Genomic DNA, 71,191 nt, shown 5'->3' with positions numbered 1-71,191 from the left:
ACATTTGGTATTGCAAATGTCTTCAGTGATTGATGAGACAGTGACCCATTAAGAGATGATTTTAGCTGATTAGGAATTACTTATTGCCACTGGTCTTTTCTATAATAAGGACTTGGTTACAGATATCTTTCGCTTATTGATTAGATACTAGTGCATGGGATGGTGCACCCATCCAGTTTCCTATATGCAAGTATTCTATTAATGAATCCTCTCCTTTAAATATTCACAGATTTAAGTTTTGGATACAGTTCCACTGAAAGAAATGTCTCACCTTGCTGCATGTTGACACCACATTGAAATGTAAGTGCAGTTCTTATGGGTGTCTGGAATTTTCAAGGGAGTCTAAAGGAGGAGGTATCCATTATCATGGCAATCGCCCTACCTAGCCAAATGACTCACATTGCTTGGGTGGGAGAGCAGACTCACTCCAGACAAAGAAGTCTGGCCCAGTGACTTGGCTGACCTGGAACCTAAAGAGCGGGTAACATATTGGAAATGAGGAACCTCAGCAAAAATTGAGAAAAACTGGCCCAACTTTCCAGAAACTTTTGTTTAATCTCTAGTGGATGGAAACTGGGATGTTCCTCTCCTGTCACACACACATACACACACACACACTGAACCCACCAGGTGACCAGGGGTGATGGCATGCTATCTGCAGTCATGTAGGGAAGTTTTCAGATGCTATGAATTTTTTAATCTCTAGGGCAGGACTGAGGGGGCACCAGGCAGGGTTAGAACATGCACTCCTTTGCATGTCGATGGAAAATTTGAGAGTTCTCCATGCGGAGATCTCTGTGCATCCTAGCAACATGGCCAGCATTTTCCTCTCTTTCCATTCCTTTCCATTTTAGTTCTTTTGTCTTTTTTTCACCCATTATTTCTGAAAGAAAAAAAATCAATTATATATAACTCCTTGAGAAGCCTTTCTAACTCCTTTAGGATCCTCTGAGATAGATAGATAATCAAAGGAGCCCAAAGGAGTAGTATAGACAAAGTTTATGTATATAAAGGGAGCCTTTAGGAGTTAGATGCCAATTCAATGGGAGTTGTGTGCCTAACTCCCTTAGGTTCCTATAACAATACCAGTCTTTTATTGCAACTCCACCACACACAATTGTATTTGCTTTGTCACTTTGTTTGATCTTCATCCTAAAAGGTAATTTTATTTCCAATTTGTGGTATACGCTGGGATTTTCAAAGTAGTCTTATGGACTTAGGTACTTAAATGTCTTAAAAACCACCTAGGTGATTTAGGAACCTCCATCCTATAGCAAAGGTCATTGAGGAGTATATTGACAAAGGTGCTTAGACATTGTGACAATGAACACCTAGTTGGTAAGTGTCTAGGAAATCACACACTGCAAGTTACAAAGCCTGCGGTTGGCACCCAGGCTCCCTATGCAACGAAAGGGGAGAATCAGATGTCTTAGGTTATGATTCCCAAAGCCACCGTACTAGCCAGAGAAGAGCCTAAGCTAGTCAATGGGAGATGCTAATGAGAGGGGTGTATGCTAGTCTCACCCCTCTCTCTGAGCTAGGTGACTAAATCTAGGCCACAGGGAAGCACCTGTTTCTGCTTAGCAATTCCCAGCTGTGATCCCTCTCTGGAGCTAGGTGCCTAAGGCATTTTTTGCAAGAAGCCAGAGGATGAGGGAAGAATCACCTTCTTCATAACTGTTAGCCCAGGGATTAGGCAAAGGGATTTGAAGGCAAGTTCCCTAATCTCCAGGCTTTGAATGTTCTGATATCGAGCTCCCTCAGTCTCTCCTGTTGATAGAGGCCTGTGCAGATACAAAATGTCTGTCCGTAGATGTGGATATCTGTGGCTATAAATTGGTATCTGCAGATCTGCAGGGGTCTACTGGGAACTGCAGCGATGAAAGCAGCAGCCTGGTGGGCCACCACTCCCAGGAGCCAGCACCCCATGCCAGCAGCTCCTCTGGTATGGCTGTGCTGCCCCTAGCGATGCCCAAGGGGTGGGCACCAGGCTCACCGGCAGCTGTCCCTGGTTGTGCTAGTGCAGTGGGCAGGGCTGGGGTCGGGCTGGCACTGGTACAGCCATACCAGAAGAGCTGCCGCCATTGGGCACTGGCTTCTGGGTGCGGTGGCCCACCAGGCTTCTGCTTTTGCTGCTGCGGTTCCTGATAGAGCCCTGCAGCACTGTGGATACCGGTTCATATCTGCAGATATCCGAATCCGTGGATAGACATTTTGTATCCACGCAGGAATCTACCTATTGAAGCGGTTCGACTCTGGATAACTAATTAATGAGTCATTGGAGTGGAAGGATTGAAGTCTGGGTCTCTCTCAGCCTGACGGGGGAGGAGCATACTCTAGGCATAGGCCCTATCTGGCCTAGTGACTCTTTAATTATTTATCCATGCTTCAGCAGGAGAAATTGAGGCAGTCACACAGAGGTTATCCCTTCATCCGGTGGTGAGAGCACTCACTATGAACTTGCAGATCCTTGTTCAAATCCCTTCCCTGCACCAGGTGGGAGGGGACATGAACGGGGGGGCTGTCCCAGGCGTGTACCCTAGTCACCAAACTGAAAGTCAGGCTTGATTTCTCTTCTTTGCACAGTATCATTTTGTGTGACTTTGCCTGAGCGGCCCAATTTGATAGGCAGCCTCTGAGCACATACCTACTGCTTAGGGCCCCACATGGGAGTTAGGCAGCTGAACACCTGTCTTCCCCAGGTTTGTGAATCGCGTTAGGGCTTTGATGGGAGATGGGTATCTGGACACCTAGGATGATGCAGCAGTGTGCATGGCCAAAGGTAGATACATAGACACCCAGGCAACTTGTACTGCAAAAACCCAGGTGCTGAGTGCATTTAGGCACCTGCGGAGTTCAGTGGGAGTTTTGTGAACTGAAGTGGAGCCTAAAACTGGGATTTAGGCACTCAAACCAAGATTTAGGCACCTAAATATGCACTTTAGGTGCTTAATTCATTTGTGACTCAAGGCCTTGAATGCTTGACTTTCAATGAAACTTTGGTCCTATAGGACAGTTTTTCAAAGACCTTCAAGTACCTAAAGAAGCAGATAGATGCTTAGTAGTGTTTTCAAAAGCACATTGGTGCCTAACTCCCATTGAAATCTCACTGTGTTAGGTGTTGTACAAACACAGAACAAAAAGATGGTCTCCGACATGAAGAATCTACAATATGAGTCCTTCTTGTCTATTCAGATTCTGAAGGTATTTGGTACAGGGACTGTTCTTGTACAATATATCTATACAGAGACACATACAAGGGGCCCTGCTCTTGGATTGGGCTGCTAGTTGATACTATCAAGCAAATAATGAACAGTCATGGATCTAGACTCATTGGAATCTGGCTAATCGTGATTAAATTCATCACAGGTGGAGGAGGAAAATACTGCATATAAGGAATGGACGAAGGAAACCAAACCAATGTCAGCCACTTCATCCTACTAGGATTCCCCACTTCTGATGAGCTGCAGCTGCTCCTCTTCTCTGTCTTCCTCCTGGCCTATTTGCTAACACTGATGGAAAATATCATCATCATCCTTGTCATCCAGGCCAACCACCAGCTGCACAAGCCCATGTATTTCTTCCTGGGCAACCTGTCATTCCTGGAGATCTGGTACATTACAGTCATTGTGCCCAAAATGCTGGCAGATTTTGTGACCCAGGATAAGCGCATTTCCTTCCAAGGATGCATGGCACAGCTGTATTTCTTCGTGACCTTTGTGTGCACTGAGTACATCCTTTTGGCTGCCATGGCCTATGACCGTTACTTAGCCATATGCAACCCTTTGCGATACCCATCCATCATGAGCAATAGGTTCTGCGCCCAGCTGGCTGCAAGCTGCTGGGTTTGTGGCTTGATCATCGCCGCAATCAAGCTGAGCTTCATCTCCCAGCTCAGGTTCTGCAGCATTGACGCCATCAACCACTACTTCTGCGACATCTCACCTCTATTGAATGTCTCCTGCACTGACTCCTCTCTGGCCGAGCTGGTGGACTTCATCCTGGCCCTGATGGTCATCATGGTTCCTCTGTGCATTGTGGTCTCCTCATACATCTGTATTCTGTTCACTGTGCTTAGGATCCCCTCGTCCCAGGGCAGGCAAAAGGCCTTCTCTACCTGCAGCTCCCACTTGGCCGTGGTAGTCTTGTTCTACTCCACCACACTCTTCACCTACGCCAGACCCAAGGCCATGTACGCTTACAACTCCAACAAGCTGGTGTCAGTGCTCTATACTGTGGTGGTGCCGCTCCTGAACCCCCTCATCTACTGCCTCAGGAACAAGGAGGTCAAGGTTGCCCTGAGGAAGGCAAAGCTTGGCACAAGGAGCACTGGGGAACGTAGTTAAAGACTGCTGGAGAAGGGGGTTACTGATGAGTATCGGATGGATGTCATACTACACTAGGAATAAGCAAACCTGTGTTATTTAATATCTAGGTGAAATTCGGCAAGCCACACTGCTGGGGAAGGATGGGCTTGTGGTTAAGACAGTGGGCTGTAGCCGAGAAAGTCTCTGTTCAGTTCTTCTCTTTGCCTCACACCTTGAATTTCAGTGACATTTGGGTCCTGAGCTCTGGCAGGCTCTTTCAAAAATCCCAACCTAGGTTCCAAGCTCCATCTGAATATCAATGGGTAGCTAGCTTCTTTGATCACCTTTGGAAATCTCAGCCCAAGTTTACTCAAAAGTTTACCAAAAGTTTTTGGCTGTGCTGGGGCGATGTTTGGGACCACAAGACCATCCCCCCTCCCTGATTTGTGTTGGAAGCATATTGATTCTGAAACTGCATGGAGAGAAAACCAATCATTAATACACTGCCATGTCTCTCTTGTCTACATATATACCAACCCATTGTCTCTACACACTTCACACCTGTTCTGTCTCTCTCTGCTCCTCCCTCTGCTTACTTTTCCACCATTCTATCCCTATTCTGGGTTCCCACGTTCAAAAAATGCCTATCCCATTAGAGTATACCTCAATTCTTGTACTCTTTCCAACCCCCTGTGCTGTTTCTGTTCACCAGTCCTTTGCTCCTCTCATTCTCACTTATCCCCCTCAATCATCTGAAATCAATGGGTGTTGTGGCTTCTCAGCACTCAGGATGGTCAGAGGTTTTCCATGAAAGTGTGTTCTGACAGAAAATTGGCATTTCGACTAAACATTTTTTTTTCACAAATGCTTACATTCTGTGGAAAATTTCAATTTTTCATTAAAAAACAACAACAATAACATATGCTTGAAAAAACAACTTCTTGGAAATATTTTGGCAGTGCCTCATAGGCGTTTGGTTCAGTTTCTTCACATCCTCATCGTCCTCTTTAGGTTGCTCCCACCAACCAAACTACATCTCCCATAATGCATCACAAGTGGGGACTCACATGATGCAACTGCCTCCCGTGTCCATGACAGGAAACCATGGTAGGTGTAGTCCAATCAGGGAGCTCAGGTTATACAAGTGTTGAATATATGAGGCAATTGAACTGGAATTGCAATGTGGCACTGTGGTTGCATTTCAAAACTGAAATTGATTTTCAATATTTGCCAAAAAGGCAAACTTTTCTGTGGAAAGCTTAGATGAAATAAATATCTGTCATTGAAAAATTCCCATTTTCTGATGAGTTCTAATCAATATCCAAAAACTTCTGAAAAATCAGGCCCAAGGTGTCTAAAGTCATCCTTTCACAACCTAAGGAACCAACAATTTATGAACATGTTGATCTAACCGCATCTGTTCTTCAAATTCACATCTGTAGAATGACAAAGATCCCACAGTTAGCTATGGCATCAAAGAAAGGACCAGCCATAAGATGCAGGATGGCTGAACACTGCTGTGACAGTGGGTTCTTCCATTGTTGAAATGGCCTTTGAAGCATGACTTAATTGTGCATTAATTATTGGAAAATAAATTAAATTACTTTCTTTTCAGTCCATGCTCAGAGGATGCTCAGCTAATGAGGGAAGTTGGTCTTAAGGGTGAGTAGAAATTTAATGAACAAGTGTAACACACCCAGTATATTGTTTTCTAGAAGAAGAAAGATGGTCTTGGTTTACTGGAACAGATCTCTGAATACTGGGGGTCAATTTTCAGCTCTGGGTGACCTTGGGCAATGCATTGGGACAGGGATTTTTCAAAATTGCCCACAGAAATTACAGATCCAGGGAGGGATTTTTCAAATGCCAATGGAACTTGTGCTCCTAAGTCACTTAGGCATATTAAAAAAAAGTCTCATCCCAATTTCCATTGGTTTTCAACAGTATTTGGGTACCTAATTCTTCCTTTTTCATTTAAAATCTCCATCCAAGTCCTTTGTAGAGCCCAATTAAAAGTCTCTATGGCCCAGTTCTCTATCTGTCAAACATGCATGATCACAATTCCTTCACCTACCTTGTTTATTATAAATGTAAACTATCTGAGGTACGGACACTATCCTTGTGGCTGTGCAGTGCGCAGTGCAAGGGGGATCTAATCTCACATTGGAGTTACGGTACTGTAATAATAAATAAATCTTTCTTTGTCAACTAAATAAAAATGCCTTTGTCATGAACTATAACAGCAATTACAGTTATCAATATGCAACAATAAATCAAAATCAGTTCTTAAACTCTTCCCATATAATACTTACAAAATGTTTGCTGGATCCCCCTGTGGGAACTGGCCCACAGAGAAGATAACAGCGCAATACTCTGCCACCAGATAGATTTCCTCCTCAAGTGTCAAATGGCTGTGATTTAGGTCTGATGATCCAAAGTTCCAACCTTACAGATGATGATGAAGGTGGGGGAGTTATTACATTGTATCTGAGCTCATGCACCAGACTTTGACTAGAGAAAAATATCTGGCCAAGAATTTTCCATTTAAATTGTTTGCAAATGGAAAATTGGGGTTTTAACCAAACAAAATTTTCTCAAACAATTCTGCTAGTTAATAAAGCTTAACCCCTGCCCCCTTCATGATGAGTTGTTTTTTTTCAGCCAAACCCCAAAATATTTCTATTCACAATGACACCATTGTGCCTCTTAGTAGTTGTAGTTTGGGTGGCCTATGTTGCCATTTTCCACTATGGGCTGGGGTCTATGGCCAGAATACACCTTCCATAGCACACACTCACTCCATATAACAAGGAGAAAAACTGGTGCATAATTGGATGTGTGGTCCAGCAGAAGATTGCGACCCCAAGAGAAGGAGGGGTGCATAAGGCATTGAACCTATCATGATGTTCATGATGCTCCACGGCGTCATTTTGAATATTTTGCATTTTTTAATTTTTCACCAAAAATCATTTTTGTAAAAATTTCCCAGGGCAGTGGGGACTACACCCAGCACAGTATTGCACAGTGGGACGTCTCCAGCCCCAGGCTCCATAGCAATAGGCCTTGTCCTATTCCTGTTGCAATCAATGGAAGCTTTAACAATGGGAGTGGGTTGTAGCCCTAGTCAATCAACAAAGTTATGGGACTTTTCATCCACCAAAACTATTCAAGCCAGCACCTCTCCTTCGGAGAATCCAAATGTTAGAGATAAGCCTGAGAGTGGTCAAGAAACCTGTTGGATCATGTGTGTGAGCTAGAGCTAAAGAAAAGAAGGATGATCCAGTGGTTAGTGTGTGTGCTGGGGCTGGTTCAAGGCCCTCTTCTGCTACAGGCTTCCTGTGTTACTTAGGGTCAGATTTGTAAAGGTATTTAGGTGCCTAAAGATGCTGACAAGAACCTACAGAGATTTTCAGAAGCACTTACATACCTAACTCCTGGTGACTTCAAACTGATTTTAATGTGCATTAGGCACCTCTCTGCATTGGTAGGCATCTTAATCCCTTTTAAAATCTGACCTAAGTGACACGGGAAGTCTATGACAAAGTAGGGACCCAAACCTAGGTGTCTAAAGTCCAAGTCAAGAGACCTAACCATGGACCCATCCTGCCACTCAAATGGTTGTTTACAAAACATTCTGAAATTTAGCAGTCAGTGAGCAAATTCTCCAGTGCGATCTACTCTTTCTACAGCACCAGAAATTCATAGTTTCTTAGTTCTTAAAAAGATCACATCCTTATACACAAGTGGAAAACAAAGTTAATTGACTGCTTAAAGAATGTGTCCTATGGGAAAAGGAAAGTCACTTTAAAAAGCAGATAAAGGGTGAGTTAACGAAACATTCAGAGTTACTCAGAGTCAGCTAAGAAAGGTGCTGCTGCTTCCTATGGTATCATAGAGCACAATATATAATGATGAGCTACATTCAGAAATATAATCACAAATGTATGCAGATGGAAAACTCATATTTTTTTTCTCTTGTGTAAGAAATCAGTGAAATCAAGGAAGCACTTTTATCATTGCTTCCCTGTCATATGATTTCTGAACATTTCAAATCTCAGGGTTTTCTTTTGTTTTTTTCTTATTTTTTTCTTTATCATATTTCTTAAGATCCACTTTTTAAAATGAAATAAACCCAATGGATTATCTGTGAATCACTGTGGTGGTGTATATACCTGAAAAGTAAGTAATTTTAGTATCATCTGACCATGTCATGTTTCCAGTAGCTACCCTGATTTGTTTTCGGTGATAAAATATTAGTCCTTCTTGAGTGGGAAGACACCTAAGTTAGAAAAGGCAGAAGAGTTAATTTAAAATAATTACTAGTTTATAGTGGGTGGGAGGTGGAGAGAGAGAAACTGGCTCTGTGGTGCAGTCAGACAATTAAACATAAGGACACATGATATCTGATTCTGTTGTCTCTTAAGCCAACTTTACAACAAAGTTCTACACTGGCCATTTTGGGGATACACTAGAATAACATTGGAGTGAGTGAGAGCAGAATCAGTCCTGCTGATGCCAATGGAGGTACTCCTGATTTACATCAGGGTGAGGGAGAGGAGAAAATGGTTGAGTTTAACACATATTTTCATATTCTATTTTGTTCTAAATAGGTTTTTAAACTGCACTCCTCATGCTAGTATCCAAGCACTTTCTAGTACAGCATCAAGCAACGTGGCTTCTCATCTGTTCCTGAATTACACCAGTCTCAGCAAAAGTAAAATTTGGACCCCTTTTCTCCTCTTTCAAATGAGGAGTAAAGAAGTGATCTTTGGACATGAATCAGGCAAACGGTTTTCTAGCTAGAAGACAAATTGGCTTGGATTGGATTGGGCTGAACTCTTGTGAGGTGAAAGCCTGAGTTTTCTGCCGTTATGAATGAAGAAACTGTCATGAGATTGGCTCTTGTAAAAATGTAAGGGTTGATTCTTATCTAACAGATTACCATCTAACTTCCCTCCAAAATTTCCATACTTAAGGTTTCACATCTATCTATCTATCTATTTCACACATTTTCCCTGTTTTCCCTTTCTAATCTCTTTCTCTACTTCCCCTCACTCCTTTTTTTTCTAGATTTTTTATGAAATATATGTATTTAGGTCTACATTTTTATTACAGTTTTTCTGGCTTGTAAAAGATCTCTCACTCATTTTCAACCTTTTTTCAACTTTTAGGACCAGTCTACTTCCAACATGATAAACTTCACATGTGGATGTTTGCTTATGATGAAGAAGCACAATACCTGTTACAAGAAAGAGTGATACTTATGTATTGTCTTCTCTGACCGATGCCGAGAGTTGCAATGGATTATTCCACTGCATGTATCTGCTGACAGCTAGTGTATACCAACATGGTGATTGGAGCTCATTGAGGAAACAACATTCTTCCCAAATTGTCTCTTCTTTCCTCCATATACAAAAAGAGCCATGGAAAACCACACAACGGTGGCTGAGTTCATCCTGGTGGGATTCGGAGGCCATCCCGAACTGCAAGTCTTCCTCTCTGTCTTCTTCTTGGTTCTGTACACTGTCACCCTGGTGGGGAATGTTGGCATGATCACCATCATCAGTGCTGACTCCAGGCTCCACACCCCCATGTACTTCTTCCTGAAGAACCTGTCCTTCCTGGACCTCTGCTACTCCTCCGTCACTGCCCCCAACGCCCTGCTATGCTTCTTAATGGGGCGCAGAGCCATCTCCTACAATGGCTGTGCTGCCCAAATGTTCTTCTTCTCTCTCTTTGGGACCACCGAGGCATTCTTCCTAGCCGTGATGGCTTACGACCGCTTCGTCGCCATTTGCAACCCACTGCGCTATCCAATCACAATGTCCAAGAGAACTTGTGCTTTCCTGGTGGCAGGCTCCTATCTCTCAGGCTGCCTCAACTGCAGCATCCAAACAGGCTTTACATTCACCTTGTCCTTCTGCAGGCCAGGGAAAATTGACCACTTCTTCTGTGATGTCCCTGCAGTGATGCAAGCCTCCTGCTCTGACACCTTTGCCAATGAAATGGTGATGCTGGCAGTGTGTGGGTTCATCATAGTGAGCACTGGCCTGGTCGTCCTTATCTCCTACGGTTACATTATCACCACTGTCACGCGGATACCCTCTGCTGAGGGAAGACGCAGAGCCTTCTCCACCTGCACTTCCCACCTGGTGGTTGTGAGCTTGTTCTTTGGGACAATCTTCTTTATGTATGCTCAACCTGGGGCCATAACCTCCCCAGGTCAAAGTAAAGTTGTCTCTGTGTTCTACACCATTGTCATCCCCATGCTGAACCCTTTGATCTACAGCCTGAGAAACAAGGAAGTGAACGTGGCCCTGAGAAGACAACTAAAAAAGAAAGGCTTTTTACACTGAGCTCCCTGAAGTAGCAAGGCAATTCAACAGTGGGCAGGTAACTGGGATGGACAACAATAGGTGCCAGAGACAGTGGAATTCCTACAAGGCACTTCCATAGAACAATGGTCTCAGCTGGTGAATATTATAGGGAAAGGTAGGGACTTTCAGCGGCCTACGTGAATTAGCATCTAACTCCCTCTGGCTCATTTTAAAATCTCAGACAAAATGTAAGGGTGATGAATCAGAGGCTAAGTCTAAGTGCCTTCGAAGAGGAAAAATGGGGGTAGATGGTTTTGTGATGAAGATGTTGGACTGTGACTTGGGAAATCTGGGATCTATTTCTAGCTCCCCATGTGAACTTGGGCAGGCTACTTACGCTGAGATGCTAAAAGATTTGAGTGCTCAATTCTCATTAACCTTAATAGGACTTTAGTGTCTAAATTCTTAGAGAGCTTTGAGAATCTCAGCCTTAATCCCACTGTTTCTCAGGTGCCCATCTGTATAATGTGAATTTTGATGCTTCCTTTCTCCAGCTCAATCAGTTTACATGGTGACTTTTGCAGGAGCACAGACTTTTTCTGACCATATGTAGTGCAGCATCTGGAAAAACGGGACGCTGAATGTAAGTGGAATCTGTACTTATTGCTAGTACAATAACTTTAAACTGGAGATGCATTGGCAGGGACAGCTGACAGCCACCTCTATGTGAAGAAAACCAGCCTCTTGATTCTACTTTGCATGGTTGCTTACCCTTTCCTCTGAACATTGTCAGACTGTACATATCCTTTCAATGGACGCTGATGTAAAAGTCTCACAGAAATAAACTATGGGACTTGGGCTTCTAAGTCACTTAGGGCCATATTTTCAAAGGCATTTAGACACCTAAAGAGGCAGATAGGCATCTGGGGTGATATTGGTAAGCACCTAAACAGAACCAAATCAAATCAAATGGGACAGAATAGATTATGTGGCTTAAGTGAAAAGATCCACAAAATGCCTCTCATTAAGAGGGTCAGTTCAACTCCATGCAAAGCTGATAGTCATTCCATTAACTTCAGTCTAAAGCCTAGATCCCCAGCTGGTGTCAATTGGCAAAGCTCAATTGAGCTCAACTCACTGAAACCCCAGTTGGTATGAAGCAGCCATAGTGCCACTGCAGTCAATGGGTCCAGATACCTAGCTGGTGTAAATCATTGCAGCCCTTTACCATCAGTGGGCCAGATATGAAGCTCGTGTAGATCATCATACCTCCATTGAGTCATTGACTTCAGTTGACCTCTGCTGGTTTCCACCAGCCGGGCCCTTTGTGTATTAATGAGGGCCTGATTCCATGTCCTTTGAGGTCAATGGAAGGACTCCCTTTATTTCAATTGCCTTTGGATCAGGCCATGAGATCAGAATCTGTCCCGCTATCTCTTGGCTCAGAGAGTAGGGTATGGAGTTGGCACATGTGAGGACAATAGCTAGTGTCAACATTTGTTTGGCAATAAGTTCTCGTCTTCTTCCCATTGGAATCAGCAGTAGGACTCCCGTTGACTTCAGTGGCACCACGATTGTGCCCAGTCAGCAAACTGATTAGAAAATGTAAAGTGATATGAATGTAATTCCCCTCCATAAATTAAGAGACCAATTGTTATCCCCTTAACATCATACCCTTGAACAATATCTCTGTGTCGTTGTTTAGCAGTTGCTGACTTTCACAATCCCGCTGAAGCAATAGGCCAGATATTTATAGGTGTACAGCATGTAGAGGGATTTTCAGTGGCACCATGGGCCTTATTCACAAAGGAATTTAGGCTTTGCACAGCTCAGTGTCATCGCAGCTCAGTTTTAGGTGCCTAGAAAACCATTGGGATTCACAAACCTGAGTTATGTGCCCAGACATCCTGTGCAATAAACAGGGAGAGCTAGGTGCCTCAGAATGGGACTGACAAAAGTCCGCATGCTAGGTGACTCCCTGCTAAACCAGCCAATAGGAGATGCTGAGGCTCAGGGAGTTTGCTGCCTAACTCCAGGACTGAGAGAGCCCCATATCTGAATATCCCATAACCCAAGGGCGAGGGCAATCACCTGAGAGGCGGCAGATCCCTGTTCAAATTACTTCTCCCCCACTGAGCACATTTACCATGTGGGGACCTTCAGGTGAGTTAGGTCTGTATTCCCTTGTTTCGTGCATCACTCTGGGCTTCAGTGTCCAGACATCTAGAGGGAAGGAATAGTGCACTTGCCACTTAGGTGCCAACTTCCTGGGTACTCTGGGGATCAAGCACCCACAGAAAAAAAGGGGGGTGCTCAGCACCCGCTGGCCACAATGCTTCTGGGCCCCGATCAGCTGTTCAGCAGGCCCTGGGATGGCCAGTGGAGCAGTGAGGGGCTGGTGGGATGTGCTTGGGGAAGGCAGAGAGTCATGAGCGGTGGGCTCACAGGGTGGGGGGAGGAAGTCTCGGGGGAGATGGAAGAGTAGGGGCCTTAAGAGGCACAGTGAAGGCAAGGTCTTTGGGGAAGAGTTGGAGCAGGGGCGAGGCCTTGGGCAAAGCATCAGTGGAGCTCCCACAGGGGAAAAAAAAGGCCAGTGGAGCTCCCACAGGGGAAAAAAAAGGCTAAAAGCGGAAATATAGATGCCCAAGGAGCTTTTTCTGCAAAAAACTTAGGTGCCAAGTTAATTTAGGCAGCCATGGAGTCTGGTAGCAGCTGAGCAGGGATTTTGTGAATCCCAGTGACTGGGATTAGGCCCCTAAATTGGCAATTGGATGTCAAAGTCCCTTTGTGCATCTATTCCATAGGCATCTAACAACCAATGGTAACAATGGGTGTTAGGTGCCGAGATGCTTTTGAGAATCTCACTAGGTGTCTGAATAAATCTGACTCAAGAAGACTACTCAAATGATGAGGGCTAGATTTTAAATATATTCAAGTGCCTAACTCTCAATGGAATTTAAAATCACTTTAAAATCTGTCCCTATGTGCTTCTGTATAAGAGTAGGAGTTCCACCTTAGGGCTTGACATATTTTGTGGAGGTGGTGAGAAAGAAAGAAAGAAAGAAAGAAAGAAAGAAAGAAAGAAAGAAAGAAAGTTTCAGCTTTTCCACACATCAGTGGAGAGAGGCTGTCATTCACACACTGAAAACAGACAGAATTTGTCTCTTTATAATTTGATTTTTATTTTTAAAAATTGGTACATTCTGAGACTCATTCACCATATTTACAGGAGACTGATATTCAGTGATTAACATCCTGGGATTTCCATGGTAAATGATCAGCGTGAGTCTGATACAACGACCTATAGTCCACCTAAATCTCATCTGAGATCAAGGAGATTTTATCCTATAAAAAGCCTGCAGAATTGGGCCAGTGTTGTGTCCATTTAACTTCCAGAAGAAACAGGAAAAGGGTTTTGATGTGATTCTTTTACTAAGTTAATAAAACTTTAAAAGTGGAGAAAATGGTCTTGACCTTTCCTTCATTTATGCAAGTTTTACAAATGTGCCACTACATTGATATCAGTGGAGTTACTATGGTTTTACAATGAGCAGATGAAAGGAAAATCCATCCCCTTTGTATCAGCAGATTTCCTCTAGACTTACACTTGAGTGAGTGAGAAGAGAATGAGCACCACTGACTGCAACGGAGTTACTAACAATTTACACCAGGGTATGTGATAGTGGAACCAAGCCACAGGTATAAATGCAGCTACTAGTGATTTACACCAGGATAAGTGGATATTTCTAATGTACATCAATAAGAATGACATTTAAATCAAAACCACTGACTTTACTGAGGTCTGTTGCAGACACAACACAGGAGTATTGCACATACACGAACCAGTCTAACATAGACTCTATCTGTTTCCATTACCTGATACAGATGTCATATTTTTCACCATTCTCCAATAGTTACCTCACCATTATATCAGAGATACTTCAAGGGCCAGAATCTGAGCAGGCTTAAATCCATGGAGCTCCACTGAAGTCAGATTGGCTAAACCAAATTTATATTACCTGATGATTTGGACTGAGGTAATTCCTATTATCAATATATGGAAATATACAAATAAATATGGAAATATTTTATTGTCACAAATATGTTGTATAGTCTATGCTCTGGAATGTTATAAGAGCAGAAGAATTGCCATGCATCATCATCCTATCTCCAGTACTGCCCAGAGTCAGCTGTTTCCAAGACAACTGTATTATAATCTGAATCATGGAGAAAAAAATCTTCCTAAACCAGCGAGTAACAGTTGGTTCATACCCCAAAGCAGGAGGTCCCTATAAAAAATGAAGCCATTTTAGAATTCTGTAAGTTTATTTGATTGCCACTGTATTATAGGTAATCAGTTCCACAGCTTAGTTGGCTAGATAGATATCTTGAGCTAGTCCCCTGCTCTCCTGTGTCATCCCCCCAACCATTCATACACTGGTCCCAAATATTCATTGGTTTATAGCTGGAGAAAAATGACAAAGAAAAACAATGACATATTTTTGTCAGAAATATGTATTTCTTTCTCCCTCCCCCACCCATTTCAGAAGTTCACAAAAGCCCTGCACAGGCAGATTTAGTCTCCATGTTCATAACCAAGGTTCATCTTTTCAAAGATTTCGTCGCCATAGTTCTGCCCCAAGCTTCTTTCACTTCTTTGTTCCTTACACTGTAGATGAGGGAATTCATCATGGGGATGACAAGGTGTAAAACACAGACACTGCTTTCCTTGGGTACAGAGAAGTTAACTAGGTAGGCTGTGCATACATGAAAGCTGTGGACCTATAAAATAGACTCACCACTATTATATGGGAGGTGCAAGTGGAGAAAGCTTTGTGTCTGCCCTCAACAGAGTGAATCCTGAGGATAGTGGAGATGATATAAGCATAGGAGATGTCATAGGTTTCACCCCCACTCTGAACTTTAGGGCACAGATGTGGGATCTGCATGAGAGCCCCTAAGCTTAATTACCAGTTTAGATCAGTATGCTGCCACCACCCAAATCATCTAAAACAACCATTTGTGAATCATTTGGGAACTCTGTCTTCCTCCAAAAAAATATCTTCCTCTCAAGTACTATAAGCCTTCCCTAGGTAGCCTTGAGAGACTTCTCCACCATTTTCCTGGTGAACACCGATCCAAACCCCTTGGATCTTAAAACAAGGAAAAAACAAACAGGTTCGTAAAAAAGAAGACTTTTAATTAAGGAAAAGGGGTAAAAGAAATACCTCTGAGAGATTAACATGCAAGCTACTCTTACAGAGAACAGATTCAAAACACAGAGGATGTTCCCCTGGGCAAAAACCTTAGTTACAAAAAAGAAAACTCAATTTGATTATCCTTCTAATGCAAAAAGACAAATCACAAAAGAAAATAAACATAAGCTAATTTATTCCTTCTCTAATACTCACTACCCTGATAGGAGGCTGATTCCTAGATCTTTTCTCTCCGGCACACAACTTAATGAACTGAACAAAGGACTCTTCCCTCCTTCCTGGGTGAAACATTTTGTCGCACATTGGTTCCTTTGGTCAGGTGTCAGCTAGGCTATGTGAACATCTTAACCCTTTACAGGCAAAAAGGCATTAACCCTTAACTGTCTGTTCATGACAGGAGATAAGCACGAACAGGGAGGTGCTCCCTATGATAAGGCCGCATAAGGTAAACATCCTCAGGTTATTGACGTATGTATCACTGGTGGTGACACTAACCAGGGGAGGGCCATCACAGAGGAAATGATCAATCTCATTTGACCCACAATAGTGCAGTGTAAAGATGAAAACAGTCTGCACCATGGAGTTCACACAGGCAACAAAATACGACCCCACCACCAGCTGACAACAAACCCACTTGGACATGGCGATGGAGTACAAGAGCGGGTTGCAGATGGTGATGTACCGATCGTACACCATGGCTGCCAGCTGGAACCCTTCAGCAGTGAGGAAGACAGAAAAGAAGAATTGAGTGGCACATCCATTGTAGGAAATGGCTTTGCTCCCTGCTAGGAAGCTCGCCATGGCTTTGGGGGCAATGATGGAGGTGAAGCAGAGGTCTAAGACTGACAGGTTAATTAGGAAGAAGTACATGGGGGTGTGCAGGTAAGAGTTAGCTCTAATGAGGAGGATCATGCTGGTGTTTCCAAGCATGCTGGTCATGTAAATCACCAGAAACATCAAAAAGGGAACTACGTGAGGTGCCAGGCCACTTCCAAACCCCAGCAGGATGCATTCTGCCAATGCTGTGCAGTTGTCCTCTCTTGTTGTCTACATCACTTGATGTTTCCTTTGGGAAAGGGAGCAAAATGAAGGTTAAAAAAGAACCAAATGGACAAGGTGAATTTCAGGTCTTACCAAAAACAAACAAACAAACAAACAACAACAACAACAACAAAAAGAGCTCTTGCGGAAAAGACACTGGCCTAAAAGTTGGCAAATCAGTGGTCATTTTAGTGCTTTTCTACATACTCCTGCTGTGATCTGCAGCAAATCTCTTGAGTGAGGATTTTCGAAGCAGTCAAAGGGGATCTCGTTGAATTTCGAAAGGTTTTGATCATTTAACCCTCATGCTCTTGGGAAAACTCCCAGCTATAATATTTCTGTCTCTCCTGCATGAAAATTAAGTTGTCATTGTTTCCTTATCCCAGAGGGAGTTGAGAAGATAAATCCATGAATGTTTTGGAAGTGTTCAAATCCCTTCGGGAGGGATAGAAAAGTACCTTTGGAGAGATTTTCAGAATTAGTCAGCTGACTCCTTAATTCACTGCAGTTCTGTGGAAATCCCAGCCTTGAGAGATGAACTTGATGGCAAAACAGCCTTTGGCTTCACTGTAAGCAAACTGATTTCTCGTAATTCATGTTCAACCTATTTATAATAAAATTGAAGCTGTTTTATGTATTTATTTTGGGAGGTGATTTTTTGAGATCCTAGTCAATTTTTGTATGGCTGTAATAAAAGGCAGGAGTGACAATCTCTCTTTCCATGAGTAATCCCACTGATTTATAAAAAGGGTGGAAGAATTAGTGCCTTAAATATAAATTATATCAGTCTATGGATGAATGTATATGAATTATTTCTTCATAATTTCTTTTCCTGGAAGATTGCAAGGGTTACATTTGAGAGCTTTCACCTTTATATAGAATATTATCTGTCGTAATGCAGCTCAAATTAAAGGGACTTTTGGCTGAATAAGAATGGAGTAAAGTCTTAATAAGAAATTTAGGATTAGCTATTTTCTTTGAGCTAAAAGCTGTTTTGACAGTAGCTAGATATACACATTTAGTAACAGATTCTGTCACCCTTACTCACATCATGAAGCATGTTATTCCCAGTCCCACTGATAACAGTAGATTTTTTTGTTTCTGTTGTATTATGCTTAAAATTGTAAGGGCATTTCCAGATTGTCATCACAGATGTGAATCTCTTCCATCATATGAAAGGTAGATGGGGTTTGGTCCCTGGAAGCCTGGATAATACCTAATGATATTCAGGTAATTCTGTGATGATGCAGAAATTTCTGCAGTTCTCTGGTTCTGTTTAAGAGTTAATTCTGCATTAGACTATATTATCAGAGTTGTGACTTCCACTGGTGCCCAAATCCCATTGAAGTGACTGAGCTAGCAATTCTCAGACTCTGCCGAGTCCTGGAAGTATTATGAGAGACAAAACCTTTCGATTTTCTCCCTGAATTCTATCTTTCCTCCATTTCAGCTCCAAGCTCCCCAGTCCAACCTCTCTCCTCAAAGACCTCAGAGCTATTAATGAATTTGCTGTTGTGAACACAGTAAATACGAGGTTGTATTAAATGGCTAGCTCTGAATAGGGAAGATAATTATCTCTGTATATGACACTGGAGAAAATGGTGCAGAGAAGAGATAAAAGATTGATTTCACGTTTCACTGTGAAGTAAGGGAGGTTTTGTTCATTTAGTGTACATTTATTTAGTTTTTTCGAGAGAGGGTTAAGAGACGGTTTAATCATGTCTGTAAAAGCCTAGTAGCAGAGGTCATTAGTCTTTTTGGTGACAACATCATATTGAAAGTTTGTGATCCCACAGTTACCCTCAACTCATGTCAAAAAGCTGGAGACATGGCAGAGCAGAGCCATAAAAATCATGTCAGAGCTGGAAAAAATGCCTGAGTGTGCCAGATGTAGAGAACAGAATCTGTTTTTTTTAATCAAAAAGAAGATCATGTTTTGTGGGGAGAAGGGAAGGTGAGTGACTTGATCACAGACTATAAACACAGAGAATATTCACCAGCTGGGGAGATACCTCAGTGGTTTGAGCACTGCCCTGCTAAACCCAGGCTTGTGAGTTCAATCTTTGAGGGGGGCATTTAGGAATCTGTGGCAAAGATCTGTTGGCAGATTGGCTCTGCTTTGAGCACAGGGTAGACTGGCTGACCTCATGAGGTCCCACCCAACCCTGACATGCTAACAAACTTATACAAAACATACCACCCTACTTGCAATCCTGGTCTGAGAATAGTAAACTGCCTTTCCCTAGCATGTTGCCTCATGGGAGGAGTTGTTCCTGTCTCCATCAGTAGAGGACTACATCTCCCACAATGCAATGTGGATTTAGTAGTGTGTTGGGAGGGCATCAGGGGAGTCATATGAATGTGGTTGCATCATGGGAACTGTAATCAGCCAGGGATCCTGGACCAGAAGGAAGAATGGGAGAATGACCCATCTCCTGTCCCTCTCAGTGTACCTGCTCAGGAAACAGGGCCCACACTAAGAGAAGTGCGATTCTGCTGCTGTCAGACTGTGGCCAGGGTTACAGCACCCTAGGTATCAAAGTGATTTATCAGTGGGTCCCATTGGTTTTCACATCATTGGTTCTTCCCTTGGGCAACCAGTGGTAAGGAGAGCTGGATAGGAAATGATCTTCCTGTGCGAAAAAACTTTTTTGAGATGTTAAAAGATTTTCAAATAGCACTTGCCACTGAGACCTTCCAAGGTTTCACTGAGGAAAAGTCAGAGACAGAAAGGAGATAGCTCAGTGGTTGGGACACTTAGATTCCAGAGAGCTGAGTTCAAATTCCTGTTAAGCCTGGTTTGGAGCAGAGAATTTACACTATCCTGGGTTTCAAATGCTTGAGCTGCAAGGCTGCTATCCATTGGCAAGGACTTACTATCCATTGACAGAGACCACAGGCAGTTCCCGCTTTCTTCCAGGACCCTAAATACGCGTGTCTATTTGTGAGACTCACTTATCATCATCGGCTCCCTAAAACAACTGCCACTTCCTTCAACAATAGCACTTGTATCCACCCTAGAAGCCCTTTGCCACAGGTTCCTGGGCTTTTGGGGTTCTCTTGTGTTTACACACTGGAATCCCTCCCTTGGCTGATGGTCAGAGATGGGGACATCAAAATGAATTATTCTAGTATTGTCCCTTAACAGTTGTTAGATGAGCAGTTATGTGAAGGCATTATTCTTTTTCCTCCTTCTGTTGGTTTAGTCCTACAAAAACTCATAAATATCCCAGCATTTAATCTCTTGTGTTCATATGACAAACCCCTTTACATCAATCAGACAAACACAGAGAGCAGATGATATTCCTGAATGATCACATATCAACACCTATCACAGGAACAAAAGGGGAGTATCATATGGGCAAGTATTATTTATTGGATATGGTGAAAGAGGAGGAGCAAATGGAGGTATCCTCGATTCATTTTAACATCAGTAGGGGAGATATTCTACCACCCATACCCACTCCATGTGTGATGACATTTTCTTTATCACCTTGAGGGTCAGGATAAGGTTCTACTCAGTCTAGAAGAGAGACCATAAAAATTTCATTCACCTCCTTATGAAAGCAGTCAGTTTGCCTCCAGCTTTCTTCAATGCCTCTTTGACCTCCTTGTTTCTCAGGCTGTAGATGAGAGGATTGACCAAGGGTGTCAGGACAGTATAGAAGACAGAGAACACTTTGTGCAGGTCTCCTGCAGTGCCAACAGTTGGTATCATGTAAATGATGATGAGTGATCCATAGAAAGTAGCAACTACGATGAGGTGGGAGGAGCAGGTAGAAAAGGCCTTTTGCCTCCCCATGGTGGAGGGGATTCTCAGGATGGTGGTGATGATACAAACATAGGATATCAGGGTTAACAGGAACGTAGGAACTATAATTGCAAAACACAGTAATAGATCTACCAGTTCAATCAGGCTGGTGTCGCTGCAGGAGAGTTTGAGCATCGGGGCAAAATCACAAAAGAAATGGTCAATATTATTAGGGCCACAGAATGTTAATCTGGCCATCAAAAGAGTTATCAAGGTACTTCTAAAGAAAGCCATTGTCCAAGAGCCAGACACTAGCTGTATGAGAACCCAGCTTCTCATAAGTGCTGCATAATGCAAGGGATTGCATATTGCTAAGCAGCGGTCATAAGACATGACTAATAGGAGGAAACATTCGGCAGTCACCATGAATACAAAGAAGTATAGTTGTGTCATGCAGCCACTATATGAAATGGTTCTGTCCCCAGTTAGGAGACCGGCCAGCATTCTGGGCAGGATAGTGGAGGCATAGCAGGTCTCCAAGCAGGACAAGTTCCCCAGGAAGAAGTACATAGGTGTGTGAAGGTGCTGATCAGTCACAACTAGCACAAGAGTGAGTATGTTCCCGGCCATGGTCACAATATAGATCACTAGGAACAGCAGGAAGAGAGGAAACTGCAATTCTGGGAGATTCCCGAATCCCAATAGGATGAATTCTGTGATGAATGTTCAATTGCTCCACTCTATATTTTCCATGAGTTTTCCCTAGAGGAAAAGAAGGAAAGAGAAATAATAATAATAATAATATTAATAATAATAATTAATAGCTTTCAAAAAAGCTCTGGTAATCATTCAACTATTCTCTGATCGAGAGATGATATTTTTCTTATCTACGCCGAGGAAAGTACACCTTCATGTTTCACATTTTCTTTTCTCATCTTCCATTCAGCTGTGTTAGAGTTCAAAGCCTGTTCATTCATTTGGAGGATGTTGCTGAAGGTGAATGATGATGGACTGACAGCAAAGCCGTGCATGCTGTCACATCAAAGAATAGTGATTAGCCAAGAAAAAGAATGGAAATGTCTACTGAATGTTTTACTCCAGAAAATAAAACAAAGTAAATGTCACTGAATGTTGCAGGGCATTTAATTTCTATGCAATTGTTATTTGCAAGGGAGTCCCATATTTAAAAATATTCTGAACATAGAAGAAGATGCCTTTTGAAATTAAAACCATGGTATCTTACTTTTTTTCCCCTATAACCCTTTTGGAAAGAGCGCTCACTGAGATTATAAAGTGAACTTTCAGAGGAGGCTCCTGTATATCTGTAATTTATACACATACCAGTGTTACATTTTCTGCTTTGCCATTTAGGAGACCAATGATTGTATCACTGATTTGAGCTGCACAAATTTTGAAATGCTGCACTAATGATTTGATGATGCTGTTTGCTAGGCAGAGACAGATATCTGTATGTGGAAACAGATTGGTCATATTAGTCAATATTTGTTCTTTTGTTTGACATAAGAAATGAAAAAAAGAAAACCATATCTTGAAACCATATATTTCAGTGAAATCCAAGAGCAAAAGAATATCGTAAAGGAAGTACATATATTTTTAACCTATGTCTCCCTCCTGTGTGCATGTCAGAGATATGGTGTATGTTACATATGAATCCCAGGTTGAAGCAATCCAATAATAGGTAAGAGCTGCTACCTAGGCTTGTCAGAAATCATTTCTAAATCATTTCAATGGTTATTATCAATGTTCATTTTTAAGCAGTTTTTACTACTTTTATTTATTTAAATTTTCCCTGTTTTGAAAGATGGTAGGACAGACAATTATGGAATGACATTAGATATCGAGATACAAAAAGTTACAGCTTTATACCTATTAAATCTAAATTGTCAACAACATATGTCAAAATATACAAAGCAAGTAAGCTAAAAACTGGTTTTGCTCTATTTCATTAAGTAGTTCATGCGTAACAAGTCTAATTTAAGAGGCTAAGTTACTGGATTTGGACTCTAAGTTCTCAGGCACCATTTTTCTTACTTTACCTAGCTGTAAGTGTTTATTATTAACAGTCGAAATAGTTTTTCCTTGGTATTCAGTGTTTACAGTGAAATCAACATTTGTTGACATGCATGGGTAGAAATCGAATCCTTCCAAGCCTCCTGATCAGTTTTATATTGGAGAAGGCAGAGAGGCAGAAGTATGATTGTATGTCATTTATTTCATTATGGCTTGTAACAGTAGATACTTTACAAATATTTATAATTACTAGACTGTCCCAGCCTTGAATTGCAAACAAAATAAATCTTCAAGGAAGCTTTGAAATCTCAACCTATGGGCCAGATATCCAGCGGTATTTATTTACCTAAAGATGCAGATTAGCTTAGGCAGGCTAGGCACCTAAACACACATAAAAGTCAAAGGGACTTAAGTGTCTAATCTTCTTCCGTGCGTTTGAAAATCCCTCAAGATGCCTTTCTGCATCTTCAGGTGACTAAATACCCCCAAGAGAAACATTTTTACTTTGTGGTTTTTGGACAAAAGGTTGGCATTTTCCACTGAAAACTTTGATCCGGATGAAAAAGTTTTTATTTTCATAAAATTTTACATGGGGGGAAGGAAGGACAATTTCTGACCAATTTTAGATTTTATTCCATATTTCTTGTTCTGAGTTTCTTCATATGATTTGCAAACTCAGCTAAGACATAGTAAATGACAGAGAAGATTAACACTCTTTTGGTTAATAGGAAGCATAAATTTTACCTGAAACAGTGCAGTCCCGCTAGACTGATGCTGTGACATCTTCTCTTAGCCTTGTCATTTTCTAACTGCCTGAAGTTTCTCTCAGAACTTTTCACATACTTTCTTTCTCTTAGTAAAGTGATCAAAGACAATTAGTAGGATACATTGATTCATTTTAGTAGCATTTGTAAAGGGAGTAATGCATCCTTTTATATTTATATCCTTCATGTCATCTTCCTGTGAGGCAGCTACCGCAGGATATTTTAGTTAAAGTGATGGGGGACTTAATTAAGAGAACATTTAATTTGTTGGCAAGTTTAACTCTCAAAGCAATCAAACTTCTAACCTTAGCTGAATTATCAAGGGCTTACATACTAGGCCAGTGGTTCTCAAACTTCTGCACTGGTGATCTCTTTCACATAGGAAGCCTCTTAGTGTGACCCCCTCCTTTATAAATTAAGAACACTTTTTAATATATTTAATGCAAATGCTGGAGGCAAAATGGGCTTTGGGGTGGAGGCTGACAGCTCACAACACCCCCTCTCCCCAAGTAAGATCCTGGCAACTCCCTGTGGGGGTCCTGACCCAAAGTTTGAGAACCCCCTGTGCTAGTTTGAGGGATACTATAGAAAATCTATCAGTTTATCTATCTATCTACACAAATGTATAAGTATCTACTGGAGTTACCAGTTAATGGAGTTATCCTTTATCCTTTTTTTAGAGGCTCTAATATTAGGGAAGTCAATGAAACACTGCTGACATATATCACTGGAGGATCTGGTCAAGTGTGTAAGATCCAAACTCTCCTCCCAAATGAAACGTTTTCATTTGATATAGGTTATTCTACTGTTCCTCCTTCAGGACTGCTCATCCCACTCCCTAGCTCATCTCTCCGCCACACAACTATTCCCCAATCCCGTATATATATGTGGGCTGAAGAATCACCTATGTCAGTAACTCAGGAGAATGGTATAAGTCTAGTTTCCGACTCTTTTGAGCATTTCTAATACTCCTTAGGCTTTGCTTCCTCATTAATTTCCAGCCCATACCCAAAATCCGCTGTCACCCACTCATTCCCACATCCCTTAATATCATGGCAAAACTATGAATCACCTGTCTGAGTGAGGCATCAGAATGGTATAGCCCTGCTGACTAGCTCCTTCATTCATGAGTGAATCCCTTCATGAATCACCATGTAACTCATGGGATGACTCCTGGTTTACAATATAATTACCATATAGCTATTACCATAATATTGGTAACTGATGGGAGGACATATTTAGTATAGGTCCGTGGGGGTCAGTCCTGGGTCTGGTTCTCTTCAATATTTGAATTAATGACCTGGATAATGGAGTGGAGAGTATGCTTATAAAATGTGCAGATGACAGCAAGTGCTTTGGAAGACAGGGTCAGAATTTAAAATAACCTTGATAAACTGGAGACTTGTTCTGAATTCACGATAAAGAAATTCAGGAATGCTAAGTGGAAAGTACTAACTTTGCAAGGAAAAATCAAAAGCAGAACTATAAAATGAGGAATAACTGGCTAAGTGGTCATACTGCAGAAAAGGATCTGGGGGGTTGAGTGATGCTGATAATTTGTATTTCAACAGTTATAAATCTTTAACTTTTTGAATCTCAGTGTCTAATGTCATTAAATAATTACTCCTCCACACAGTTTCACTCAACTGTTAACATTTAATTAAATAAAAATTGAAAAAAAATGCTTAAAACCCATCATTTTGTGCAGATGCGAAAATTTTACATGTATAAACATCTAAAATAACAAACAAACAAACAAAGAGTTAAAAACTATGGCCCCAGCAGAGATACTGTTTTTATGAGTCATTACAAATATATGTAACCCCCTAACCTTCCTTTTTCCTATGACTGCAAAGGTGTAATTGCCCATTTCATCTTAAATGTTCTCTTGCAACTTGTGTTTACCCTTTATGCTACACAATCTGTTCCACTGTTGTATTTAGCTCCAACACTCTGATTACATGAAGAACTCTGTTTAGCTTGTGGGCTAGTCTCTCTCACCAACAGAAGTTGGTCCAATGAAAGATATTACCTTACCCACTTGGTTTCTTTTAAAAAGTTAACGTTGATATTACTGTCAGAAATGATCAAAAAATAAACATTTAATTTTGCCAAGCCAAGTTATATGCAGCAGATCTTTATTTAAGGAAAGAGCAACAAATATATTACAGGGGGAATTCTGTGACAAAAATTACTCAATCAAAAAAAAAGAAATCCGTGCACAATATTTTAAAATTCTGCATACTTTATTTGTCAGAATAACACAATATATTCACAGCAGTTTCAATTATTTTTGGTCATTTATTTCAAAATACCTGTCAGCAAGTATGTCTGTAACAATACAATACAGACAACAGAAAATATTCAGAAAATGTTTAAAAAAATAGATTCCTTGCTAGGCACATTAATAGAGAACTCTGAGAAATAATTCATTTAAACTACAATACAGAACAGTCCCTTGCAAACACTTGAGGGAGTCAGGGGTAACAGAGGAGTTGAGGGAGGGGGAAGTAAACTGCTGGGAGGGAGCCTGGGTTTGAACTTGGAGGCTTGTTGGGTATGAGTGGGAGAAGTCTTGAACAGTTTTTTTCAGGGGGCAGGGAGGGATTGTTAGGGAGCTTCCCCCATGCAGACTCTTGCTGATCCCTAGCTTCTTGCATTCAATCAAGCACATTTGCCTTTGTCCCCATGTGTTCCTATCCCCCCATGTGTCATTGCACCTCCTGTTCACATGTCCCTCCATCCAGACTCAGACACCCACTCGCACATCCCCATGTGGCCCTGAAGCACCTTCCACGTCTCCATGTGTCTCTGTGCTCCCACGAGGCCACTCCCCTGTCCCCTTCCCCATGTTTCTCTGTGTCCCACAGAGCCACTTCCCTGTCCCTGTGTCCCTGTCCCCATCCCCCGTCCCCATGTGTCTCTGTATCCTCACATTGCCATGCGCCTGCCTCTGTGTCACTGTCCACTTCTCTGTCCTCATGTCTCTGTGCCTCCAATCAGCCACCCCTATTCCTATACGTCCCTGTCTCCATGTGTCTCCGTGCCCACCCCCAGCCACCCCATCCCTATATGTCTCTGTCCCTCTCCCCCTTTCCCCACGTATCTCTGTGCCCCCTCCTAGCCAACCCCGTCCCTATATTTCCTGTCGCCCTCCCTGTCCCCATATGTTTCTGTGCCGCCACCCAGCCACCCCTCCCTGTCCCCATGTGTTTCTGTGCCACACAGTGCCACTCAGTTGTTCCCCTCCCCCTATCCCCTTGTGTCTCGGTGTCCCCACACAACCACTCCCCTGTACCTCAGTCCCTCTGCCCTTCCCCTGTCCCTATGTGTCTCTGTCCCCCTCTCTGTTCCCATGTGTCTCTGTGCCTCACAGAGCCACTCCCCTGTCCCCCTCCTCCTGTCCCCATGGGTATCTATGCTGCCACCCAGACACTCCCTTCAGTGTCTCTGTCACCCTCCTCGTCCCTATGTGTCCCTGTCCCCTTCTCCTGTACCCATGTGTCTCTGTGCCCCCACCCAGTCACCCTGTACCTGTCTCTGTCCCCCTCCCTGTCCCAATGTGTGTCTCTGCCCCACAGATCCACTCCCCTGTCCCCTTCCACCTGTCCCAATGTGTCTGTGCCACCATCCAGCCACCCCATCTCTGTGTGTCCCTGTGCCTTCCCTCATCCTCATGTGTCTCTGTGCCAGCACCCAGTCACCCACATCCCTGTGTGTCCCTGTCTGCCTCCCCTGTCCCTATGTGTCTCTGTGCCACAAAGAGCCACACCCCTGTCCCTCTCCCCTATCCCTTTCCCTGTCCCCATGTGTCTCTGTGCCCAAACCCAGCCACCCCCAACCCTATGTGTCTCTGTCCCCCTGCCCCTGTCCCCACATCTCTGTGTCCCCAGCCATCCACCCCCATCCCTATGTGTCCCTGTCCTTGTCTCCATGTGTCTCTGTGCCCCACACAGCCACCCCATCCCTATGTGTCCCTGATATCCTCCCTCGACCCCATGCGTCTCTCTGCCTCACAGAGCCACTCCCCTGCCCCAGTGTCACTGTCCCCTTCCCTGTCCCCACGTGTCTCTGTTCCCCCACCAAGCCACCCTGTCCCTATATATCTCTGTCTCCCTCCCCTTTCCCCATGTGTTTTTGTTCCCTATCCAGCCACCCCTGTGCCTATATATATCCCTGTCCCCCTCCCTGTCCCTATGTTTCTCTGTGTTCCTACCCAGCCACCTGTATCCCTACGTGTTCCTGTCCTTCTCTCCCTGTCCCCATGTGTCTCTGTGTCCACGTAGCCACTCCTCTGTCCCTGTGTCCCTGTCCCCTTCCCCATCCCCATGTGTCCCTGTGTGTCTTCTCTCCCTTGCTGTCCCCATGTGTCTCTGTGCCCCACAGAGCCACTTCGTTGTTCCCCTCCCCCATCCCCATGTGTGTCTGTGCTGCCACCCAGCCACCCACCTCCCTATGTGTCCCTGTCCCCCTCCACCTGTCCCCACCTGTCCCCGCAGAGCCAATCCCCTATCTATGTCATAGAATCATAGAATATCAGGATTGGGAGGGACGTCAGGAGGTCATACAGTCCAACCTCCTGCTCAAAACAGGACCAATTCCCAACTAAGTCATCCCAGCTAGGGCTTTGTCAAGACTGACCTTAAAAACCTCTAAGGAAGGAGATTCCATCACCTCCCTAGATAACCCATTTCAGTGCTTCACCGCCCTCCTAGCGAAAAGGTTTTTCCTAATAGCCAACCTAGAACCTCCCCACTGCAACTTGAGACCATTGTTCCTTGTTCTGCCATCTGCTACCACTGAAAATAGTCTAGATCCATCCTCTTTGGAACCCCCTTTCAGGTAGTTGAAAGCAGCTATCAAATCCCCTCTCACTCTTCTCTTTTGCAGACTAAACAATTCCAGTTCCCTCAGTCTCTCTTATAAGCCATGTGCTCCAGCCCCCTAATAATTTTTGTTGCCCTCTGCTGGACTCTTTCCAATACTTCCACATCCTTCCTGTGGTGTGGGGTCCAAAACTGGACACAATAGTCCAGATAAGGCCTCACCAATGTGGAATAGAGCGGAATTATCATGTCCCTCGATCTGCTGCCAATGCCCCTACTTATGCAGCCCAAAATGCCATTAGCCTTCTTGGCAACAAGGGCACACTGTCGACTCATATCCGGCTTCTCGTCCACTGTAACCCCTAAGGCCTTTTCTGCAGAACTCCTTCCTAGCCATTCGGTCCCTAGTCTGTAACAGTGAATGGGATTCTTCTGTCCTAAGTGCAAGACTCTGCACTTGTCCTTGTTGAACCTCATCAGATTTCTTTTGGCCCAATCCTCCAATTTGTCTAGGTCCCTCTGTATCCTATCCCTACCCTCCCTGTCCCCCCCCCTTGTTCCCATGTGTCTCTGTGCCCCTCACAGGCAAAACCATTCCTTTGTCTCCCTCTCCCACTCCCCCTGTCCCCATGTTTTTCTGTGCCCGCACCTAGCTACACTCATCCTTTTATGTTCCAGTCCCACTCCCTGTCCCCATGTGTCTCTGTGTCCCATGTGTCCCTGTCTCCCTTCCCCTGCTCCCATGTTTCTCTGTTCCCAACCCCAGCCAACCCGGACTCTATGTGTCCCTGTCCCCCTTTCCCTTTCCCCCTGTGTTTCAGTGCCCCCATCCAGCCACTCCCATCCCTATGTGTCCCTGTCACCGTCTCTGTCCCCATATGTCTCTGTGCCCCCACCCAGGCAGCCCCGACCCTATGTGTCCCTGTCCCCCTCCCCCGTCCTCATGTGTCTTTGTGCACCCACTCAGCGACCCCATCCCTATGTGCCTCTGTCTCCCTCCCCTTGTCCTCATGTGTCTCTGTGCCCCCACAGAGCCACTCCTCTGTCCCCGTGTCCCTGTCTCTATGTGTCTCTGTGCCCCAATGCCACTCCTCTATCCCCCTACCCCTGTCCCTATGTGTTTCTGTTCCCCAATCCAACCTCCCCCATCCCTATATGTCCCTGTCCCCCTCCCTGTCCCCATGTGTCTCTGCGCTCCCACCCAGCCATCCCATACCTAGGTCTCTGTTCCCCTCCCTGACCCCATGTGTCTCTGTGCTACGCAGAGCCACTCCCCTGTCCCCCTCCCTCTGCCCCATGTGTTTCTGTGCCCCACAGAGCTACTCTCCTGTCCCCCTCTCCCTGCCCCCATGTGTTTCTGTGCCCCCACTCAGCCTCCCCCATCCCTGTGTGTCCCTGTCCCTCTCCCCCTGTCCCCACGTGTCTCTGCAGGGCTGGCTCCAGGCACCAGCCCAGCAAGCAGCTGCTTGGGGCAGTCAAGGGGAGAGGGTGGCACTTCTGGGTCTTCGGCAGCAATTGGTAGGTGGGTCCCTCAATCCCTGTCATAAACAGATACGTAAGAGTTAATAGAACAGAAATACTTCATATCTCTTTTGCCTGTAAAGCGTTAACAAGATCAGTGAGCCTGGCTGTCACTGACCAGAGGATCAATCAGGGGACATAATACTTTCAAATCTTGAGGGAGGGAAGTTTTTGTGTGTGCTGTTAGGTTTTGGTTGTTGTTCACTCTGGGGGCTCATAGGGACCAGACGTGCAACCAGGTTTCTCTCCAATCTCTTTGATACATTCTCTTATATGTCCAAAATAGGGAGTACTAGGTAGATAAGGCGAGTTAGGCTTATGTTTGTTTTCTTTATTTGCAAATGTGTATTTGGCTGGAAGGAGTTCAAATTTGTATTTTGCTGAAAGGGTTTTAATTTGTACTTGTATACTTAGGCTGGGAGGATATTCCCAGTGTCTATAGCTGAAAGACCCTGTAACATATTCCATCTTAAATTTACAAAGATAATTTTCACTGTTTTTCTTTCTTTAATTAAAAGCTTTTCTTGTTTAAGAACCTGATTGTTTTTTTTATTCTGGTGTGAGATCCCAGGGGACGGGGTCTGGATCCACCAGGGAATTGGTGGGGAGAAAGAAGGGAAAGGGGAGAGAAAGCTTAATTTTCTCTCTGTGTTAGGATTACTTTCTCTCTCAGGAAGAGTCTGGGAGGGGGAAAGAGAAGGAAGGAGGTAAGGTGAATTTTCCTTTCTGTTTAAAAATTCAAGGAGTTTGAATCACAGTGATCTTCCAGGGTAACCCAGGGAGGGGAAACCTGGGAGAGGCAACGGTGAGTGAAAGGGTTTACTTTCCTTGTGTTAAGATTCAGAGGGACTGGGTCTTGGGGGTCCCCGGGCAAGGTTTTGGGGGGGGACCGGAGTGTACCAGGCACTGGAATTCCTGGTTGGTGGCAGCGCTACAAGTACTAAGCTGGTAATTGAGCTTAGAGGAATTCATGCTGGTTCCCCATCTTTTGGACGCTAAGGTTCAGAGTGGGGAATTATACCATGACAGTCCTTCTCGAAGAGAAGGACCGACCACCGAACTGACACCGAAGAGGTACTTTTTTTTTCTTTTTTCCGCAGCTTGGGCTGGCAGAAACGCTGGAGCCGGCCCTGGGTCTCTGTGCCCCCACTCAGCCACCCTCTATCTCTGTGTGTCCCTTTATCCCCTCCCCCACCCCCATGCGGCTCTGCACCTCCCTCCCCCCTGTGGCCCTGCACCTCCACTTCCACTGAGCCCCTGCCCCAGTCCGATCCCCTCAGCCCCCAGTGGTGTCTGTCTCCCCACAGCCCCTTTCTCTTCCATCGGTGGCAGGGAGCTGCTGCTGTTCTTGTGCCACAGCTCCCTCTCTTGAGCAGAAGGTGGAACTGCAGCAACATTTCGGCAGAAGCTTTTTTCTGAGCAAAATAAAATAAAATAAAATAAAATAAAATATGCGAGGCTCATAATTATGCATGCATGCAGTAGTGCAGAATTCCATCCACATACAATGCAGTAGGTGATCAAACTATTCTTGGATACAAGTCCATCTTCCCACAGTATTCCAGATGAAAGAAAGAGCATATATATAATAATTAAAGACTCCTTGGGCAAGAGAGAGTGAGCATGGACAAGCATTAGGAAGACTCATCTCCTGAGTGACGATCTGCTGGACTATGGCAATTCTTAGCTGTTGCTGATGTCTCTGGGTTCTGTCAGTCCCATTGGTGTCTGCCTGCCAGGGAAGGAGAAGTGCTCTTTCATCCGGTCTCGTGGCTTCTGCAGACAAAAGTGCAATAGCATAGGGCAGTGACTCATCGCTAACAAGGCTTCTTAAAGTCCACTGTCTTAGCTTTCCTCTCCCTCTCATGTCTCCACCCAGGAGCACCAGGACAAATCCAAACTACCCCTCCCCCAGAGTCACTGGGCTTTGCAATTGTCAAGGTTTTTTCCCCACTCTGAACTTTAGGGTACAGATGGTGAGGACCTGCATATACCCTTCTAAGTTTAATTCCTAGCTTAGATCTGGTAAGCTGCCACCAGCCAGAAGTTTTATGTCTGGCACACCTTCTGTCCCCCCCAAAACCTCCCCCCTCCCTGGGTAGCCTTGAGAGGCTTCACACAGATCCAAACTCCTTGGATCTTAAACAAGGAGGAATTTAACCATTCCCCCCTCCTTTTCCCCCCACCAATCCCTGGTGAGTTCAGATTCCAGCCCCCTTGGGTCTGAAAACAAGGAAAAATCAATCAGGTTCTTCAAAAGAAAGCTTTTAATTAAAGAAAGAAAGGTAAAAATTATCTCTGTAAAATCAGGATGGAAAATGCTTTACAAGGTATTCAGATTCATATAGAGGGACCTCCCCGCCAGCCTTAGATTCAAAGTTACAGCAAACAGAGGTAAAAATCCTTCCAGTAAAAAAGAAGCATTCACAAGTTGAAAAAAACAAACATAAGACTAATCCGCCTTGCCTGACTATACTTACAATTTTGAAACATGAAAGACTGATTCAGAAAGATGTGGAGAGCCTGGATGTACGTCTGGTCCCTCTTTGTCCCAAGAGTGAACAACAACAACAACAAAGAGCACAAACAAAGACTTCCCTCCACTGAGATTTGAAAGTATCTTGTCCCCCTATTGGTCCTCTGCTCAGGTGTCAGCCAGGTTTACTGAGCTTCTTAACCCATTACAGGTAAAAGAGACATTAACCCTTAACTATCTGTTTATGACAGCAATCAACAAGGTTAGATTCAGACATCTGTAGCAAAATCAGGAGGTTTGGAGAGTGGTTTATACCCATGAGAGAAAACTCAGGCACACAGTCTGCAGCCTTATCCTAAGACATTCTCTGAGGGTGTTTGTCCAATTAGATTAATTGGATTAGTTTTTCTATTCCCAGAATGGATGAATTTAACTCTGAGAATTAGGTGTTGAGTTTGACAACTTGTCTTCCTTGTCTCCATTGAGCATTATCACATATTCACTGAAAATTGGGGACAATTAAAAAAATTATTATTTTTCATGGAAAATTTGAAGTTTTTTTTTAAAACAAATACATTTTGCTTTTCAGTAGTCTTAAACTGAAAAAATTGGTGCTCAGTTTTTCAATGAACATTCACCAATTTTCTCGGGGGTGGGGGGAAATCTTTTTATGTCCAGCTTTAATAGTCCAGAGAATATTTTGTGTAGGATTGTCTTGTCTGGCAAATTTCATTCAATGTGTGATTTACATGTCTATAAGAATATAAAATGGCTATACTGGGTCAGATCAATGATCCCTGTAGCTCCATGTCCTGTCTTCAGACAGTGGACAGTGCCAGATCTTCAGAGGAAATGAACAGAACAGAGCAATTATCGAGTGATCCATCCTCTTTGTTATCCACTCCCAGATATATATCAGTCTACATCTCTGTCAGGGTTCCTTCCCCACTCTGAGCTCTGGGGTAGAGATGTGGGGACCCGCATGAAAGACCCCCTAATCTTATATTCCACCAACTTAGATTAAAATCTTCCCCAAGGCACAAATTCCTTTCTTTTCCTTGAACAGTGTTTCTGCAACCACCAAGTGATTAAAACAAACATTCAGAGAGGGACCACTTGGAGCCCTATCCCCTCCCTCTCCCAAATATCCCCCCAAGTTCCTCCACCCCTTTTCCTGAGGAGGGGGTCTTGAGAATAATATATCAACCGAAAGGTTAACAAAGTGATCACAGGCCAAATCCCTGGTTTTTAGGACACTGAAATCAATAAAGTTCTTAAATCTGTAAAATCAGGATGGAAGATAATTTTACAAGGTAAATAAAAATATTTTAAACACAGAGGATTCTCCTCTAGGCTCAACTTCAAAGTTACAAAACCAGGAATAAACCTCCCTCTTAGCATAGGGAAAATTCACAAGATAAAAGAAAAGACAATCTAACGGATTTCCTTGCCATTACTTGCAATTTCTGTGTCATAAACAGATAGCTAAGGGTTAATGTCTCTTTCACCTGAAGCACCTGACCAGAGGACCAATCAGGAAACCGGATTTTTTCAACTCTGGGTGGAGGAAAGTTTGTGTCTGAGTCTTTGTCTGTCTGCCTGCTTTTCTCTCAGCTTTGAGAAGTGATTTCTGTTTTCTAACCTTCTGTTTCCAAGCGTGAGTACCAAACATGGTTTTGTTGTTTTTGTATTTACATGTCTATAAAGGCTGGAGTGTTTGATTTGTATTCTTTTTGAATAAGGCTGTTTATTCAATATTCTTTTAAGCAATTGACCCTGTATTTGTCACCTTAATACAGAGAGACCATTTTTTATGTATTTTTCTTTCTTTTTTATATAAAGCTTTCTTTTAAGACCTGTTGGAGTTTCTCTTTAGTGGGGAACTTCAGGGAAATTGAGTCTGTACTCACCAGGGAATTGGTGGGAGGAAGAAATCAGGGGGAGATCTGTGTGTGTTGGATTTGCTAGCCTGATTTTGCATTCCCTCTGGGTGAAGAGGAAAGTGCTTTTGTTTCCAGGACTGGAATTACAGAGGGTGGACTCCCTCTGCTTGGATTCACGGAGGTTGCTTCTGTGTATCTCTCCAGGAGCACCTGGAGGGGGGAAGGGAAAAAGGATTATTTCCCTTTGTTGTGAGACTCAAGGGATTTGGGTCTTGGGGTCCCCAGGGAAGGTTTTTGTGGGGACTAGAGTGCCCCAAAACACTCTAATTTTTTGGGTGTTGGCAGCCGTACCAGGTCCAAGCTGGTAACTAAGCTTGGAGGTTTTCATGCTAACCCCCATATTTTGGATGCTAAGGTCCAAATCTGGGACTAAGTTATGACATTCTGTAAATTTTAGATGCATTAGTTCAGGATCTTTTTAGGAGCTGGGTTACCTGCTTGGTCTCTCTTTGTCCCGAAAGGGAACCAACAAAGAGCACAAACAAAACTTCCCCCCCATTTTAAAGTATCATCTTTCCCCATTGAGCCTTCTGATCAGGTGCTAACGAGGTTAATGGAACTGATTAACCCCTTATAGGCAAGCGATTCTGTACCTCTGGCCAGGAGGAATTTATGTTACTGCATACATATGGGTTGTTACCCTTCCCTTTTTATTTATGACAGCCTTCTGTCACAATAGTTCCTCTCACCCAACAGCATGGCCTATTCTGTCCATCCTATATATTGTGTGCCTGGTATTACCATGTCCCATTGATTATCATCATTCCGCCAAGTTTCTGTGATGCTTATTATGTCAATATCCTCCTTTAATACCATCCCCTCAAGCTCACACATCTTAAAATTTTGACTTCCAGCATTTCTGTACAAGCACTTATAAAATGGATCAATATTGATTTGTCTGCCTTCTTGCGATGTAATTGAATGGGACTTTTTCATTTGACCATTTCTCTTCCGCTCCAAACCGTACTTTATCAACTTCTACCCTCTCTTCTCTTGCCATTGAACAGAATGGGAATGCTACTGCAACTGTAGGCTTAGGAGCAGTAACATTTTTAAAGTTCTAATTGGTCCACCTCACTCATCCAGCCTAGTAATTGGATCTCACCATTGGTCTCACTGATATTATGCACTGCACAGCATGCATCAGCGGCTGCTGGAATGTTTTCCTCCTCAGAGATTGATCCTTTTCATAAGACACTTTTACCTGCCCTTCAAAGTCCACTTCCTAGTCATCCTGAACCTGCCCAGGTGATCGCTAAACCTCTCGTTGCTTCTTTCGAGGTTGTTGTTGTTGTAAGGCTTCCAGAGAAGGAAAGGATGGGCCGAGCCACCAACAGAGAGGCAGAGCTGGTACAGAAACCCTGTTAAAGTCAGTTAGACATTGTTAACGGAGTGTAGTGGTGGGGGCACTCACCCCTGCAGCGCCTCCTGCTGGCATCCTGGGAATTAGCTCTTCTTCCAGCTTTGAAGCACCCTCTGCAGGCCGGTGTCCCGCTGCCAGTTGGCCCCCATTTCCTTCCCTGGACTCCAGTGTCCTGTTATCTGGGGTGCTGCCCCCTGGCAGCACACCCCTCAGTTTCAGGGTCTCCCCTCCCCAGGAAACACCCCCACCCCCTATTCCCACCTTGCCTCAGTCATAGGCTACTGCCAGTCACCAACTAGCCCTTGCTCCCTGGGGCAGACTGCAGTATAATCCACTCATCACAGGCAAGGTTGAGTTTGTATCTGCTGCCTCTGTCTAGCCTTGGGTTGTCCTCTGCAACCCCAGTATCTGTTTGGCCTTCCACTAGGCCGCAGCCTGGGATATTCCAGGCCTGAGCTTCCCCGCTCCCGTGACCTTCCCCCAGCCCTGCTGCTCTCCAGGTACCTCATCTAGCTCCCCATCAGCCAGGCCTATCTCTCACCACAGCTAGAGGAGACTGTAACTGACTGCCTGGCTTAGAGCCCTTTTATAAGGGCCAGCTGTGGTCTGTATGGGGTGTGGACCCCAGCTGTGCTGCTTCCTCAGTCAGCCTTTGCTTGCTGCTATGCCCTGCCACAGCTCTCCCAGGGCTGTTTTAAGGCCTTCAGGGCAGGAGCAGGCGACCATCCCACTACATGGAGTCTTAGAATTCTTCTATTATTTCCAGAGATTGCCTAGGTTTTCTACCCAGAACAGTAAGACATTATTTCTCACCTGGCATACCTGCATGATGATGGAACTCAAAACTGATTTTTCAGTGTCAAATTGATTCCCCACTGACCGATAGAAATATGAGGTTGCACAATTTCACATGGCAACATGTATTCCTTTCTCCAATGTCTGGACAATTCTCATCTCATGTCTGCACTACAGATTTTTGGTGAGCTTGGACCACAGTTCCAGGAATGTGGCTTTCTATATCTGAAAGTCCTGGAGCCACTGCTGGTCATCCCAAGTGTGAATCATAACCCAGTCCCTCCACTTGGTGCCCATTGGATGGGCCCCAAACCACCTCTCTGCTGGGTGCACCTGGTCTTGGAAAGTTGTACGGGTGTATCCACAGGACTGTCTTGTTCGCTCATTCTCAGGTGACTCTATGTGAGCACAAGGACCTTGCAAATAAACCAGAATTGTTTTCTCTATATATAAAATGGGGAAGAGTGCTGTGTTTCTCTGCATGCATCTTTGCAGTGGACAATTCATACACTGGGCATGAAAGCAGCAGGCTATTGGATGGAACGGAGGGAATTGTCAACATTTCTCCTGGATTCCCTCTAGTCTCTGAGAGACATAAGGGTATTCCACAATGCACTGGGAAAATCTCCCACAAGGTAACATACTAGAAGGTGCTAATAGGAGACAATGGGGTTCCTATCCATGTTACAACACATCTTTCCCCAATACACCCTAATGCTGTGTGGACACAAGTCACCAGCACAATTGACCAAATATGAATGCACTCTGTTCAATTCATTTTATCCGTGGTAGAACTAGTTTAGAACCTGAATTCCTATTCAGTGAGAAATTCTGAAATTTAAAAAAAGAAGAAAAAAGAAAAAAAGAATTGTTACTCGCTTGTGGGCCAATTCCACACCCCTTACTAAGCAGAACTACTTGCATCAGTAAGTGTTACTCGATGAGAGTAAGGGTAGTGGGACTGGTCACACAATCGGCTTCACCAGGCATGTTCATTTGAGGAGGGTAGCCGGCATCTTCATGGAAAGAAGACTAAAACCAGATTCAGTTGACATGAGCCTTATATTTCAGTCTAGGGAATCACTGTAATCCCAGAACAAAGCAACAATAAAAAAAAATCTATGTTGAAGTTTTGAATCTAATGAAGTACCCGGAGACCATGTCCCAGAGGTTCCAGGAAACAAGCAAAAATACTCAGCATTGAAGTCAGCGCTCATTGTTTAGAGGTCAGTGAGGAGGAGACATTGCTGGGATAAAAGTGACTTTACTGGCTTTTGATAGAACCTTAACAACTGCAATAATTGTGATCTTTGAGTCTGGAGTGAAATTTTCAAATTCCAGCTCTCAGCAACTTTAAAGCAGATTAACTTTGGAAGTACTTGAGCCGTGTTATATGCAGCTGTGCTGATCCATTGAGAGAAGAGAGCATGAGGTCACTATTAAGATTCTGCAAGTTGAGTGAAGCTGGGGTATGTATTGATTTCAGGCTTCTGTTGGAGATCGATCTGAAAGACTTATGGAATCCAGAATGAATTATCAACAATGTTGTATGTAATGTGATGATAGCAAGGAATACAGAAGACTTGTCTTTCAATTCTGATTTCAGTGCTTTTAGGTTCCGGTTGGTGAGGAGTGCCCTGATGCAACCTAAAGTGTCACTAAACCTAATTTTTTATTGTGTTTGTTATTATAAGAGTTGCTCTGAACCTTTTTCCCCTACCAAAAGTTTTCAGTTTTCATTGAAATACTGAAAATATTCAGTTAAAATCTTAATTGCAAACTCGGAGAGGGAGAATGGTTTTCTAAAGACAAAAATTGAATTGTTTTTAGGAAAGCAGACATTTACGTGAATATTTTCATTTAATTGAAAGTCCACTATTCTGCTGATAAAAATTGATGACTGGGCTTAATTATTACAATTGTTACAATAGCACCGGACTCAAGGCTCAGGGTCACATTGTGCTAGGCTCTGTGTGAAAATAAGAAAGAGAGGTCTCCTGATGAATTCAAGGAGGATTTTTTTAACTAAGGTGAGAGGAGAAAAACTAGAAGCTGGCATGGAGAGGAGACTGGACAAGGAAACAGGGAGCTGGGAGGTAAACTGGACAATGAAACTGGGCAATAAAACTAGTGCTGAGAGTTGGGAGACTACATGTGCAAAGAGAGTAGGAGTGGATGCCAGAGAGGGACATGAAGGGAAGGGGGGATATTGCTAGCCAGTAGGTGTGGGGGAGACCGAGATCATATGAGCAGCTGGGGAGATACTGGGACTAACAGAGCAGGAAGACTGGGGCTGAGAACCAGTAGAATAGGCTGGAGGAGGCAGGGTAGAGAAATCCAATGAGGATTCTGGGTGAAAGGGCAGAACCAGCATTGGCTGGGCAAAGAGACAGGCAGAAGAAATGAGATGAGGGGCAGGGGGAAGATAGTGAGATTGGATAAGGAGCCTGGAGAGGGAGACTGGGACTGGGAGCTAGTGGGAAAGGGGGACTTAGATAAAGGGTTGAGCGAAACTGGTTTTGGTAGGAGACTGGACTGGGCTGAGAAGCCTGAGGAGAGGGGACTTAGACTGGCTCGATGAGGAGAACAGGATGAGACAAAGAGCCAGACTTGGGGAAACGTCAGGATTGGGACAGGGAGAGTTTGAGGCAGAATAAAAATCCCTCATCTCCAGTGCTGTGAAAACAAATTCACTGATGATTATGAAGCGCTCAGATACTATAGTGATGGGCACTACAGGAAAGTCCCTGGGGGAATTAATTCTCTCTCCAGAGCAAGGTTAGAACTGTGTGCAGTAAGCAAGTCTTGTGGCCACTCACTGAACAATAAAGACAAAACAAAATATTGAATAACGGTCCAGTAAGTGAGCTTCATCCATCCTGTGCACTGGGTGAGGGAGAGGTACTGTGGAAATAATAATATGTGATCAGGTTGTTAAAGACTCTATCATAATTAGCCTTGGCAGAAAATTCAATTTTAATATAATTTCATTGGATAATATCAACATTTATTTATAAGACTTTTTTCAATTGTTATCAATTTAAATTTTCACAGTTATGTGAAATTATAGAGGCTCAAAGAAAGGAGGTTAGACACTCAGTATTTAATGACACAACACATTCAGATATAAAAAGTTAAAGCTTTATAACCACTAAAACGCAAATTGTGAGTGTCACATGTCAATGTGTACAAAAAAATATATCCTTAAATCAAACTCTAGTAGGTTCTCAAGCAGCTTTTTTCTGACTTTGCCTGTCTGTAAATTGTAATGGTTATTAATGGAAATGTTTTTTCATCAGTGTGTGTGTTTGCTGTGGAGTACCTCTAAAAATCCAGTCAGTCCATATCCAATCATAATGTGCAAGTACCGGGAGGTGAATGACAGTTGCACAGGCAACTTTAATCCTGGCATTTCCTAACTTTGAGAGAGACAGAGTTATGCTCTAGTTCAGTCGCAAACTCTTGGGCTTGATGCAGACTAAACCTTCATCTTGCTCCCTTCTAGCCTTAAAATAAAGACTGTGTGCACTGAGGGCCACATTTCACCACACTAGTTCATGTTGAGTATTTCTTTACTCCACAGGGAGTCCCATGAATCTCAGTGAGTAAGATCATGATTAGGGCCGGTGCAACCATTTAGTCGACCTAGGCGGTCGCCTAGGGCACTGGGATTTGGGGGGCTCCATTTTCTTTGGCAGTGACCACAGCGGCCGGATCTTCGACCGCCCTGGTCGCCGCCGGCATTTAGGCAGAGGGAGCTGGGGCAAGGGAGCGTGGGAAGGGCCGTCTGCAGCAAGTAGGGGGGGCGGCATGCAGGGGAACTCCCTGCCCCAGCTCACCCCTGCCCGCCTCCTCCCCGAGCACACCGTGGTTGCTTCACTTCTCTCGCCTCCAAGGCTTGCGACTCCAGTCAGCTTAGGCGCTGCAAGCCTGGGAGGCAGGAGAAGTGAAGCAGCCATGGTGTGCTCGGGGTGCTCATGCTTGTGCGCAGAGCAGGGGAGAGCTGGGGCTGGGAGGGGTGCCTCAGGGTGGAGGGTGGGGGCTGGGGTGCTGCCATGGGGAGGGTGCCTCAGAGGGAGGGCACAAGGTGGAAGTTTCGCCTAGGGCACGAAACATCCTTGCACTGGCCCTGATCATGATAAAAGTAGCAGAATCTTGACCTCTATGGGAAAATTCCCCTCTTGTAAATAACTGATATATGAGAAAGTTAATAAATTGGTGTTCTACTGCAGAAAAGTCAAAATTTCTAAAAGAACTTCTGGAGATTTATTAAGAAGAAATTTAACGACATTTCCTGGGGCTCAGTCCACTTTTATCTAAGGCAAGGGGAGACTTGCATTCATTTTCAATAGAAGTGAGCTACAAATGGGGCTTGTAGCCTGTTGTATCCTCCTTAGACATTTTATTCTTATTTTAATGCATATCTCATTACTTTTCCCAAGGAAATGGAGACAAAGAAAGAGAGAAACCACATAGCACTGATGGAATTCATCCTGCTGGGGTTTGGAAGTGGTCTGGGGCTCAAGGTGGGTCCCTTTGTGGGGTTTCTGGTGATTTACATGACAACCGTGCTGGTAAACACCATCATGGTCTTACTCATTAGAGTCAACTCTTGCCTTCACACCCCCATGTACTTCTTCCTCATGAATCTCTCACTCTTAGACTTCTGCTACTCCTCCACCATCGCTCCCAAAGCCATGATGAGCTTCCTAGCAGGGAGCAAAACCATTTCCTTCATTGGGTGTGCCACTCAATTCTTCTTCTTCGGTCTCTTTGCTGCTACCGAGGCGTTCATCCTGGCAGCCATGGCGTATGATCGATACACCGCCATCTGCAACCCGCTCCTGTATCCCATCGCCATGTCCAGACAGGTTTGTGTTCAGCTGTTGGTGGGTTCCTATGTTTGCAGTGGTGTAAATTCCATGGTGCAAACAGTCTTTACCTTTACACTGTGCTTCTGTGGGTCCAATGAGATCGATCACTTCTTCTGTGACATTCCACCCCTGCTAAGCCTCTCATGCACCAACACGGACATCAATGAACTAGTGATGTTCACTTTATCCGGCCTCATCATTGTGAGCACTTCCATGGTCATTCTCATCTCCTATGCCTACATCATCTCTGCCATCCTCAGGATTCGCTCTGCTGAGGGCAGACACAGAGCCTTCTCCACCTGCACCTCCCACATGATGTCCGTGAGTTTATTTTATGGCACTGTTACCTTTATGTATACCCAGCTCAGTCCGCTATCTGCTCCAGCTCAGAGCAAAGTGGTGTCTGTGTTTTATACCCTGGTCATCGGTATGTTGAATCCCCTCATCTACAGCCTGAGGAACAAGGATGTGAAAGAAGCTTTGGGAAGAACCATCAGCTCACTGTTTCTAAAATGAACTTTCTCTATGAACACTTCGCTAAATAATCCTTTGGGTTATGGAAAGATGAGTACTGTAATAGTCATAATCTAATCTATCTATCTATCCCCATACACCCCCTCTAGCTATCTATCAATTTACCTATATATCGATCTAAACTAGCAGTTCCCATTTGTATTTGTCTCTCTCTCTAAATTTGTACACCACTCCCAACACTGGTGTATGCTATTATAAGAATGATTTAAAAAATAAATCCATCAACCCTCTGTGTTTCTATGTTACATTTTTTCACACTATTATCTATTCCTCTACCTTTGAAATTCATCTGATTTGGAAATATAGATTCAAACACCCCTGAACGTTGGGGAGTGTTTGAGATCTGTGTCGGAATTTCACCACTGGTCTATCAGCACTGATCCACACACTGGAACTCTAGAATATTCCCTAGGTTTAATATATGTGTGTGTGTGTGTGTGTGTGTGTGTGTGTGTGTGTGTGTGTGTCTCTCTCTCTCTCTCTCTGTACTGGCTAGCTCCTGCTGAAAGGAGGTAAGGTAGGATTTTCAGAAGCTCTCCGTGTTGCAGTCAATGCCCGTTATACCTCTGGTTTCAATGAGGGAGAAAGGTCAGTGTTAAACCAACAATGGGCACTTCTAAACAGCCCCATTTTATTTTCAGTTCAAATGACAAGGATATGTGCTATTGGTGCCAAGTTCCCACTGTCATTCAATGGGAGATGGGTGATAAAATACTGTTGGTCCCTTTGAAAATCCCAACCTTGGTGCCTGAATACCCATACTGGTTACATTAATATTGTTCTCTCTCTCCTTTCCCAGCTTGTGGTGTGTGTATTGTTTGGATGGCCAAATGAAAATTATTATAGAAAAAGTGCCATCATCATCATCATCGAAAAAATAATTTTGTGTCAACCCAAACCACATTCTTTTTAATTAAGCCAGTGATTAGGAAAGTTGGTTATTTTCACAGCTACATACGTGGGTATTTCAGACATAGGAGGCATCATACAGTTGTGAACTCCTGTTCTCACCCTCAGTGATTCTGAACACCATTTGCTCTCACTGAAGTCTGCACCTGCAGAAGAAGAGACATGCTCACACTTGGATGGGAGACACATTGGCTCTGTCGGAGTGCCTCTGCAGCTAGCAACTCGGATGGCCCCGCAGCTAGCCACTCCAGCCCTTGCTCTGGCATCCCCGGGAAACTAGCCCCTAGACTGCTCAAGCAGCAGCCGATGCAGAGGGCCACAGGGGCTGCCTGAGTAGTGGGGGCAGCGGGAACAGTCACAGCGCAGTGGTCCCCGGGTGGTTGGAGCAGTGCCTGATCCCCTGGGCTTCCCCTCAGCCATGGCCAGAACAGCCATTGTCCCCCATGGATTCCCTGCCCCTCCCCCCCAGTGGTGGTTGGAACGACAGCAGCCCCCCAGAGCTCCCCTCCCCAATGGTGGTGGGAGCTGCAGCGGGCCCCCCCGGCTTCTCCCCGCAGTTGGTATGAGGGCCTTTTCCCCACAGTGCCCCCCATCACAGCACCCCCCCCCCAAGATTCAAGCAGGAGTATTTATGGTGTAAGTCTTGGAAAGGTCACAGGCCCCTGATTTTTTGTTTCTTGTCCGTGACCTGTACTTGACTTTTATTAAAAATACCCTTGATTAAATCTTAACCTTAACTATCATCATTTCAGCAAGTTTTCTGTGATGCTTATTATGTCAATATGCTCCTTTAATATCAGTCACTCAAGCCCACCCATTACAGTATTTTGACTTCTAGCATTTGTGTACAAGCACTTATAAAGTGGGTCAATATTTAGTTGTCTGCCTTCATGTGATGTAATTGAATGAGGCTCTTTTTCATTTGACCATTACCCTTCAGCTTTGAACTGTACTTTATCAACTTCTACCATCTCTTCTCTTGCCACTGAACAGAATGGGAATGCTACTGCAATTGTAGGCCTCGGAGAAGAAACATGTCGTACAGCTCTAGTCGGTCCACCTCACTCATCCAGCCTAGTAGTTGGGTCTCACCATTGGTCACATGATGTTATGCACAGCACAGCATGAATCAGCAGCTGCTGGAATGTTTTCCTCCTTAGAGATTGATCCTTTTCATGACACACTTTCACCTGCTTTTCAAAGTCCACTCCCTAGTCATCCTGAACTTGCCCAGGTGATCGATAAACCTCTCCTTGATTCTCTCTAGGTTGTTGTCGTACGGTTTCCAGAGAAGGAAAGGATGGGCTGAGCCACCAACAGAGAGGTAGAGCTGGCACAGAAACCCTGTTAAAGTCGGTTGGACAGTCTGGGGAGAACACCCTAGCTTTCAGCCTTTCAAAAAGCCCTGCATTTCTAAAACTTTGAGGGGTGTGGACTTTTCCCAACAAGCCAACATTCATGTCAGCAAATCACTCACTAGGTTTCACCAAAGCCTCTGTACTGTGGAGCAGTTACCCTTATCGTTTGTGTACTCGAAGTCTAACTGGGGAAACGGGTACACAAGAAGGACTCATCATTGTTAGGGAAGTGATTGAATTCATCTATTATTTCCTGCACATTGCCCAGGTTTTCTACCCAGAACAGAAAGACATTATTTCTCACCTTGCATACCTGCACTATGACCAACCCCATAATGATTTTCTAGCACAGGCCTGCACAACTCGTAAAGCAGCGAGGGCCACATTACTCCAAAGAAAACAGCTGAGCGCCAAAACCTCCCAACCCCGCAGAAACACCCCGCCCTAGGACTGCCCAGCCCTGCAGAAACAAACCCTCCTTCCCCAGCGCCGCCCCACCAAAACAGCTGTGGGCCAAAAAAGAAGGTTGGGGGTGGAGAGGTGATACTTTATTTTAAATCAACTGTAGGCTCCCAGCTGAAGAGGTGGCTGGGAGCCCTCAGGGTCAAATTAAAGGGCCTGGGGCTCCGGCGGCTGGGGGAACCCGGCAGAGCCAGCTCTAGGCTTTTTGCTGCCCCAAGCAAAAAAAAATTTGGCTGCCCCCCATCCCAGCCCTAGGCTCCCCCCCTGTACCCCTCTGCTGCCCCAGTCCTGGGCTCTCCCCCCACTGACCCACACCCCCTGCTGCCCCAGCACTGGGCTTCCCCCTTTCCTCCCCACCAGTGCCCTCCCCCCACCCCGCTGCTGCCCCAGCCCTGGGATCCCCCCTACCAGTGCCACCCCCCTCCCCCACACCACCCTCCACCCGAGCCCTGGATCTGGGTAACGCTCCCAGGGCAGGTCATTCAGCAGGAATTTTGGATGTGCACAAAACACAGACAGGATTGGTTCTCATATGGTTACAGAGCTGCAGTAAAGTGGAACAATTTTCAGCTTGTGTGATTGGAGGATATCTGGATGCATATTATAAGACTGTTCTCCATAAATGAGGAAAAGTTGAGGTGCCTTTATTATTCTTTTGTTCCACTCTTTCTTTCTATGAGGAATTTTCCAGTGCAATATCACTGTATTCCTTTTAAACAAACAAGGCGGCAATGGCTGTTGAAAATAGCAATTCCAGCCCTAATAAGCATTTCTTGCTCAATTTTATCCTACTTTTTCTACAGCAAGTTACAGTGGATCATTATATTTGATTTGGGAGAAATGAAGTAACAGCTGCCCAAACTGAGTTGAGCACTCCTGAATTTTGAGGTGTTCAAATCTGGAAGGCAGGTCCTGGGGAGGGTGGGGAGGGCTCCGCAGGGGAGCATGGCAGCAACGTGTCTGGAGCTGCATGGAGCCAGACACGCTGGTCTGAGTGGCATGGTAAGGGGGCTGGGGTTGGAGACGGCATAGGGGGTTTTGGGGAGCAGTCAAGGGACAGGGAGCAGGGGGGGTTGGATGGAGTGGAGGTTCAGGGGGGCAGTCAGGCGACAGGCAGCAGTTGGATAGGCATGGGAGTCCCAGTGGTTTATCAGGTGACAGGTAGGGCGTGGGGTCCTGGGGGAAAGTTGGGGGGGTCTCAGGAGGGGGTAGTTGGGGACAAGGAGAAGAGAAGCCTAGATAGGGGCTGGGGTTCTGAGGGGTAGTTAGGGGCAAGGGTCTTGGGAGGGGGCAATTGCGGGACAAGGAGCAGCGGCATTTAGATAGGGGGTGGGGGTCCTGGGGGGCAGTTGGGGCAGGAGTCCGGGGAGGGGGCAATCAGTGGCCACGGGCTGGGATTCAAAGGGCTCTGGGCTCCCCGCGGTTGCGGGGAGCCCTGAGCCCTTTAAATCTCAGCCGCGGCTGGGAATCTCTGCAGGCAGCCCAGAGCCCTTTGACTCCCGGCTGCAGCTGGGATTTAAAGGGCTTTGGGCTCCCCTCCGCTGCGGGCAGCCCAGAGCCCTCTGACTCCCAGCCGCAGCTGGGATTTAAAGGGTTCTGGGCTCCTCGCTGCTGCAGACAGCGTAGAGCCCTTTGATTCCCTGCCATGGGTAGGATTCAAAGGGCTCTGGGCTGCCCGCAGAGTGCCATGTGCGGGGGATTTAGAATCCCCCCACGGGCCACACAGTGAGGCTCTGCAGACTGCATGCAGCCCACGGGCCGTAAGTTGTGCAGGCCTGTTCTAGCATCAAATTAATTCCTCGTTGACCGATAGAGATATGAGGTTGCACGATTCCATGTGGCAATGTGCATTCCTTTCTTCACTGCCAGGATAGCGCTCATCTCAGTGTCTGTGCACTGCAGACTTTTGGTGAGCTTGGACCACAGCTCCAGGAATGTGGTTTTCTACAAGTGAAAGCCCTGGAGCAACTTCTGGTCATCCCAGATGTGCATCATAACCCAGTCCCTCCACTTGGTGCTCACCGGATGGGCCCCAAACCACCTCTCTGCTGGGTGCACCTGAGCTTGGAAAGTTGTATGGGTGTATCCACAGGACTGTCTTCTTCGCTCATTCTCAGGTGACTCTATATGAGCATAAGGGCCCTGCAAATAAAAGAGAATTGTTTTCTCTATACATAAAATGGGGAAGAGTGCTGTGTTTCTCACCACTGCATGCATCTTTGCAGTGGACAATTCATACACTGGGCATGAGAGCAGCAGGCTATTGGATGGAACGGAGGGAATTGTCAACATTTCTCCTGGATTCCCTCTAGTCTCTGAGAGACATAAGGGTATTCCACAATGCACTGGGAAAATCTCCCACAAGGTAACATGCTAAAAGGTCTTATTAGGGGACAGTAGGGTTCCTATCCAGATTACAACACATCTTTTCCCAATACATCCTAATGCTGCGTGGACACAAGGCACCAGCACAATTGATCAAATATGAATGAACTCTGTTCAATTAGTTTTGTCCTTGGTAGAGCTGGCTTAGATCTCAAATTCCCATTTTGTAAGAAATTCTGATATTTAAAAAAAGAAGAAAAAAGAAAAAAGGAATTGTTACTCGCCAATTCCACACTCCTTACTCAGCAGAACTACTTGCGTCAGTAAGTGCTACTCAAGGAGAGTAAGGGTTGTAGAACTGATCACACAGTTGGCTTCATTTGGCATGTTATTTTGAGGAGAGTAACCAATATCTTTATGGAAAGAAGACTAAAAACACACAGTTCATTTAAGTCTGGGAAATCACTGTAATCTCATAACAAAGCAACATTAAAAATAATATCCTGCTTGAATTTCTGAACCTTATGAAGAACCTGGGGACCATGTCCCAGAAGGTCCTGTAATGAAGCAGAAACACTCATCAGTGAAGTCAATGCTCATTGTTCAGAGGTCAGTGAGGAGGCGATATTGCCAGGGGTAAAAGTGACTTTTCTGGCTGTTGATAGAACCTAACAGCCGCAATAGTTGTGGTCCTTTAGTCTGGGGTGACATTTTCAAATTCTATCACTCAGCAGTGTTAAAGCAGATGAACACTGTAAGTATGTGAGCTGTGTGACAGGCAGATATGCTGATCCCCTGACAGAAGAGAGCATGAAGTCTCTGTTAAGGTTCTGCAAGTTGAACAAAGCTGGGGTATGTATTGATTTCAGGCTACTGTTGGAGATCGATCCGAAAGCCTTATGGAATGCCAGAATGAATTATTAACAGTGTTTTCTCTAATATGATGGTGGCAAGGAATACAGAAGACTTTTCTTTCAATTCTGATTTCAGTGCTTTTAGGTTCTGGCTAGTGAGGAGTGCCTTAATGCTACCTAAAGTGTCACTAAACCTAAGTTTTGATTGTGTTTGTTATTATAAGAGCTGCTCTGAACTTTTTTCCCCTACCGAAAGTTTTCAGTTTTCACTGAAAAACTAAAAATGTTCAGTTGAAAATTAATTACAAACTGAGGAGGGAGAATGGTTTTCCAAGGAAAAAATGAACTGTTCTGAGGAAAGAAGACACTTTATGTGAATATTTTCATTTAATTTAAACTACGCTATTGTGCTGAAAAAAATATGACTGGCTTTAAATATTATAATTGTTACAGTAGCACCAGAATCAAGGCTCAGGGTCACATTGTGCTAGGATCTGCATAAAAATGAGAAAGGTCTCCAGATTAAGTCAAGGGGGATTTTTTTTTACTAAAGTGACAGGAGAAAAACTAGAAGCTGGCATGGAGAGGAGACTGGACAAGGAAACGGGGAACTGGGAGGTAAACTGGGACTAACTGGGCAATAAAACTAGCGCTGAGAGTTGGGAGGGAGACTACATGGGCAAAGAGAGTAGGACTGGATGCCAGGGAGGGACATGAAGGGGCGGGTGTTGCTAGCCAGTAGGTGATGGGGAGACTGAAATCAGATGAGGAGCTGGGGGAGAACAGGAAGACTGGGGCTGAGAACCTGTAGAAAAGTGTGGAGGAGATAAGGAGGCATGGTGGACAAATCCAATGAATATCTAGGGTGAAGGGGCAGAACCAGCATTGGCTGGGGAAAGAGACTGGGAGAAGGAACTGAGATGAGGGTGGAGGGAAGATAGCAAGATTTTATGAGGTAGATTGGGACTGCGAGCAAGTGGGAAGGGGGATTTTGGATGGAGGGGGTGAGTGAAACTGGCTGTGGAAGGATACTGGGGCTGGTATAAGAAGCCTGGGAAGCGGGGACTGACTCGGTGAGGAGAATAAAATCAGACAAGAAGCCAGGCTTGGGAAAGAGCCAGGAATGGGACAGGGAAAGGTTGGGCGCAGAATAATAATCCCTTATCTCCAGTGCTGTGAAAACAAATTCACTGATGTTTGTGAAGCACTCAGATACTATAGTGAGGGGGACTGTAGGAAAGCCCCTGCGTGAATTAATAATTCTCTCTCCAGAGCTGGGTTTGCATAGTGTGCAGTAAGTAAGCTTTAGGGTCACCCACAGAACGATGAAGACGAAACAAAATATTCAATACCTGCTCAGTAAGGGGAAATAATAATGTGTGATCAGGTAACTAAGGACTCTATCATAATTAAGCTTGGAATAATTCAGTGTTTTAATATAATTTCAACGGAGCATACTGACGTTTATTTTTAAGCCTTTTTTCAATTGTTATCAATTGAAATTTTCACAGTTATGGGAAATTATGGGGGGGGGCTCAAATAAAGGGGGTTAGATGCTAAATATTTAATGACAGTACACATTGAGATATAAAAAGTTAAAGCGTTATAACCACTAAAACACAGATGGTGATTAACAGATATCAACATGTACAAAATAAACATCCTTAAATCAAACTCTAGTAAGTTCTCAAGCCGAGTTTTTATGGCTTTTCCTGTCTGTAGATTTTAGTGGTTATTGATGGAAATGTTTTTTCATCAACATGTGTTTGCTGTCAAGTACCTCTAAAAATCCAGCCAGTCCACGTCTAATCATAATATGTAAGTACAGGGCAGTGAATGAAAGTTGCACGGGCAACTTTGGTCCTGGCATTTCCTAACTTTGAGAGAGACAGAGTTATGCTCCAATTCAGTCACAAACTCTTGTGCTTGATGTGTACTAAATCCTCATCTTGCTCCTTTCTAGCCTTAAAATAAAGGACTGTGTGGACTGATGGCCACATTTCACCACAATAACTCATGTCAAGTACTCCTTCGCTCCATGGGGAGTCCCATGGATCTCATTAAGTAAGATCATGATAAAAGTAGCAGAATCTTGACCTCTATGGGAAAACTTCCCTCTTGTAAATAGTTATATGGGAAAGTCAATAAATTGGTGTTCTACTGCAGAAAAGTCAAAATTTCTAACAGAACTTCTGGAGATTTATTAAGAAGCAATGTAATGACATTTCTAAGGGTTGAGTCCACTTTTATCTGAGCAAACATGAGATGTGCCTTTATCTTCAATGGGAGTGAGATACAAAAGGGACCTGCAGCCTTCTGCATTCTCCTTAGCCCTTTTGTTCTTTTAAAAAATGTTTATCTCATTCCTTTTATCAGGTAAACAGAAACAATGAAAGAAAGAAACCACACAACATTGACGGAATTCATCCTGCTGGGGTTTGGAAGTGGTCTGGGGCTCAAGGAGGGCCCCTTTGTGGTGTTTCTGGTGATTTACATGACAACCACGCTGGGGAACACCACCATGGTCTTTCTCATTAGTGCCAACTCTCCCCTGCACATCTCCATGTATTTCTTCCTCATGAACCTGTCATTTTTAGATCTCTGCTACTCTTCGACCATTGCCCCCAAAGCCATGATGAGCTTCCTAGCAGGCAGCAAGAGTATTTCCTTCCACGGATGTGCCACCCAATTATTCTTCTTTGGTCTCTTTGCCAGTACTGAGGCTTTCATCCTGGCAGCCATGGCGTATGATCGATACACTGCCATCTGCAACCCGCTCCTGTATCCCATCACCATGTCCAAACAGGTTTGCATTCAGCTGCTGGTGGGTTCCTATGTTTGTGGTGGTGTAAACTCCATGGTGCAAACAGTCTTTACCTTTACACTGTGTTTCTGTGGGTCCAATGAGATCGATCACTTCTTCTGTGACATTCCACCCCTGCTAAGCCTCTCATGCACCAACACAGACATCAATGTACTGGTGCTGTTCACTTTATCTAGCCTCATCATCGTGAGCACGTCCATGGTCATTCTTGTATCCTATGCCTGCATCATCTCTGCCATCCTCAGGATACGCTCTGCTGAGGGCAGACACAGAGCCTTCTCCACTTGCACCTCCCACATGATGTCCGTAATTTTATTTTATGGGACTCTTACCTTCATATATGCCCAGCCCAGTTCGCTGTCTGCTCCAGCTCAGAGCAAAATGGTGTCTGTGTTTTATACCCTGGTCATTCCTATGTTGAATCCCCTCATCTATAGCCTGAGGAACAAGGACGTGAGAGAAGCTTTGGGAAGAACCATCAGCTCAGTGTTTCTAAAATGAACCTTCTGTCTGAACATTGAGCTAAATAATCCTTTGGGTTCAGGACAGTAACAGTCAAAATCTCTCTTTCTCTCTCTTTCTCTCTCTCTCTCTCCTTACACCCCCTGTATCAATCTATCTACTGATCTACCTATTTATCTCCATACAACCTATCTATCTATATATCTAAACTTGCAGTTCCCATTTGTACTCGTCTCTCTCTATAAATGTGTATGTCACTCCCAACACTGGCGTATGCCATTATAAGAGTGATTTAAAAATAAATCTATCAAACCTTTGTGTATTTATGTTACATTTTTTCACACTGTTATCTGTTCATGTACCTTAGAAATGCATCTGATTTGGAAATATGGATTCAAACACAACTGAACTTTATGGGAGTGTTTGAGATCTGTGTTGGAATTTGACCGCTTCTGTATCAATGCTGATCCGCACACTGGAACTCAAGAATGGTCCCTTGGCTTAATGTGTGTGTGTGTGTGTGTGTGAGAGAGAGAGTGTGTGTGTATGTGTGTGTGTGTGTGTGTGTGTGTGTCTGCATGCATTTTTGAAAACAGCCTCTTTTACTTTCAGTTCAGATGACAGAGATATGTGCTATTGGTGCCCAGTGCCCACTGTCATTCAATGAGAGATGAGTGATAAAATCCCTTTTGCCCCTTTGAAAATCCCAGTCTTGGTGCTAATATCCCAGGACTTCTTACACTAATATTGATCTCCCTCGCGCTCCGTTATCAGCTTGTGTTTTGTGTATTGTTCGGATGTGTGTTGTTCGGATTGTGTATTGTTCGGATGGCCGATAAAAGTAATGATTATAGGAAAAGTGCTGTGTAGTCTCTGCTCTGCACCATGGAGTACCCCACTTATTCATAACCTCTCTAGTGTAGTCGATCCTGGGGGGCTGACATTTCACAGATTAAAGTATGTGTAAAATCTCACCTTAAGAACATAAGAATGGCTATACTGGGTCAGACTAATGGCCCATCTAACCCAGAATCCTGTCTTCCGACCGTGGCCAATCCCAGGTGCTTCAGAGAGAATGAACAGAACAGAGAAACATCAAGTGATCCATCCTCTGTTCCCCATTTCCAGCTTCTGGCAAAGAGAAGCGAGGGACACTCAAAGCAAGGGGGTGCATCCTCTCACTGTGGGCTGGGTAATTGGTTAATGTAAACCAGGGGTCCCCAACATGGTGCCCGTGGGCGTCATGGCACCCGTCACGGCATCTAACTGCGCCCATGTACTGGCTGGTGGATGAGCATCTGCTTAAACACCGCTGACAAGCAGCAGGTTCCATCAGTCCCATTGGTGGTTGGCGGCCGGGGAAGAGGAAGTGCTCTTTCATCCAGTCCCGTGGCTTCTGTACACAAAGGTGTAGTAGCATAGGGTGATGACTCTTTAACAAAGCTTTGTAAAGTCTACTCTCTTTGATTTCCCCTCCCTCCCATGTCTCCACCCAGCAGCCTCAGGACAAATCCGAACTAAGCATTCCCCCCAGAGTGACCGGGCCGTGCATTCAACAGGGTTACATTCAGACATTTGTAGGAAAATCAGGAGGGTTGGAGAGTGGTATACACCCATCAGAGGAGAATCAGACACTCAGTCTGCAGCCTGACCCTGAAACGTTCTCTGAGGGTGTTTATGAAATTAGATTAATTGGCCTACTGATGCACATAGTTTGGTATCTCTATTCCCGGAATGGATTCATTTAGCTCTGAAAATTAGGTGTTGGGTTTGACCACTTGTCTTCCACTTTCCCTTGAACATGATCTCATAATCACTGAAAATTGGGGACAATCAAAAAATAATTATTTTTCATGGAAATCTGAAGATTTTTTTTGAAAAATACATTTTCATTTTCTAGTGGATGCGGAGAACACCTTTTCTGTCCATCTTTAAAAGTCCAGAGAGGATTATCGGTAGGATTGTCTTGTTTGGTAATTTTTTTTTCAAACTGTGACTTGCATTTCTATAAGAATGTAGAAATGGCCACACAGGGTCAGATCAATGGTCCGTGTTGTCCAGTGTCCTCTCTTCAGACAGTGACCAGTGCTAGATATTTGAGAGGAAACAAATAGACAAGAGCGATCATCGAGTGATCCATCCTCTTTGTTGTCCACTCCTAGCTATATTTCAGTCTATGCCTTCATTCACAATAGTTCCTATCCCCCAAAAGCATGACCTATTCAATCATTCCTATATATTCTGTGCCTAGTATTACCATGTCCCATTGATTATCACCATTCCACCAAGTTTCTATGATGTTTACGATGTCAATATCCTCCTTTAATATCAGCCCCTCAAACTTATCCATTTTAGTAGTTCAACTTCGAGCACTTGTGTATAAGCACTTATAAAATGGGTCAAAATTGATTTGTCTGCCTTCATGTGATGTAATTGAATGGGACTTTTTTTCATTTGACCATTTCTCTTCTGCTCCAAACTGTACTTTATCAACTTCTACCCTCTCCTCTCATGCCATTGAACAGAATGGGAATGCTACTGCAACTGTAAGCTTAGGAGCATTAACATTTTTACAGTCGGTCCACCTCACTCATCCAGCCTAGTAGTTGGGCCTCACCAATATTATGCACTGCACAGCATGCATCAACGGCTGCTGGAATGTTTTCCTCCTGTGAAAGTAGAATGAATTATATTGTGAAAATAGAAAGGATTAAAGAAATGCTGTCTGTACCTTTAAGCAAAATTGTTGGAATGCTGCATTTCAGGTGTCAGGAATGCAGACATTAACATAGAACAATTGCACCGTTTAAGGGCAATTGGTGAAGTATTAGCCTTAGATCGATAAGAGTTAGTAAGGAAATAGGATATGCATGCTATGCCCCTGGTGAATTTTACTGTTTTGCTTTCTTTGTCCCTTTGTCTAATTCCCGCTCTTTTATCTGTATAAATAAGATAGTTTGTGTCTTGCATGGTGCTCACATTATCTGGGTGTTATTGGCGAAGCACTGCGCTAATAAAGCAGAGTGGTCTGACAAATTATGAGTCCTGATTCTAACTTTGACACTCCTCAAAGATTGATCCTTTCATGAGACATTTTCACCTGCCCTTCAAAGTCCACTCCCTAGTCATTCTGAACCTGCCCAAGTGATCACTAAATCTTGCTTCTCTCTAGGTTGTTGATGTACAGCTTCCAGAGAAGGAAAGGGTGGGCCGAGCCACCAAGAGAGAGGCAGAGCTGACACACAAATCCTGCTAAAGTTGGTTGGACAGACTGGGGAGAACACCCTAGCTTTCAGCCTTTCAAAAAGCCTTTTATTCCCAAAACTTTGAGGGGTGTGGACTTTTCCCAACCAGCCAACATCCATGTCAGTAAACCACTCACTAGGGTTCACTAAGGCCTCTGTACTATAGAGCAGTAACCCTTGTGGTTTATGTACTCAACATCTCTCTAGGGAAAGGGGCACACAATAAGGACTCAGCATTGTTAGGGAAGTCATTGAATTCATCTGTTATTTCCTGCACATTGCCCAGGTTTTCTAACCAGAACAGCAAGACATTATTTCACACCTGGCATACCTGCATGATGACCAACCCCAAAACTGATTTTTTGGCACCAAATTGATTCCTCACTGACCAATAGAGATATGAGGTGACACAATTCCATGTGGCAATGTGCATTCCTTTCTTGACTGTCGAGATAGTGCTCATCTCGGTGTCTGTGCACTGCAGGGGTTGGGTGAGCTTGACCCTCAACTCCAGGAATGTGGTCTTCTACATCTGAAAGTCCTGGAGCCACTGCTGGTCATCCTAGGTTTGCATCACAACCCAGTCCCTCCACTTGATGCTCATTGAATGGGCTCTAAACCACCTCACTGGGGGGTGCACCTGGTCTTGGAAGTTGAACGGGTGTATCTGCAGCAGGGCTGCCCAGAGGATTCAGGGTGCCTGGGGCAAAGAAATTTCAGGGGCCCTTTCATAAAAAAAATTGCAATACTATACAAGTATATATTCTCATAGGGGCCACTGTGGGGCCCGGTGCAAATTGCCGCACTTGCTCCGCACCCACGGGGCGGCCCTGGGAAAAATAAACCTTCTGCATCTTCGCACAAACCCAGTTTTGAGAAAAATTCTTTACAAGGTATCACTGGTTCTCAGCATCAGCTAATGCTACAAGGCACTAAAGCTCATTAAAAGGGTTGGACAAATAGTTTCCGTCAAAACTTTTTCTGGATCAAAAACTACGGGGGTTTAAAAAGCAGAAAATAATCACGGACAATGTCTGCTTTCCTTCAAAATTTGTTGTAGTTTTTTAATTGAAAAGTTGATATTAGTCTGCCAAAACCTGAATATAGTTTGAGATTTCAGAAGTGTGTGGCCAAATATTTCCTGCTTGCTGTGTTTGATTGTTTAAAGAAATAATAAAAAAATTCGGCTAAAAAAAAAAAGCCAACATTTTTGGACCTCAGCTTGTGACCAAACACCTGAGCCGATCCAGTCAAGAGATTTTTCCAGGTTTCTGATACTCTTCTGGCTTCCTTGACTCATATCTGCCTCCATAACTTCCGGTTCACTTAGCTTAGAACATAAGAGCAGCCATACTGGTTCAAACCAAAGGTCCATCCAGCCCAGTATCCTATCTACTGACAATGGCTAATGCCAAGCACCCCAGAGGCAGTAAATCTAACAGGTAATGATCAAATGATCTCTCTCCTGCCATCCATCTCCACCCTCTGACAAACAGAGGCTAGGAACACCATTCCTTATCCATCCTGGCTAATAGCCATTAATGGACTTAACCTTCTTGCATTTATCTGTTTCCTAGAGACAGGCTCCATGGGGTCCCTCACAAACTGGAGACGGTTACTGTGGGTTTGTCTTTAATATAGCTTATGTACATACTTCACGAACTCAGCATTTAAGCTTGTTCCAGAATCTGGGATGAGCCTATGTTGTGAAAACTGAAATGCTCAAAATAGCACTTGCATGTGAATGGACACAGGGTGTTAAAATTAAATTAACCCGGGGGTCTCAAATTGGGGGTCAGGACCCCTCTGGGGGTCACAAGGTTATTACTGGAGGTCACGAGCTGTCAGCCTCCACCTCAAACCCTGCTTTGCCTTCAGCATTTCTAATAGTGTTAAATATATAAAAAAGTGTTTTAATTTATAATGGGGTGGAGTGGGGAGGTGGCATTCAGACGTTTGCTATGTGAAAGGGATCACCAGTATAAAAGTTTAAGAACCACTGAATTAACTCCTCTGAAACCTCAGTGAATGCAGGGGAGGGGGATCTACCTTGGTAGGGTCGGGAAGGAAGTTGGTGGCGTAGCATATTGCTCGTCTCATGTGATCCCTCCCCCAGTGGCTAATTTTAAATGAAGCTACCCTCTCCTGACATGAATCTCCCTATGGCACTGAAATTAAATATAGACTATTATTTGGCATTTGAGAAGTGAAAGGGAAGGTAGCCCTAATGGAAAAGGTAACAGCTTGGTTCTTCTGCAAGCCTCAAACTGCTGAATGAGCTTTAGGGTAGAGAAGGCTGTGCCTCCCAAACAGCCTGGCCCTGCCCCCTATCCGACCCCAACCCACTTCCTTCCCCACAACTGCTCCCCTCAGAATCCCCAACCCATCCTATTCCTTGTCCCCTCACGGTCCCCCAGAGACCCCACCCCCAACCACCACCCTGGGACCCCACCCCTGCTCCCTGTCGCCTGACTGCGCTGACCCCTATCCCACACCGCTGAGTCCTGACAGACCCCCAGAATGCCCATGATCCAACCCCCCATTCCCTGTCCCCTGACCACCCCACCCTCTGCCCCCTCCCTGTGCCCTGACTGTCCCTGGGACTCCCTGCCCCTTATCCAACCCCCCCCGGCCCCTTACCCCCGGCTTCTCCCTCACCCGGAGCCTCAGCGCATCCAGCAGTGACCCTCGACAGAGGCAGCGTGGCTCCGGCACAGCCCCTGAGCTCCGCCCTGCTCAAGGTCACGTGGTCAGGGGGTGGGAGCCGAGCCCCTCCCCGCTCACAGCCATGTGGTCAGGGGGCGGGGCTGCGAGTTCCAGGCTGAGCTCAGCTCAGCTCCAATGGGCCTGGAGCTCGCAACTCCGCCCCATGACCACGCGCCTCTGAGCAGAGCAGAGCTCAGGGGCCACGCCCAAGCCACGCTGCTCCGCTGTCCAGGGATGCTCCTGGATGGGCTGAGGCTCTGGGAGAGGGGCGGAGATGGAGTCTGGCTGGGGCCAGGGAGGGAGCCTCGACTGTTCTTGTGGGGGCCCCTTCGGAGCCTGGGGCAAATTGCCCCCCTGGGCGTCCCTGATCTGCAGGAGTATCAGTTCGCTCAATCTCAGGTTACTCTGTCTAAACCCTGGGGCCTTAGAAATAAACCAGAATTGTGTGGACTATACATAAAATGGGGAAGAGTGCTGTGTTTCTCACCACTGCATGCATCTTTGCAGTGAACAGTTCATGACAGGGAATAAGAATAGCAGGCTATTGGATGGCATGGAGGGAATTGTCAATATTTGCCCATGGATTCCCTCAAGTCTCTGAGAGACATAAGGGTATTCCACAATTCACAGTGAAAATCTCCCACAAGGTAACATGCTAGAAGGTTCCAACAGGGAACACTGGAATTCCTACCCAGAGTACAACACACCTTTTCCAGATACAACCTGGTGCTGTGTGGACACAAGGCAGTGCTACAATTCACAGAAAATAAATTCACTCTGTTGAATTAGTTTTGTCCATGGTAGAGCTGGTTTAGAACTCAAATTTCCATTCCAGGGGAAATTCTGAAATTTAAAAAAAAAAAAAGAACAGAGAAAAAAGGAAATTGTTATTCAGATTGGGTCTATTCAGCAGAACTATTTGCATCTGTAAGTGCCACTCAATAAGAGTAAGGCCTGCTCTACACTGGGGGTGGGGGGAGATAGATCTAAGACACACAACTTCAGCTACGAGATTAGCATAGCTGAAGTTAACATATTTTAGATCACCTTAGACTCACTTACTTTGCATCCTCGTGGTGCAGGATCGACGGCCACCACGCCCCCGTCGACTTCACTTCCCCATCTCACCAGGGTGGAGTTCCGGAGTTGACGGCAGATTTATCTGATCTACACTAGACATGATAAATCGATCCCCGATAGATCAATCGCTACGACAGATAGTGTAAACATACCATAAGGGTTGTGGAACTGATCACACAGTTGTCTTCACTGTGCATGTTAAATTGAGGAGAGTAACCAGAGTCTTTATGGAAAGAAGGCTAACAACACACTTAGTTTATGTGAGCCCAGTATTTCAGTCTGGAAAATCACTTTAGTTCCAAAACAAAGCAACATTAAAAAAAAAATCTTTTGTGAAGTTTGAACTTTATGAAGCACCCAGGGACCACGTCCCAGTGGGTCCTAGAATGAAGCAGAAAGACTCATCGATGAGGTCAGTGCTCATTGTTGATACATCAGTGAGGAGGAGATATTGCTGGTGGTAAAAGTGACTTTTCAGGTTGTTGATAGACCCTAACAGCCCCAATATTCTTGGCCTTGAATCTGGGGCAACATTTTCAAATTTCAGCTCTTAGGAATGTTAAAGCAGATGGACATTAAAATTACTTGAGCTGTGTGATAGGCAGATGTGCCGATCTATTGAGAGAAGAGAACAAGAGTTCACTGTTAAGTTTCTGCAAGTTGAATGAAGCTGGGGTATGTATTGAGTTCAGGCTTCTGTTGGAGATCAATCTGAAAGGCTTACAGAATGTCATGGTGAATTATCAATAGTGTTGCTTATAATATGATGGTGGTAAGGAATACAGAAGACTTTTCTTTCAATTCTGATTTCAATGCTTTTAGGTTCTGGTTGGTGGGGAGTGCCCTGATGCAACCTGAAGTGTCACTAAATCTAATTTTTTATTGTGTTTGTTATTATAAGAGTTGCTCTGAACCTTTTTCCCTACCAAAAGTTTTCAGTTTTCATTGAAGTACTGAAAATGCTCAGTTGAAAACTTAATTACAAACTGGAGAAGGCAGAATGATTTTCCAATTAAAAAAAATTGAATTGTTTTGAGGAAAGCAGACACTTTATGTGAACAGTTTCATTTAATTGAAACTCCACTATTCCACTGAAAATCTTGACTGGCCGTCATTATTACTATTATTACAGTAGCACTTGAATCAAGGCTCAGGGTCCCATTGTGCTACACTCTGCATAAAATGAGAAAGAAAGGTCTCCAGATTAAATCTAGGGGGATTTTTTATTTTAAATTAAGGTGATGGGAGAAAATCTGGAAGCTGGCATGGAGGGGAGATTGGACAGGGAAACCGGGAGCTGGGAGATAAGCTAGGACTAACTGGACAATAAAACTAGTGCTGAGAGTTGGGAGGGAGACTACATGGGCAAAAAAGACCAACCTAGGACTGGAGGCCAAGGAGGGACATTGAACAGGGGGAGTGTTGATAGCCAGTAGGTGAGGGGGAGACTGAGATCAAATGAGCAGCTGTGTGTGGAGATGGGATATTGAGACTGGCTGAACAGGGGCTGAGAACTAGTAGAACAGGGTGGAGGAGATGAGGAGGTGTGGTAGACAAATCCAATGAGGATCCAGGGTGAAGGGGCAGAACCATCAATGGCTGGACAAAAAGACTGGGAAAAGGAACTGAGTTGGGGACGGGGGAAGATTGTGAGATTGGATGAAGAGCCTGGAGAGGGAGGCTGGGTCTGGGAGTCAGTGAGAAAGGGGAACTTAGACAAGGTGTTGAGTGACTCTGGATGTGGAAGAAGACTGTGCCTGGGCTGAGAAGCCTGATGAGAGGGGACTTGGACTAGCTGGGTGTGGAAAATAGAATGAGAGAAGGAGCCAGGTTTGAGGAAGAGCCAGGACTGGGAAAGGGAAAGGTTGGGGCAGATTAAAAATCTCTCCTCTCCAGTGCTGTGAAAACAAATTCATTGATGTTTGTGAAGTGTTCAGATACTATAGTGATGGGCACTATGGGAAAGCCCCTAGAGGAATTAATTATTCTCTCCAGGGCAGGGTTTGAATAGTGTGCAGTAAGTAAGCCTTGGAGTCATCCATAGAACAATGAAGACAAAATAAAATATTCAATAGATGTTCAGTAGTTGAGTCCCATCTACCCTGTGCACTGGATGAGGCAGGGGTACTGTGCAAATAATAATGTGTGATCAAGTAATTGAGGACTCTATTGTAATTAAGCTTGTCATAATTCAATGTTTTAATATAATTTCAACAGAGAATATCAATGTTTATTTTTAAGCCTTTTTTCAATTATCAGTTGAAATTTTCACAATTATGGGAAACTATGAGGAGCTTAAAGAAAGGGTGTTAGATGTCAATCATTTAATGACAGTACACATTGAGATATAAAAAGTTAAAGCTTTATAACCGCTAAAACACAAATTGTGAGTGTCACATGTCATCATGTACAAAATAAATATCCTTAAATCAAGCTCTAGCAAGTTCTCAAGCAGAGTTTTTTCTGACTTTCCCTGTCTGTAAATTTCAATGGCTATTGATGGAAATGTTTTTTCATCAATGTGTGTGTTTGCTGTCGAGTACCTCTAAAAATCCAGTCAGTCCACATCTAATCATAATGTGGAAGAACCGGAAGGTGAATGAAAGTTGCTCAGGCAACTTTAATCCTGGCATTTCCTAACTTTGAGAGAGATAGAGTTATGCTTTTGTTCAGTCACAAACTCTTGGGCTTGATGTATACTAAATCCTCATCTAGCTCCCTTTTAGCCTTAAAATAAAGGACTGTGTGCACTGAGGGTCATATTTCAAAACACTAGCTCATGTCAAGTATTTCTTCACTTTAAGGGGAGTCCCATGGATCTCAGTGAGTAAGGGCATGAGTAAGAGAAGCAGAATCTTGCCCTCTATGGGCAAATTCCTCTCTTGTAAATAATTATCAAGGAGAAAGTTAACAAGAAGAAAGTTAACAAATTGGTGCTCTATGACTTTTCTAAGGGTTAAGTCCACTTTTATCAAAGCCAACGGGAGATGTGCCTTTAATTTCAATGAGAGTGAGCTACAAATGGGGCCTGTAGCCTGATGCATTCTCCTTAGCCCTTTGGTTCTTTTTTAATGCTTATCTCATTCCTTTTCCCAAGGAAATAGAGACAATGAAAGAGAGAAACCACACAGCACTGATGGAATTCATTCTGCTGGGGTTTGGAAGTGGTCCAGGGCTCAAGGTGGGCCCCTTTGTGGTGTTTCTAGCAATTTACTTGACAACTGTTCTGGGGAACACCATCATGGTCTTCCTCATTACAGCGAGCTCTCATCTGCACACCCCCATGTATTTCTTCCTCATGAACCTGTCACTCTTAGACCTCTGCTACTCCTCGACCATCGCCCCCAAATCCATGTCAAGCTTCCTAGCAGGCAGCAAAACCATTTCCTTCATTGGATGTGCCACCCAATTCTTCTTCTTCGGTGTCTTTGTCACCACTGAGACATTCATCCTGGCAGCCATGGCATATGACCAATACACTGCCATCTGCAACCCGCTACTGTATCCCATAGCCATGTCCAAACAGATTTGCATTCAGCTGCTGGTGGGTTCCTATGTTTGCGGCAGTGTAAACTCAATGGTGCAAACAGTCTTTACCTTTACACTGTGTTTCTGTGGGTCCAATGAGATTGATCACTTCTTCTGTGATATTGAACCACTGCTAAGCCTCTCATGCACCAACACAGACATCAATGAACTGGTGCTGTTCACTTTATCCAGCTTCATTCTCATAAGCACCTCCATGGTCATTCTCATCTCTTATACTTACATCATCTCTGCCATTCTCAGGATTCTCTCTGCTGAGTGCAGACGCAGAGCCTTCTCCACCTGCACTTCCCACATGATGTCTGTGAGTTTATTTTATGAGACTCTTACCTTCATGTATGCTCAGCCCAGTTCACTATCTGCTCCAGGTCAGAACAAAGTGGTGTCTGTGTTTTATACCCTGGTCATCCCTATGTTGAATCTCCTCATCTACAGCCTGAGGAACACGGATGTGAAACAAGCTTTGGAAAGGACCATCTGCTCAGTGTTTTTAAAATGAAACTTCTCTATGAACATTGATCTGGATAATCCTTGGGCTATGGTAAGACTAGTACAGTAACAGTCAAAATGTCTATCATCTATCTATCTATCTATCTTGCAGTTCCCATTTGTACTCATCTCTCTCTACATTTTATGCCACTCCCAAACACTGATGTATGACATTATAAGAGTGAATTAAAAATAAATCAAACAACCCTCTGTGTATCCATGTTACATTTTTTCACATTGTTATCTCTTCATGTAACTTAGAAATGCATCTGGTCTGGAAATAGGGATTTAAACTTCCCTGAACATTGGGGAGTGTTTGAGATCTGTGTTGTAATTTCACCACTGGTTTATCAATGATGATCCAACTGAAGAATAAACCTTTGGCTTAATATGTGTTTGTAGTTATATTGCACTTTACTATCTGGCTCCAGTGACTAATCTCCATAATATTGGCCAAAGGAGGTAAATTACCATTTTCCAAATCACAGTGTTGCAGTCAGTGACAAAACATTTTGTGGATGAAAAATTCAGATTTAGTTTGACCATAATCTTTGGCAAATTTTGGTTGAGTTTTCCAATTTTTGGTCAGTTGGAGAGAAAAAAAATAGATTTGTTTTAAAATCAAAACTTTTCCTTTCAACATTTGTTAAAAAAACAAAAACAAAAAACATTTAAATTGTTTGATTCAAAAATGCTTTTTCATTTAGAATTTTACAGCAATTTTATTTTCTGAAGAATGGTTAAAAACTCCAAAATGAGAAAAGCAAAATATTGTGTTTGGGGAATCTGGCTAAACTTTTTGTTCAACCCAAAATACTTTTTTCAACTTGTTTAGTTCACTGAATCATCATCATCATCATCAGCAGCAGCAGCAGCAGCACCAGCAGCATCTAAAACAATTTTTTTCAGATTTTCAATTCAGCCAGTGCCTAGCAAAGTCAGTTATTTTCACAGTTACATACATGACTATTTCAGACACAGGAGGCATAGGACAAGTGTGAACTACTCTTCTCGTCCTCATTGGCTCTGAATGCCATTGGCTCTCACTGACGTCAAAAGCTGTTGCACCTGCTGAAGAAGAGGTGTGATAACAGCTCAACAGAAGATCAGCCACAGCATCTAATGGCCATCTTGCTGCTTCTACCATGGTTTATTTGGTGGGAATCCTAGGGCATTAATAGGCCAAATAACCATTCATTTGGGCCTGTCCCAGTGATTCTGTCATAGATCTGCTTTTAAACAGTCCCTTGGTGGTTCAGAGTTCAGACAGGCCAATGCCAGGGCTCCCCTAGGCCAAGCTGCTGGAGAATCCATCTTCGCTCTGCCCTGTTTCTTTGTCAATCCTAGGTGACAGCTCCTGAGTCTCCATGAGCCCAGTTCTTATCACAGCCATCAGACACCTTTCTCCTTTGTTCCCCAGCTCGGGGCCTTTGCTGTGCTAGGTGTTTCCATTGCCTCTTTCAGAACCTTCATTTACATATGTAGGTTTATTCAATTTGTCAGTGACGCTGGGTCTCCAACCAGACATCTCTGTGAGTCCAACATCTCGTCCCTTCCCTTTAGACTTACTACCTATCTACACTTCAAATGATTCACTGATGCAGCTGCACCACTGTAGCACTTTAATGAGGATGCTCTATGGTGATCGGAAGGAGCGTAGTTAACATAACATAAGAACACAAGAACGGCCGTACGGGTCAGACCAAAGGTTCATCTAGCCCAGTATCTGTCTACCGACAGTGGCCAATGCCAGGTGCCCCAGATGGAGTGAAGCTAACAGGCAATGATCAAGTGTTCTCTCCTGCCATCCATCTCCATCCTCTGATGAACAGAGGCTAGGGACACCATTCCTTACCCTTCCTGGCTAATAGCCATTTATGGACTTAGCCACCATGAATTTATCCAGTTCCCTTTTAAACATTGTTATAGTCTCAGCCTTCACAACCTCCTCAGGTAAGGAGTTCAACAAGCTGACTGTGCACTGTGTGAAGAAGAACTTCCTCTTATTTGTTTTAAACCTGCTACCTATTAATTTCATTTGGTGACCCCTAGTTCTTGTATTATGGGAATAACTTTTCCTTATCCACTTTCTCCAAATCACTCATGATTTTATATACCTCTATCATATCCCCCCCTTAGTCTCCTCTTTTCCAAGCTGAAGAGGCCTAGCCTTAATCCACCTCCCTGAGAGACGGTAGCTATGTTGGCTGGAGAATCTCTCCTATCCACATGGTGCTGTCTACATGCTGCTTTAGGTCAATGTAACTGGATTTTTTACCCCCTCCAAGAGACATAGTTATATCGATATAGGCCTGTAGTGTAGGCCAGACCTAAGTGTAAAGTAATACAGAACACAGAGGGAAACAGAACTGTGCATAGGAATGATGAAATTATTGCTAAAATCCTCACGTTTGTGTCAGCATTTACTATTATTAGCGTTAAGAGTAATACCTACAAGCATCCCCTGAGTTTGGGGTTCCAATATTCTAGCTGTTGGGCAAGACACAGGGTAGAAGATAGTCCATGCCCCAATCTGAATAAACAAGAGACAGAAAATGACATAGAGACTCAAAAGGAGAAGATAATTGCCTGAGGACACAAGCCAGACTAATGGCAGAGACAGTGACAGAACTGTTAAAATATCCTGTTGAAAAGTTCTGTACTTCTAAAAATCTGAGCACCGGTGACTTTTCCCAACAGCCAAGATTAGTTTTGGTATGTCACGAGTCTGCCAGACCAGGACAAGCAGTCCTTCAGAGGTATGTATACAGAGGCTGGGGTGACACAGATTGAGGATACGGGTCCCATCTATGACCCCAGCATGGATACGGAAGCCCTGGTCACTGAATCACCAAAAATACATCGGTGAGGTTCTGTTGGTCACCCTAGGCAGCATCACCATAGCCAGCATCATGGAGCAATTCATCAAATTCAACACAGTGCCTGAACAATCTTGCTACAATTGCCGTTTCCCCAACATAAAGAACGAGGAGTACTTGTGGTCACAAGTACTCCTCGTTCTTTTGGCTGATACGGACCAACAAGGCAAACACTCTGAAACCTTTCCCCAACATAGCAATTCTTAGATTATGAGGCCAGGAATGACCAGTATGTAACTCTCTTTATCAAATGGGGATTACATATTTTTTTCATGGAACATTTCAATGAAAAGGACTATTTTTTTTTCATATTTGTAATTTTTGTTGCAATTTTATTGGCTTTTAATCAAAATATCAAAGACCCCTTAAATGAAAAATAAAATCTGTTTTCAGTTTTGTGACCAAAAAAAAAATCTTTTTCTTTGAGGAAAATAGACACATCTGCAGAATGTTTCATGTTCTTAAAAAACCCAGTTTTCCACCCAAAAAAAAAGTTTAAATGGAAGTTTCCAACCAATTCTACCATTACAGCATCTAGTCTGACCTCCTGCATAACACAGGCTCAAGAATTCTATGCACTTATGCCTGAAGCCAGCTTACCGCTTCTGGATGAGCTATAAGTTTCCTGCTCCTATTAATTTTATATTACTTCCCTTAAGGACAATGGTCCTGTGTAAGGCTCCTTCTGAAATGCCTCCCCTTCTTAAACAGTTTAGACTCATTAATTAAAAAATGGGGAAAACACTCACCATGCTTTAAAGACAACACAGTGGTGATTAACACCAGGATTTTTGCTTCTTCTCAGCAACTGATGGTGGATCAGTTCCAAGCAAGTATGCACTCAAGGAACACCCCTGCTCAGAAACTCACAGCACTATGTCTTTTGAAGGGTAAACTTTCTCAGGGATTAGTGGAAGTATGTTTTGTGCACAGACACATTCCCTGATATTTGCAAGGGCTTGAAGGCTTCTTCCAGGTCTACTCTAGGACAAAAAAAACAAGAGTAAGAAGAATCGAAGCATCAGTAATCCTGTTTGCTTTGGGTGTGTTTGCAGAACCCCTCTCATTTTAAGTGACCTGAGCAACACTGAAATAGTTAATAATGCATCTGATGAAGTGGGTATTCACCCACGAAAGCTCATGCTCCAAAACGTCTGTTAGTCTTTAAGATGCCACAGGATTATTTGCTGCTTCTATAGTTAATAATATAGCCTGGCGATAAACCCAGGGAGCTAGGGGAAGAAATTTTCAACTACAAGAGCAAGAATTTGGAACATCCTTCTTCAGTCATTCTGAAAAAAGTCCCTCCTCACCAACCTCAGGTCTCACAGGAGGATTCACCACACTACCGATGACTAGAAGAGCAGAAAATCTGTTTACGGTGTGTACAGCTGTTGAGACACATGACTAATTTCCAGACTTGGATGGACTATTGACTAACCTTTTGGCCAATTTCACTGTTTTGATCATTCCTGTGCAATGCCTAAGTACCATGGTTGCCAGCAATTTAAAAATTCTAATGAGAAAAGTAGATGGCAATGGAGAGATCACTAATATCTGCATCTCGTGCATATTTCAAAAAAGATATATTAAAAAATTGAAAATGGTGCAGAGAAGAGATAAAAGATTGATTTCAGATTTCATTGTGAAATAATAAGTGACACCAGTTTATTTAGTTTATTTTAGAGAAGTTTTAGAGATGATTGGATCATATCTGTAAACCCCTGGTAGTAGAGATTCTTAGCCTTTTTGGTGACAACATCACACTAATAGTTTGTGACCCCACAGTTGCCTTCAACTCATGTCAAAAAGCTGGAAACATGGCAGAGAAAAGCCACAGAAATTATGTCAGAGCTGGTAAAAAATGCCTCAGTGTACCAGATGTTAAGAACAAAATCTGTTTATGTTATGAAAACAAAGATTGGATTGGAGGGGGCAAGGGGGGAGTCATGATCACAGAGTATAAGCACAGAGAGAATATTCTGGATATGAAAGGTATCATTATTTTTGCAGAGGAAGGCATAACAAGAGTTAGTATCTTGAAGAGAAACCAGACGAATTCAAATTGAAAATCAGGCACACACTTTTGATAGTGAGAGTGCTTAACTGTTGAGATGAAATGCCAAGGAAAATGGTGGAGTCTGTCTAAATAAAGACAGAGTGCCTTTCTGGAAGATGCTTTAATAAAATACAAGTTATCGGGAAAAGAACAGGGATAATGGGGTGAAATTCTCTGGCTAGCATTGTACAGGAGGTCAGCTTAGAAGATCAAATGGTCCATGCTGGCTTTGAATCTATGAATCTCTGTGGTTTTATTACAGGAGAGGGTTATTTAATTTCTTAGATTCACAGATTCCAAGGGCAGAAGGGGCCACTGTGACCATCTAGCCTGATCTCCTCTAGAACTCAAGTCAAATGACTGCCCCCAAATAATTCCTAGAGCAGATCTTTTAGAAAAACATCTGATCTTGATTTAAAAAAATTGCCAGAGAATCCACAACGCCCTTCAGCAAGTTGCTCCAATAGTTAACCCCACTGGCAAGGAATTAAGAACTAAATGAAAGAAAGGTTGACATGTGAGAAGTTCTTTAACTTTTTGATTCATACAGTGTTTCTGACTGTTATTTGCTATCAATGAAGGTGGTTTCAGCTCTGCTGCTTCTTTCACTAGCTGGTTTGTCTCCTGAGTGATGATCCGCAGGACTGTGGCAATTCTTAGCTGTTGCTGATGTCTCTGGGTTCTGTCAGTCCCATTGATGGCTGGCTGCCAGGGAAGGAGAAGTGCTCTTTCATCCAGTCCTGTGACTTTTGCAGACAAAGATGTAGTAGCATAGTGCAGTGACTCATCTCTAACAAGGCTTCTTAAAGTCCATTGTCTTTGCTTTCCCCTCCCTTCCATGTCTCCACCCAGGAGCCTCAGGATAAATCCAAACTAAGCATCTTCCCCAGAGTCATTGGGCTTTGCAATCAACAGGGTTACATTAAAATGTGTAGAAAAATCAGGAGGGTTGGAGAGTGGTTTACACCCATCAGAGAAGAATCAGACATTCAGTCTGCAGCCTCACCCTGAGATATTCTCTGAGGGTGTTTGTGAAATTAGATTAATTGGTATTCTAATGCACATAGTATGAAGAAACAGATTGACAGAGCCAGAAGGGTACCCAGAAGTCACCTACTACAGGACAGGCCCAACAAAGAAAGTAACAGAACACCACTAGCCGTCACTACAGCCCCTAACTAAAACCTCTCCAGCGCATCATCAAGGATCTACTACCTCTCCTGAAGGACGATCCCTCACTCTTGCAGACCTTGGGAGACAGGCCAGTCCTCGCTTACAGACAGCCCCCAACCTGAAGCAAATACTCTCCAGCAACTACACACCACACAACAGAAGCACTAACCCAGGAACCAATCCCAGATACAAACCCCATTGCCAGCTCTGTCCACATATCTATTCAAGGGACACCATTATAGAACCTAACCACATCAGCCAAATCATTGGGGGCTCATTCACCTGAACATCTACCAATGTGATATATGCCATCATGTGCCAGCAATGCCCCTCTATCATGTACATTGGCCAAACTGGACATTCTCTATGCAAAAGAGTAAATGGACACAGATCAGACATCAAGAATTGTAACATTCAAAAACTAGCCAGTGAACACTTCAATCTTCCTGGACACTCAATAGCAGATTTAAAAGTGGTAATTCTTCAACAACAAAAAAACACTTCAGAACTGGACTTAATTTGCAAACTGGACACCATCAAATTAGGCCTAAATAAAGCCTGGGAGTGGATAGGTCACTACAAAAAGTGATTTTCCCTCTGCTGATACTCACACCTTCTTGTCAACTGCTGGAAATGGGCCACTTTGATTGCACTGGCCTCTTTAGCACTACAAAATAATTTTCTCTCCCTTGGTATGCAACCCTTCTTGTCAACTGTTGAGAACATGCCACTTCCAATTTAATTGAATTGGCTTATTAGCACTGATCCCCAATTTGGTAAGGCAACTCCCATCTTTTCATGTGCTAAAATATATATTCTTCTTATTGTATTTTTCATTCTATGCATTTGATGAAGTGGGTTTTAGCCCACAAAAGCTTATGAACAAATAAATTTGTTAGTCTCTAAGGTGACACAAGGACTCCACATTATTTTTGCTGATACAGATTAACATGGCCACCACTCTGAAACCTGGCACATGGTATCATTTTGCTAGTCCCAGAATGGATTAATTTAACTCTGAGAATTAGCTGTTAGGTTTGATCATTTGTCTTCCTTCATAGAATATCAGGACTGGAAGGGACCTCAGGAGATCATCTAGTCCAACCCCCTGCTCAAAGCAGGACCAATCTCCAGACAGGTTTTGCCTCAAATCCCTAAATAGCTCCCTCAAAGGGTGAACTCACAACCCGGGGTTTAGCAGACCAATGCTCAAACCACTGAGCTATCCCTCCCCATTTGTCTCCCTTCAGCATGATCTCATATTCTCTGAAAATTGGGAGCAATAAAAAAAATAATTATTTGTCATGGAAAATTTGAAGATTAAAAAAATGCATTTCAATTTTCGGTAGTCTTAAGCTGAAAAAATTGGCTTTCAGTTTTTCAATGAACATTCACCATTTTCTAAGAGGTGGGGAGAACACCTTTTCTGTGTAGCTTTAAATGTCCAGAGAAGATTATGGGTTGGATTGTTTTGTTTGGCAAATTTCTTTCAATCTGTGACTTTCATTTCTATAAGAACACAGAAATGGCCATACTGGGCCAGACCAATGGTTCCTGTAGCCCAATGTCCTGTCTTCAGACAGCGGCCAGTGCCAGATCATTAAAGGAAATGAACAGTACAGAGCAATTATTGAATGATCCATCTTCTTTGTTGTCCACTCCCAGCTATATTTGAATCTCTGCCTTCTTTCACAATAGTTCCTCTCCCACAAGAGCATGATCTATTCTGTCATTCCTTTATATTCTGTGCCTGATATTACCATGTCCCATTGATTATGATCTTTCCACCAAGTTTCTGTGATGCTTATTAGGTCAATATCTTCCTTTAATATCAGCCCCTCAAGTTCACCTATCTTAGTATTTTGACTTCTAGAATTTGTGTACAAGCACTTATAAAATGGGTCAAGATTTACTTGTCTGCCTTCATGTGATGTAAGTGAAAGCACTTGAATGGGTTACTGTAACAAGGTGGGACTCACCCCTGCAGCTCCTCCTGCTGGTATCATCTGGGAATTAATTCTCCAGCTATTGGAGCTCCCTCTGCAGGCCAGTGTCCTGCTGCTGCTTGGCCACTGGGTCTTTCCCTGGACTCCAGTGATCCGTTATCTGGGGTGCTGCCCCCAGGGACTATACCTCTCAGTCGCAGGATCTCCCCTCCCTGGGGAACCCCCACCCCCTATACCCACCTCACCTAGGTCTTAGGCTACTGTCAGTCACCAACCTGATCCCGCTCCCTGGGGCAGACTGCAGTGTATGCCACTCATCACTGGCAAGGTTGGGTTTGGACCTGCTACCTCCTCTGTCTAGCCTTGGGCTGTCCCCTGCAACCCCAGTACCTATTTGGTCTTATACTAGGCTGCAGCCTGGGGGTTTCCAGGACAGAGCTCCCAGCTTCATTGGCCTTCCCCCAACCCTCTTCCACTCCAGGCAACTCCTCTAGCTCCCTGCAGCCAGATCCCTCCCTCTCAAAGCTAGAGATAGAGTCTCTGCTCTTGGCTTCCCTGGTCTTTATAGGGCCAGCTGGGTTTGTTTGGGGCATGGCCACAGCTGAGGCTCTTTCCCAATCAGCTCAGATTTTCCTCCTGCTCCAGCCCTCTCCCAGAGCTGTTTTAAGCCCTTCCAGGCAGGAGCAGGTGACCACCCCGCTACAGTTATCTAGCAAGGTAGTGGAATCTCCATCCTTAGAGGTTTTTAAGGCCCAGCTTGATAAAGCCCTGGCTGGGCTGATTTAGTTGGGCTGGTCCTGCTTTGAGCAAGGACATGGACTAGATGGCCTCCTGAGGTCTCTTCCAACCCTAATCTTCCATGATTTTAATGGGACTTTTTTTTTTCATTTGACCATTTCTCTTCTGCTCCAAACTGTAATTTATTAAGCTTCTACCCTCTCTTCTCTTGCTATTGAACAGAGTCGGAATGCTACTGCAACTGTAGGCCTACGACAAGAAACAAGTTTGCAGCTCTAGTCTGTCCACCTCACTCATCCAGCCTAATAGTTGGGTCTCAGAAATATTATGCACTGCACCATATACATCAGAGGCTGCTGGAATGTTTTCCTCCTCAG

The 71,191-nt window shown here is 44.0% G+C and overlaps 5 protein-coding genes and 2 pseudogenes across 7 annotated transcripts; 5 read left to right on the top strand and 2 right to left on the bottom strand.

Moving 5' to 3' along the window:
• The first annotated feature begins 3,398 nt into the window (after positions 1–3,398).
• On the top strand, positions 3,399–4,346 carry LOC127030938 (olfactory receptor 6Y1-like). The gene has a single exon (XM_050917625.1). It carries the CDS (start codon positions 3,399–3,401, stop codon positions 4,344–4,346), a length of 948 nt encoding a protein of 315 aa, XP_050773582.1.
• Positions 4,347–9,730: 5,384 nt separating this feature from the next.
• Positions 9,731–10,663, top strand: LOC127031237 (olfactory receptor 12-like). Its single transcript, XM_050917998.1, has one exon. It carries the CDS (start codon positions 9,731–9,733, stop codon positions 10,661–10,663), a length of 933 nt encoding a protein of 310 aa, XP_050773955.1.
• Positions 10,664–15,312: 4,649 nt separating this feature from the next.
• LOC127031286 (olfactory receptor 12-like) lies at positions 15,313–16,797 on the bottom strand (annotated as a pseudogene).
• A 3,634-nt stretch (positions 16,798–20,431) lies between these two features.
• LOC127030937 (olfactory receptor 8U9-like) lies at positions 20,432–21,385 on the bottom strand (annotated as a pseudogene).
• Positions 21,386–35,188: 13,803 nt separating this feature from the next.
• On the top strand, positions 35,189–41,741 carry LOC127031196 (olfactory receptor 12-like). Of its 3 annotated transcripts, none has more exons than XM_050917963.1 (2): positions 35,189–35,209; positions 40,815–41,741. In XM_050917963.1, exon 2 carries the CDS (start codon positions 40,833–40,835, stop codon positions 41,739–41,741), a length of 909 nt encoding a protein of 302 aa, XP_050773920.1. In that variant the 5' UTR covers positions 35,189–35,209; positions 40,815–40,832. The 3 variants fall into 3 exon arrangements, with proteins under 3 accessions (XP_050773920.1, XP_050773919.1, XP_050773918.1); XM_050917962.1 differs by lacking the exon at positions 35,189–35,209 and adding an exon at positions 39,909–39,915 and having other exon boundaries at positions 40,813–41,741; XM_050917961.1 differs by lacking the exon at positions 35,189–35,209 and having other exon boundaries at positions 40,797–41,741.
• An 8,303-nt stretch (positions 41,742–50,044) lies between these two features.
• On the top strand, positions 50,045–50,992 carry LOC127031333 (olfactory receptor 12-like). Its single transcript, XM_050918080.1, has one exon. It carries the CDS (start codon positions 50,057–50,059, stop codon positions 50,990–50,992), a length of 936 nt encoding a protein of 311 aa, XP_050774037.1. The 5' UTR covers positions 50,045–50,056.
• A 10,098-nt stretch (positions 50,993–61,090) lies between these two features.
• Positions 61,091–62,029, top strand: LOC127031341 (olfactory receptor 12-like). The gene has a single exon (XM_050918087.1). The coding sequence runs from the start codon at positions 61,094–61,096 to the stop codon at positions 62,027–62,029; it is 936 nt and encodes a 311-aa protein (XP_050774044.1). The 5' UTR covers positions 61,091–61,093.
• Positions 62,030–71,191: the final 9,162 nt, after the last annotated feature.

Source organism: Gopherus flavomarginatus, chromosome 11 (assembly GCF_025201925.1).
Source record: "Gopherus flavomarginatus isolate rGopFla2 chromosome 11, rGopFla2.mat.asm, whole genome shotgun sequence".
NCBI lineage: Eukaryota > Metazoa > Chordata > Testudines > Testudinidae > Gopherus > Gopherus flavomarginatus.
The sequence above is the reverse complement of the archived record's forward strand: the minus strand, read 5'-3'. Positions and strand labels throughout refer to the sequence as shown.

Excerpts from the sequence above, each read along its gene's own strand:
- LOC127030938 (XM_050917625.1), top strand. The coding sequence starts at position 3,399 with ATGGACGAAGGAAACCAAACCAATGTCAGCCACTTCATCCTACTAGGA.
- LOC127031237 (XM_050917998.1), top strand. The coding sequence starts at position 9,731 with ATGGAAAACCACACAACGGTGGCTGAGTTCATCCTGGTGGGATTCGGA.
- LOC127031341 (XM_050918087.1), top strand. The coding sequence starts at position 61,094 with ATGAAAGAGAGAAACCACACAGCACTGATGGAATTCATTCTGCTGGGG.
- LOC127031333 (XM_050918080.1), top strand. The coding sequence starts at position 50,057 with ATGAAAGAAAGAAACCACACAACATTGACGGAATTCATCCTGCTGGGG.
- LOC127031196 (XM_050917961.1), top strand. The coding sequence starts at position 40,797 with ATGGAGACAAAGAAAGAGAGAAACCACATAGCACTGATGGAATTCATC.